The sequence below is a fragment of the Cygnus olor genome, chromosome 17 (genome assembly GCF_009769625.2).
Source record: "Cygnus olor isolate bCygOlo1 chromosome 17, bCygOlo1.pri.v2, whole genome shotgun sequence".
NCBI classification, from domain to species: Eukaryota; Metazoa; Chordata; class Aves; order Anseriformes; family Anatidae; genus Cygnus; species Cygnus olor.
Genome location: NC_049185.1, coordinates 576,831 through 648,919, shown reverse-complemented (window position 1 = coordinate 648,919; position 72,089 = coordinate 576,831). Strand labels below are relative to the sequence as shown.

At 46.4% G+C, this 72,089-nt stretch overlaps 1 long non-coding RNA gene across 1 annotated transcript; it reads right to left on the bottom strand.

The window, feature by feature from the left end:
• Positions 1–50,737: 50,737 nt before the first annotated feature.
• Positions 50,738–65,234, bottom strand: LOC121079390. Its single transcript, XR_005825005.1, has 3 exons — positions 65,157–65,234; positions 62,623–62,708; positions 50,738–50,862 (listed from the first exon to the last, which is right to left on the bottom strand). It is a non-coding gene; the product is annotated as an uncharacterized LOC121079390 (long non-coding RNA).
• Between the last annotated feature and the right edge of the window lie 6,855 nt (positions 65,235–72,089).

The following is a 72,089-nucleotide window of genomic DNA, read 5'->3' as shown; positions in this document are numbered from 1 at the left end:
GAAAAACCCTATGGACTCAGGGTGTGAATCCGCAGAAGTCTGCTGTCCAGCCTCTAAGCTATAACCAGAAACACCACAAATCACTCCTGCAGATGCTTTTCTAACTGCCAGAGCCCTTGGAGAGGTTTGCTTGTTGAACTTGCAATAAAAAGTAAGTTCAGCTAATGCACAGAGATGTGACTGGTATGTGGAAGAGGAAGGGGACAGAGGGATGGGGTGGGCCATCTGGTCTGGCTTTGAGGTCTAAGAAGCGGAGCAGGCAAAAATAATCACTGTTCCTCTGATATCCTGCTTGAGAGGACTCATATTTTCAGGAACAACAGTTCAAATTTGTGTGAAGCCAAGCATCATCCTGATCACCATCTCAACTGTTCTGTTTGCATCACAGCAACTCTCCAGATCTCACCAATGTCAGGTCAATGGGAAGTGTTACATCAAACACATTTTAAATGATATCTTCAGTGGCAGAAGTGACAAGGCATGTGGTAGCAGGAGCCACACAATGCAGATGATGCGTCTGCTGTTTCCCAGGTCAGTGTTAGTGCTAATGTTGGCAAGCAGCAAGTAGCAGGGCTCATAGCCAGCATGGACTTGGACATGGTGGAAGGCAATTACAGAAAGTGCAACGGGGACTGCAAATGGCAGGCTGAATGGTCCCATACAAATTAATCCAAACTTTTCACAACACCTTTGTTGACTAGTCCCTGGGGGACATCCTGGCATGTGGTGAACTGCAACAGGGAGTTGGGTATCACTCTCATGGGACTACTCCTCTTCACCCAAGGCAGCTCCCTCTTCCACAGGGCTCAGGGACAGGCAGCTGCCTGGCACAGCTAACACCCTCCTTCCTTCATTACAAACAAGCTGGCCCTGATTTCCACTGTGTGGACAATAACTGACTTGTGACAACTGAGTTCAACACAAATTATCGTGGTTTGGAAAGACAGCTTCATTTGCACTTCCAGACAGAGAAAGACAGTTAATTCAAGCAAAGGAGAAGAAATCTCCCTCTTGCTAAAAAAAAACTCCCTCTTGCTAAAAGACTATTGAGTCTTATGCATCTGCCCAGAGCAAATCTGACTAGTTTAAACCCACAGGTGCCTCTAGCAGTTAGACCACACCATCTTCTGCGTTGTCAGGAACAGTGAGATGGTTGTGACTGGTGCTGAGACCTAACGTGTCCACCCTCCGTCAGTGCACCAGGGCCTTTCGTGGGTGCCCCTGTGCCATACCATTTTTTCAGGTCTCAGGTTCTGCTTTCCCAAGCTGGCTTCCCTCACTTTAATACCCCAGGTGCTATATCTGTGTTCATTCACCCAGATGTCCCTGGTTTTAGCTGCACATAGTGGAGTTTTCTTAACATTTGATATTTCTACTTATTCCTTTAATTGAAGGCAAAACCCTTATCTAGATGAGACGGAGTGAAATGCCCTCAGACATTCATGGGGAAGCAGTTGCAGAGGGACCTGCCTGCCTTGTTCAGGTGCAGATAGGAGAGATGCTGATAGTACCCAGGGAGCAGCCCCATGAGCCCAGCAGCACCATGCTCACACAGAACGGGCCATTGTGTCAGTGGGCTTCATTACCTCTGCACTGCTGCCAGCTCCAGCCAAGCTCCATACCTGGCTGCTCTCTGCAGAAGGCCCCTCTACCTTGGTTGGCAGAAATACAAGGCAGATGCCTAGAGGCAGGTGATGTGACTCCTTCCCCTTCTGCCAAGGCTTATTTTCACTGCAGAATTGTTGTTGGTTGTGTTTTTGTTATGTTTTTTTGTTATTGGTGGTGGTGGTGGTGGTGGTGTTTTTTGTCATGCTAAGGAAGTGTAAATATTTATTGAAAGCATGTATTGTGGTCACTTAAGCCGCCAACAACCATATCTCCATCCTGCCAGGCCTCTCAAGGGTCCATAATGTACCAGAAGTACCAGAAGGAAAGCTGATTTTTTCTGAGTCCTCACTCCAGAGCTGCAATTACAAATTTCTCCCAAGAAGCCATGGTCTCAGACTGTCCTGTAAGGGCAAGTTAATCCTTCCTTGGGCAGTGGACATCAGTACCTCTCATTATCTGGGGGGTTATCTAACCAAAATGTAGCCCTGCAAAGTCACTCCTTTTACCACCACTTGGTTCAGTAGCATTTTACCTCTGAAGGAAATTACCTGGAAAATTCCCAGTGAGGAAAGGTTCTGCTGGGTCAGGAAGGCCTGATGAAGCTTCAGAAACTATGCAATGCATGTGACCAATGGGTACCCACCATTTGTACAGACCATGTCCTGGCTCTTAGGATCAAAGAGACTACTCAGCCCCTCTGCTTCCAGTGCTGGAATATTCACTCCTGTGAGAAGGAACAGCTGCACAGTGCCATGACTGGTGCCGGTACCTCTGTGAGAAGGTGTCCAGTGCAGTTAGCAAGGCTGTGTGTAGGTCACTACGCCCCCCCATGGCCCTGCAGTGATGAGAACAGCCCAGGCCCTCAGAGCTTTGCTGGAGCACGTGCCTGTGTCTACATTCACTAACTTGCAAGTCTTCGCCCTGCACAGCACACCAGACTACAAACCTCTGGTTCTTTTCCCCTGTTCTAGAGATAGAAATTCAGCCCAGAAAATCCAAAGGAAAACAAACCATGCTGATTTGATTTCATCTATGTCCTGGCTGGTAACATGTTGTGAATCCTGCATTTACCACGTCTGGGTAGCTCCCAGGTGTGGTGCTGTCTTTATTTTAACTTATTTCTCCCAAATCGTGACAAAAAGCCTCATATCCAGGTGCTTCCCTGGGCAGAAAAGTGATAAAAGAACATCTAGCTTTCCTGTCAGTTGATTCTGCGACTGGATGTTTGGCATCTAATACATGCCAAAATGAAAATATCCCAGCATTATAAGGGCTCAGAGAGCTTTGCATTAATGTTGTATGCAGATGATGCGTTAATATATTTATCTGATCCAGCTCAATCTCTCCCTAATCTATTAGCATTAATATCAGAGTTGGGGGATAGAGCCAGATAGAAAACAAGCTGTGCAAAGCCTGACTTCATCACCTCCAGACACTCTTGATGAAGTGTTTTGCAGCAACAGAATTGTAGATTGTCCCCTCCAAGTTCATACCACCTTGAATCCATGACAAAGTAAATATCATAAAGAGAAAAGCACTCCTAGCCAGACCTTTCACTGAGGGTTGTGGAAAGCCCTCTGGGTTTGGAGTTTGATTATAAATGTAGGTTAAATATTTTAAAATTCCTTTTAGCTGCAAAATGTCTCTGGCACTTGAGCACATGTCCATGTGGGACAAAACCATACCCCACCTGCTCAGACACAAGTTTCTTCTTTTGCAATTCCCTGCAACAAGAGCAGCAAAGAGAAGAGGCGAAGCCTTGACATTTCTGAGCTGTGTAATATGGACAGAACAAAACCCTTCCCTATCCACTTGCGTGTGAATTTTGAGCTTTCCTGGCAGGTTGCCGTCACATGTCATGTTTTCAAGAATACACAGCAACAGCAACTCCCCAGATAATAATTGTTCCTTTAATTTTTTTATTTTTATTTTTATTATTTTGGAAGTAACTTTGCAGCCAGTTTGCATGAAACACACTGGCACATGCTACAATGTAAAGGTCTGATACCCTGTTACAGTAAAGGGAGAGTCCTCTGTCTGTCCTGCAGGTCCTGGGAGGCAGCTCTCAGCAGCCTCCGGCCTCAGCCTGTAGGGTAAACCCTTTCCAGCTCCTCCAGCTAAGACACAATGCAGATTATGGTGGGTTGTGATGTGATAGACCTCAAAATTCCCTTCCACTTCTGACCTATGGGCAGAAAGATGCCCCATTTTGCTCAATCAGGTACCCCATTTTACACCGGGGTGAATCTAGACTGAGAGATAGGAGACAATGCTTCTGCAGCAAAAATAATGAGGACCTGCTTGATTCATGTCACTTGAACCAAATTTCTGTGATTCTTCTCAAATATCACAATGAGTTTAGCCCAAATAGATATTTCTTTGGTTCATGAATCAAACAGATATAGATAGACTGATCTGGTTCTGCAGTGTGTCCTTCACCTGAAATCAAAAGTCAGACATTTCTCTGCCGTGTGAGATAAGCCTTGGGTGAACAATGCCTCTGCCTCTATTGTAAGCCCACACAGTTCCAAAATACATAATACAAGCATGTGTAACTCTGATCATTACATTTACAGGAATTAAAAAGGTTTGGTTTAATTTGTTTTGGCTTGTTTTCCAAATTGTATTTGCCCTCTTGAAATGACATAAATTGTATGGCCTAAAGGAGAAATCAATGTTAAAAGATGCAGCCTTCTATTCATGACCTGTCTTTAGAAGTTGCTGAAAACGAAGACCCGCAATTAATGACCAGGACAGGTAAAGAGCAATGTAATCAATGGAAAGAACAAAATGCAAAAACCCTCTGACTAATAAGCATGAGAGGTAATTTGTTAGACATTGCCTGTGTGTGTTGGGGACCCTGCAGGAGCTCCAGGCAGTGCTAGTAGGCAAGTGTATGATAGAGATCTAAGGGCAAACCCTTTCTGGTACCTCCAAAACAGACTCCACAAAGGGAAGGCAACATGGGACACCACCAAGTTAGTGTAAGACTCCCTTGTTTTCTAGAGGTGTTTAGGGCCAAGAACAGGTTGTTGTGTTCCCAAGGAAGAGCAGAGTCCAGAAGCTCTCAAAAAACTCATGCCAGCTGCCTAGTGGGATGTCCCCTGTCATACAAAGAAGACAAGACAAGCACACCTCTATATTCTGCCTTTGCAAGGTCTTTATGTACCTGGGCACTTGCCTATGAGATCTGATGTGGACTTCAGTTGATAATTTGTTTGATCACAGAGCTGTGGTGGGACAGCTCACATGACTGGAAGGCTGTCACGGAGGGCTACATCCTTTCTAGGAAAGACAGACTGGGGAAGTGAGGGGGAGGAGTTGCCCTTTATGTGAGGGAGCAACTAGAGTGTACCCAGCTCCACCCGGGGGAGGGAGAAGAAGAAGTGGGGAGCTTGTGGGTGAGAATCAAGGGGCAGGCTGGGATGGGTGAGTGACACTGCTGTGGGGGTGTACTGCAGCTCACCAGATCAGGAGGAGGAAGCTGATGAGGCCTTCTACAAGCAGCTGGAAGTAGCCTGACAATCCCAGACGCTGGTTCTCGTGGGGGACTTTAATCATCCAGAAATCTGTTGGGTAAGCAGCTCGGCCAGGCATGCGCAGTCTAAACAGTTCCTAGAATGCGTTGAGGATAATTTTCTGACACAGGTGGTGGAGGAGCTGATGAGGCGGTGGGTGCTTCTGGACCTTGTTCTTATAAACAGTGATGGGCTTGTTAGGGATGTAAAGGTTGGGGGCAGCTTGGGATGCAGTGATTATGAGATGGTGGAGTTGAAGATCTGGAGTGGAAGTGTAGGATTAGGGTAGGAAGAGTAGCAAAAAGTAGGATTGCTACCCTGAACTTTCGGAGAGCCAACTTGGACCTACTTGGGGGTATCTCATGGGCTAGATTGCTAGAAGGTATGGGTGCTTGTGAGAGCTGGGCAACATTTAAACAGCACTTCTTTCAAGCTCAGGATCGGTGCATCCCTAAGAGTAGGAAATCGGGGAAGGGGGATAGGAGACCTGCATGGATGAGCAAGGAGCTCATCGATAAGATCAAAAGGAAGAAGAAGGTCTATGAAATGTGGAAAAAGGGTCTGTCCTCTTGGGAGGAGTATAGGAGTGTTGTCAGGGCCTGCAGGGATGCGATGAGGAAGGCTAAATCCCACCTGGAGATGAAGCTGGCAAAGGATATAAAGGATAATAAGTTTTTTTTTGAAGTATGTAAACAGTAAAAGGAAGACTAGAGATAATGTGGGTCCCCTGCTGAACGAGGCGGGGTGTCCTGGTAACAGGGGATGCTGAGAAGGCGGAGATACTGAATGCCTTCTTTGCTTTGGTCTTTGCTTCAAAGACCACTGGGACTCCTGGACCCTGGAGGGAGGAGAGAGAGTCTGGGAAATGGAGAGCTCCCCTCTGATTGAATAGGGGGTAGTCTGGGAGCATCTGGGTGGGATCAACGCACACAAATCCATGGGCTCTGATGAGATGCATCCACATGTGCTGAGGGAGTTAGTGGAGGTGATCGCCGAACCGCTCTCCCACGACATCCTGGTAACAAAGCTGAGAAAGTGTGAGATAGATGAGTGGACAGTATGGTGGGTTGAGAACTGCCTGACTGGTTGAGCTCAGAGGGTGGTAATTGGCGGTGCAGAGTCCAGTTGGGGACCTGTGACTAGCAGTGTTCCCCAGGGGTCGGTGCTGGGTCTGGTCTTCTTCAACATCTTCATCGACAACCTTGATGAGGGAATAGTGTCCACCCTCAGCAAGTGTGCTGATGATACAAAGCTGGGAGGAGTGGCCGACACACCAGAAGGCTGTGCTGCCATTCAGCGAGACCTGGACAGGCTGGAGAGCTGGGCAGGAAGAAACCAAATGAGGTTTAACAAAAGCAAGTGTAGAGTCCTGCACCTGGGAAGGAACAACCACATGTATCAGTACAGGCTGGGAGATGACCTGCTGGAGGGGAGCTCTGCAGAGAAAGACCTGGGAGTCCTGGTAGATGACAGGCTGGCCATGAGCCAGCAGTGTGCCCTGGTGGCCAAGAAGGCCAATGGGATCCTGGCGCGCATTAAAAGGAGCGTGGCCAGCAGGTCAAGGGAGGTGATCCTCCCCCTCTACTCTGCCCTGGTCAGGCCTCACCTGGAGTACAGTATCCAGTTCTGGGCTCCCCGGTACGAAAAAGACAGGGGTCTCCTGGAAAGAGTCCAGCGGAGGGCCACAAAGATGATACGGGGCCTGGAGCATCTTCCCTATGAGGAAAGGCTGAGAGACCTGGGTCTGTTCAGCCTGGAGAAAAGAAGACTGAAAGGGGATCTTACCAATCTTTATGAATACCTGAAGTGTGGGAGATAAAGGGATGCGACCAACCTCTCTTCAGTGGTCTGTGGGGACAGGACAAGGGGCAACGGCCATAGAAGGGAGCACAGGGAGTTCTGCACCAATATGTGAAAGAACTTCTTCATAGTGAGGGTGATGGAGCACTGCAACAGGCTGTCCAGGGAGGTTGTGGAGTCTCCTTCTCTGGAGATATTCAAGAGCCATCTGGACGCCTACCTGTGCAACGTGTTGTAGGGAACCTGCTTTGGCAGGGGGGTTAGACCCGATGATCTCTTGAGGTCCCTTCCAACCTCTACAATTCTGTGATTCTGTGATCCTTTTTTTATATCCATTTCTTCTCTATCAGGCCAAGAAAAATTTCTCTAAAATTACCTTGATCAATTGTTCTTGATATATTTAATGAATCCCATTCAATTCAGCTGTTCTAACAGCAGGGTCCACACTCCCAAATGTGTCATCGTAAACACATTTACTCCTGGGAGAACTACTGCAAGGGTGAAAATACATCAAATACAAAAGACCTGAGAAATGGCAATTAAATGTGAACGGAAACAGAAAGCTCAGAGATTTGCCTTGTTTTCTGGTTTGCCCTCAAAACTAAATCTGTGTGTTCAGGCAGACAGAATTGGGTGTATCTACATATTATCAATGCATTGTTGATTGTGTACTTTGCTTCTTGATGAAGGAGTGAATCTGCAGATTTTGTAGGATTATTGAGTGTCCCAATTTGATAAACAGTGTCCCATGAAAAATTTGACCTGAAAAGATGCTTATGCTAAAATTACACAGTAAACACTTCTAGGACTCAGTAAAAAGGGGGTTATCTAAGCAAATTTATCTCCGATATCAGCTCTATTATTTATCCAGCTGACAAATCTATATTCTTGCATTTCAGCTGTGCATCTGAACTGTCCCTTGGCCAGTCTAACTTCCGCACCCTCTCCTGAACAGGTGACTGAGGCAGTTTGGAAAGAAGGTGGGGATGCTCCTTTCTGGTAAGAATCTAAGAGCTGCACTTGAGAATGGGGTGTGCAGAGATTGCTCATTTGTCGACATCCCGGTGTATAAGCCTTCATTTCAAGCACACCCACTGCACTGCTGCTAAGTTGCACTGGGTTATCTCTTGTACACCATTGTCTTCTTCTGCAGCCAGGAATACCACAAGAACATATTTCTCCCTGGCATCTGGGTTCACAGAAGCCCCGAATCATGCATAGTAGAAAGGCCAATTTGACACCACAGAAAATCCCATGAACACTGATGGAATCATTTTTTTGTGTCATATCATTCCTGGCACATGCATTCAGGGAACTCCACACAATACACAACCTCTTTGCTGTTAAAACACTTGCTGAATCCTTGCCAATGAGCAGTGCCCAGGATAAAAGTGATGATGACTCCTGGACCTACCCAAGGACCTTCCACCTTCATTCCTTTCCCAGTTGTGCACAGTGTGCTCTTTTGAGTGCAGTGCTTTGCACAGGCAGTGCAGAAAGGTCATGGTGTGCTCCAGCCTGCATTCAGCACAGCAGCAGAAACAGGGAGCAGCTGGGAGTTCTCCTGGTGGCTGACATGGAGGAGCTCTGGGAGGCTGTGAGCCTTGACGTTGCATTGGCAGGTGGGGACAGAAGAAAGGATGCCTTGCAGTAAATAAGCTGCTCTACTAGAGACCTACATAACCATGGGGACAGGAGGGGCAGTGCTTGGTCTGTGGAGTTCATGTTTTCTTGTTCACAAGAGAACCTGCGTTTTCACGGTCTGCAGGGTACAGGTACTGCCTGGGATGCCAGCAACTGGCTCCCTGCCTGGGCTGCCAGTTAATTGTATTTTGCATTCCCATCCACTGCAACAGCGGAGAGATGTTTCTCTAGTTACAGCTGAACAAACATCACTCCAGAGATCAGCAAAGGATACCAGAAACACTCTTCAGGGAAAATGTGGCATGTATATAAAGGGATTGCTTTGGTTTTTGTTGCTAGAGACAGGAGAGTGATCAGGATTTCTACAGCAGACCTTGGCTCAGACTCTAATTAGCAACTCAAACATGTGTTTTCAGTTCTTTCAACTGTGCAAGAAAGATTCAAAAGCCTCATCTATTGCTCACAGCAGAGCTCAGTCTTAATGTGACATCAAGAGGCAGGCAAGATAAGAGTCTACAATTCCACTTCATCCTTTAAAGAGATGTATAGGTGTGTTTTCCTCTTACTCTCTCTGTTCTCTTTCACTGAGGCTACAGCTCCTTGAGAAGCACCCTTGTTCTGTTCTGCGGTGCTGGAAAGGAAGCAGAGCCACAGTCAGAGTATGGCAGAAGTTCAGAGGGGGACCTCCAGCTCTGCAAGACGTGAGAGGAGCCACTGCGGTCCAGACCTTCTGGGGACACTCCTTCCCTCCTGAATGAGCAGTCCTCTGATCTCTACTCTGCTCTCACTAATGGTATGCTCAAACTCTGCCCACCCTGGAAATACTGTGAGAAGCCTGGGGTTTTCACCCAGGCTTTAAAAACTCTGGAAATATTCATACATGGACATGGAAGCAGACACATATGTGCTGGCTCAACCATGCACACATGCATGCACGTGCAAGCATGCACGCAATCCTACGTTCAATATATAAGATTGAAAAGCCAATCAGTAGTTAAAAATGAGATTGCCTGTATAATCATCATTAGGGCCTCTTGTAAATACTTCTTAGGAGGCTGAGTTTAATCATATGATTATTCATCATTTTTTAAACAAAACACCTTTCTTATTCAGTAAGCAGGCTGGACTTGCCTGGGAATTAGTCTGGGCTGTGTCATAAAGAAATCTGCAAATTCTTGTGACTGTGATGTTGAAGACAGGTTTGGAAAAACACAGCCTGTCCGTGTTCCTACCACAGGACCACATCTCATCCTTGACAAGTGACTTAAAGCAGGATGTTATCAAGTGCTCACAAATCATACATCCCTCATTTTCTGGATGACCAGCATCATACTGTGATTTGCAAAAAAAAATGAGTACTTGCATCCGCACTGGTGCCAAGGTGATTTGCATGCTTAAAAAAATAAAATGTTTCAAAAGAATTACTTCTGAAGAGCTTGATCCTCTCTGTCTCATCTCAAAAATAAGGGGAGCTTGGGACCTGAGTGCCTGGTGAGTGCTGCTGTGCCCCTGGGACGGTGATGCACAACAGGATAAAACTTTCTGCAACACTAAGCATTCAGCTCTGCAGAAAACCCTGCAGAGACAATTTGAGCAGGGCAGGACTATGATATACAGTAAAGAAGGCCTGAAGCAACCCAATGAGTCAAAGTATTACAGAACTGCTCCTTTATCACCACCCAAGCAATGCACTGAAGGAGGTAGCAGTTTGTGGGACAAATGGTCTCTGGCTGTGACATTTAAGAGTAGAGAACAATACATAGAGATAAAGGAACTGGAATTATTAGCACAGAGGTCACCCTACGTCTGGTATTTCACAACTGTTTTCTCACTTTAAGTCAAGTCTGGGAGTCACTCTCCTTCTTAGCTAAATCTAAAGACCCAGTGAAGATGATGTCCAGATTTGCTGAGGATTTTGTATGTTTCTTCCTGCCCTACTGAGTCACATTGCAAGGCATATCCACCTGAATGCTCCCTAAATCAGAGGCCTTCCCTGAAAAAGTGACTCATCTTTCTTGTTTGCTTTTTTATTTTTTCTTTCCTGCAGCAGTTGGCTCTGTTCAGCCCCAGTTTCAAAAAGCAGAATTCTGCTGACTCCACTAAACAACGCTCCCTGCTGAGCACAGCTCAGTGGTAGCCTTTCAAGAACTTGTTTCTTTTCAGGACCCTTCCATTCTTGGCACCCATTTTAGAACATCAACCTTAAGTCACCCAGAGGGATATAATTTGTAGGAAACAGAGGTTGTCCTCCAGCTGGAACAGTCCACAAGCTGCCTGCTTGCTCCCAGCAGAGCCACAGGTGTTGTGTCCTATATTGTCCCATAAGAGTAGCAGCATTTGGAGATAGAGCTGTCCTAAACACCCACCAATGCCTGCAATTGCTCCATAGGTGCCTGTGATAGGGACAGCACCGGCCCACATCGAGTAACCAGCACGTGGCAGAAAAGGTGGAAAAAATGCAGAGGTCTCAGTCCTGTCCAAACAAGGAACATTTTCAGCCTCCCAGAACAGCCAAGGGAATTTCCAGCTTCCTTAACCCTTAAGGAAGACAACTGGAGAGCATGGATTGCAGATCACTGGCAGAGCACAAAAGAGCATTCGTAACACTGAGACTCCAGCACAAACTTTCTCTTGAAAGGGATGCCCTACCAGCACCTAGAGTTTCTCCATCCATCAAAGCAGCCTAAGCATGGAGGGGACACCTGACACTGTGAGTGCTGAATGCTCACAAAGTGGCACACATCAGGCTGAGAAGCACTTGCAGCATGATGTGCTGAACAAAATTATTGGCAATGAAGTCAAAGGGAATGTGGCAATGTCGCCTTACGCTACAAATAGTCTCCTTTTCCTTGGAGAGCACCTTGCTTTACCAACATTCATGAACATATGCAGCCTTGGGAAGAGGACTTACTGCACAGAGAGGGAATACCTCACTCCCTTGGTCATCCATCCATTCTGCAATGAACTTTCTGCAGAGCTGCAGTGACAGAAAGTGATGAAATACAGAGCCGGTTGCCTCTGAACAAATGTAGTTTGTGTTTACAACACACTACAAGCTTTTCACATACCCTAGCCAGCCAGGCAATGTACTCTCACAGCAAAGTATACATGCTGCATTTTGATGGGCTCTCCAGACAAATGCAGGCCTTCAGCAAGAGCCGACTAGAATGGTTGCTTCTCAGCAGCAGGGAAAGGCTGGTTTCTGGCAGATATACCCAGGGCTCTCCATGCTGCAGAATCAGCTGTGTCCCTCTTCATGCCCTCATCTCTTTCCAGTCCTCAATAGAAGCTTCCTCATCCAACCTCTGCCTCTTTTGTAGGGCTGTCTGGGCTGGGTGCAGGGGTGGATTTCCAGCTTTGCTAGTGTGTATGTGATTTATAGCTTTCTTTGTATTTTACTTTTAGAAATTGGTGGAGATATCATTTGGGTGTGTACAGACCAGGGCAGGCAGTTGGATCAGCACACAGATCAATGGGAACTGTGGTTGTGATGTGATGCCTGGCCAGCACATGCGTCTGTCTGTTTGGCAACCAGAGAGACACAGACAAGCCCCCAGGCTTGCTGTGACCCTTTCTTGTTGCAGAGGCTCCCTTCATGCTGCAGACTGCTAGTTGTTTTGCCCTCACTGCCAGGTTTCTGCCTGCGAGAGACTTCTGCTGGGCTGTGTGTCTTCCTGAATGTCCTCAGAAACAAACTGTTAGAGGATGTCTTCTTGCAGGCTCAAAGCATGTTTTTCAATTCCTGATTTACAGAGAAAGGCTGGAAAAAGGGAGTTGGGATGGGGAACATGAAGGTTGGAGAGCAAGCAATAAAAATAAATATTTTTCTTTTGTTTTCTGTAAAACAACTGAATTTCAAACATTTTGAGCATGATGATTTTTGGAGGCTGGACTAGATGCAAGTTTAATGAGCCTGGTGAAAGTTTAGAGGACATGCTACAAGTTAGAAGTACCAAGGTGAATACACTCTCTGTCCCCATAAACACCATTCCTTCTCCTCTCTCTCCCATACAACAATTCCTATGTAAATCCTCCTGTTACGGGAGCAGAGGCATGGCAAACACAAAGACTGTGAACGTGTCTGACAGCAGAATATCAGGTAGGAAGTTGGTGTATCAGGGCCCTGGAGTCTATCAGTCTTTGCTGGTGCCAGTGAAAAGCCCATTAGGACTTGCCCTTCCAAGTCTGATCTTGACCAAACGAATTTTCCCTGTTTACAAATCTGCTGGGAAAAGGTATTTATCCCCTCCATTGTGGCTCCATACCCTTTAGGCTCTGGATCTGATGTCTGCAGTGATCCTTGCATTCAGTCAAAAATCAAGTGCTTTCACTTGCAGTTACACATGGGAATACGCAAGTCTATTAAGGATAGATAACTAATCAATAGGACATTACATTGTTGCAAGTACTAGGGCCATTAGCACAACAGGGGAGATTTGCCGAGATAGCTTTACAAACCAGACTCCAGGGCACATGTAGGGTAAATTACCCATGATGTGTTACTGCTTTGAATGCTCCTAGTCCAAAATATGCTGTCTTCACAGGAAGAGGACACAGCTTACTGTGCCTCTTGTTTGAGGAACCCACAGATCTCTGCCTCTCTGACTTTACTCTGGCCTCCAGTCAGATTTCCACTTCTCCTTGGTTCTGCTTTTAGCATCCAAAGCCTCAGTTCAAAGCCAGCCAACATTTGAAATAATTTACTGAATGAACACCACTACAGGCCAAAACACGTTATTGACAGTTATACCTGTTATGCTGCAGAACTGCCCTTATTCAGTAAAAAAATAATCATAAAAAAAAAATGCTGCATGGGCTGAAGCACCCATTTAGGCTCCATAACTTTCACTTTAAAAGCCTGCTAAAGTATTTGAGCTCTGCAAATATTAGAGCCCATGCACTACCAAGATGCAGCTGCTGTGGGGTGAAATAGGGCACCATTTGACTTCCAGCACCTTATAAAATAGCAAAAGGTGGGGGAGCTCCTAGCTGAAGATCCTGGGGGCTCTGAACAGACAGAACTTTTTATGACAGACTCTGAGATTTAAAACAGCAGTTGCAGCTTATGAAGGACCTCAGTCAGGTAGAAACCACCAGTCTGTGGCCAGTATGTAGCCAGGAGAAACTCCTCACTAATACCCAGACATACAGAAAATGATCTTTTAATATCTTTTTTCTAAAAGTGGGTTGAAGTCAGCACTCCATCTGGATTAATTGTGCAAGTGATACCTACCAATGGACATACAATAGAATGACTTTTGCGTGTAAAATCAACCTTTCCAGATGGAGCAGCATGTGACAGTACATTGGATGGCCAGGCCAGTAAAGAGATGTGAGGTATATATGGACAGAAGAGAGCTCAAGAAGAGTCTTATGTATATTTTGACACCAAAAGATAAGTTAATTTGCAAGTCCCTAGTCCTACTAGAGTAGGAGGAAGATTTCATCTAAAGGTCATCTCCTCTCATTTGATCTTTCAGGTTATATCATAACTTGATCAGTTTAATTGCAATGTTTAGAAATTACCATAAATTTCAGTGTGTTTTTGTAAGTCAAACAATCAACATTTTAAGAACTTATGAAGTTTTTGACATTCAGCCATAATCTGTTTTTCACAAGGTCCATGATGTGCGATATCCATTACTTTATTACAAACTCAGCCCCAGATTCCCTATGTCCTTTCAAATTACAGACAGAAACTCACTTATTCTTTTACCTTCCTGCCTAGCCACTTCCTTTTCCCTTCCCTGTAGAAATACGCTCTTGGTCAAGCTAAGGCTTAAAGCAGGCTGCTTAACAAAAGCAAGCATCCTAGGGAGGGGAAATGTGCATCCCGAAGTCACAGCAAAAAAATGTGAAGCACTGATCAAAAGAGTGCCTCCTGAGTGCCTCTTCAGGTCTCTGCTGAGATGTTTACAACACACAAGCCATGGGTGCAAGCCAACATCATAGCTTTGGGGTCTCTGGGGACCAGCAGATGTTGCCCAGCTCTTGGCCCTGACAGGGTTACTGTTTCCTGGTGTCTATCAGGAGTAACCTAGCACCAAGCAGTGGCGTGGGAGAGAAGTAGGCATACAGGTCCTGTTTCTATCTCCTTAGTTCTTGCTCAAGCCTTCATCATCTTATTGTGAATTCTGCCTATTTTTGGAGTGAACAGACTAGCTGCTCAGGGCAAACTCAGCTCCTCTCTTCACATTTCTCAGCTGCCAGATGCTGCTGACACAGCCAGAGGTCCTAGCTGCAGTAATGTGGCCTTTAAACTCTAAACCAGGCTTTGCACAACAATTAATTACTTCCTAACACAAAATCAATTGGTGCCTTTATTTTGCTCTGAACAGCAGTGATGGATAAAGCCAAGTTTCATCTTCTCTGCATTAAATAAACTTTTCCCTGGTATTCCTGATGAGGAACAAACCTACACATGGTCCTGTTAATCATTCCAGACCTTGGGAAAGACCATGGTTTAAGGTAGCTGATGGAGAAACCTTGCTGGAGCTCCCTAAATGACAATGACTTCAAATTGCTACCACTCTGTCATTATTCTTATGTCTAAGATAAATAAACTGACCACGTCTTCCTCTTGTATGGAGCTGAAACACTCCACAGTCCCAGGAACAGGGTTTCACATATTGCTTATTGATAATAGATTTATACACTTAGTGTTTATGCTCATAAACATACAGAAAAGTTATACTATGGAGATGCCACTGCACCTGCATAGTGAACGGCCAAGCTGAGTTTTGTGGTTAAATCCAGGATTCAAACTCTTTGTAACATAGGAAGGAGGCTTCAAAGAGAGTGTTTTCCATGAATACACAGTTATAATGGTTTGTTGCATTCTGCATTAAGACAAATACTTAATGAAACGTAGCACTGTGTTTCAGGCCATCTCATTCTCTTGAATACGTAGATTAACACACATTCTCCATATTTCCCTCTGAGTTAAAACTATATGAAAGTGGGTTCTCTGACAACATTTGCAGTCTCACTCTTCAGGATTAGAGGTTGCTGCTGCTGGATTTTATTCCCCTTCCAAGGTTTCCTTTGTGTCAAAGGCTGATGACTTACATCGAGCTAGCTTTTGTGAAGTCTGCTCTCTTCTAAAGGAATGCTGCAGCCCATCAGGCTCTGCGCTTGCTTCTTGCCCCAGCAGAGGTAAGAGGCTCCCTGTCCACCTCTGTCCTCCCAGGAGGTTCCTGCAGCCACACTGGTGTGAACATGGACATGACAGATGCTGACTTTGCTCTCACTAGGACTGGAGGAGGCAGAGAGCAGATCCTGCCTGGGCAGATGCAGCAGGACCAGCTTCACGCTTCACTTCACTGTCAGGACCAAAGGTCCTCCAGAATCCAGCTGCCCATTTCAGAGCATGAGGATACCTCATTTTCTGCAGCCAGTGTCACATGGAAGCAATATGTCAGTTCTTGACTTCCAGAGGCAAGCTGCTGCTTGAACAAGCAAGGGCACAAGTCTCGCCTGAGGTCTGATGTCAGAGTTCAAGCAGCACCCATAGAGCTGCCTTCCCTCCCTTTGCCTTTATGTTATGCAGGTATAAAACAGTCTCCCTGACAGTGCCCCGGGACTAATGAGGATGAGAATGGGCAAACCTTGTGGGTGCTAGAGCCCTGGGTCAGGTCCCAGGAGGACCAGCAGCTGCACAGTCTCATACCCAGATGGCCAAGAACCAAACCTGTCCAGTGGGGTGACACCCTCACCCATGGTGGTGAACTAACAGAAGGGTAGCCAGGACAAGTTATCTGCTCTGGGGTCTTCTGCTGACTGTGGAGCAGAGTACGAAAATCCTCCTGAGATCCACCATTCCTGTAGGCTCCAGCTTAGAACAACAGTTTGTCCTACACAGTTCCCTAGTGTGCTATGCCTGAGTAGGGTCGTAAACTAGATACTGGACGGGTCAGCCAAGCCTTCCAGATGGTTCATGCCAACACTTGATTGCATGGGAATAACACAGGCACTGCAGCAGCAGGCATCTGTAGAAGGCAGATGAGTCTGGAAGGACAACTGCAATTAAAACAGAGAATGGGAAAGAGAAAAGAGGTTCAGCATCTGTTCATATACAGCAGGATTTTACCTCCATCATTATATGCTCCAGGCTGATATGACATCCAAGGCCAGGTCAAGTCAAGCAGCAGCACCACTATTCCAGGACAGTGCCAGAAGAAGACTCATCAGCTTCCACCAAAAAGAGCTTTGTGAGGTTAGAGCTGACCAGGGACAACCTGAGGACACATGCTGGCCTCACAACATTACATGAAAAAAGAATGAAGGTACAGGCCATGCTTTGTGCAAATGGGATTGTCAGGGAGTTCAGCTTCTGAACACAACTTTTCATTCAATTTGTTTACAATGAGATTTTTCAAGAATTTCCAGCTGAAGTAGACTGCATTTCCACAGGATGGGCAGAAGGTGGATTATCCCTAATACTCAGGTGTCACAGGGTTTTCTTAAAGAAGGAATAGCGTACAAAAAAATGCGGTGGTTTTACTCAGCTGGACAGCTGAGATCCACCACAACTGCTCTCTCACTCCCCATCCTTTAAGGGAAAGGGGGAGAAAATATGATAGAAAGGGCTCAAGGGTTGAGATAAGGACAGGGAGATCACTCAACAATTATCATCATGGGCAAAAACAGACTCAGCATAGGGAGTTTAATATGATTTATTACTTATCACTAACAGACTAGAGCAGTGAGAAAGTAAAAGCAAACTAAAAACACTTTCTCCCCATCCACCCTCTTCTCCATCCTCCCCACAGATGGCACAGGGGAAGGGGAATGGGGGCTGTGGTCAGTCCCTGATGCTTTGCCTCGGACGCTCCTTCACGGTCACTCCCTGCCCCTGCTCCACGTGGGGTCCCTCCCACGGGACGCCGTCCTTCCTGAACTGATCCTATGTGGGTTTCCCACAGACAGCAGCTCTTCAAGAACTGCTCCAAAACAGGTCTGTACCAAGGGGTCCATCCCCCAGGAGCAAACTGCTCCAGCACGGGTCCCCCACAGGCAGCAGCTCCCCCCAGACCCCCTGCTCCTGCGTGGGCTCCTCTCCACGGGCTGCAGCTCCGGCCCGGGGCCTGCTCCTGTGGGGGCTCTCCATGGGCCGCAGCCTCCTCCAGGCCACATCCACCTGCTCCACCGGGGGCTCCTCCACGGGCTGCAGCGTGGAGATCTGCTCCATGTGGGACCCATGGGTGCAGGGGACAGCCTGCTCCACCAGGAGCCTCTCCGCAGGCCGCAGGGGAACTTCTGCTGTGTGCCTGGAGCACCTTCTGCCCTCCTGCTGCACTGACCTTGGTGTCTGCAGGGCTGGTTCTCATTCCTCCCTCTCCGAGCTGCTGTTGCCGAGCAGTTTTTTCCCCCCTTTCTTAAATCTGCTCTCACAGAGATGCAAAGAACATCGCTTATTAGCTCAGCTCTGGCCAGCGGCAGGTCCCTTTGGAGCTGTCTGAAAGTGGTCCTTATCTAACACGGGGCAGCTTCTGGATTCTTCTCACTGAGGCCACCCCTGCTACCAAAACCTTGCCACATAAACCCAATACAACAAATTAAACCAATTCTTTTTATATATTTTTTTTTCCTTTATACATTTTCAAGAGCTGCTGAACTGCTTTTTTTTTGTTGTTGTTGTTTTGTTTTGTTTTGTTTTTGTTTTTAATGTAAATTCCAGAACAAATATATAAGCACTTACCTAGAGGAAGACAGTTGGCATGGGAAACATCAGCCCAATCTATCAAAGTGTGACAAAAGCACATGCTACTTAAAATGGAAGAATCACACAGCATTAGCAATACCAGATCCATCTGTAACGTAGCTACAGATTAGTTAGTTATTTTGGCTGAAGACAATTTTTTCCTCAGAAAATATACATGTAAACAGTCAATGTAAACAGTTTGCAAAGCTGTCAAATTGCTCCAGTCAAAAGATGAAGTTTTAAAAATGCCCTCAAGATCTAAAATTTTACTGTTTTTTCAGCAGGCTTTTTCCCAGAGCTCCATCCTTTCATTCTTAACCTGTTAAAAAAACAAAGCAACAATAAAAACAACACTACAACACACACAGACACACACACACAAAATAATAAAAACGCACAAATGAAGCATTCCCTAGTGTGTTCTAGTAAAATATTCTGTTCAACCCCAAATTATTGGACCAAGAAATGCAAAATCATAATTGTTCGCCCAGCTCTAAACAGGAATGCTTCGTATGTTGCAAATGAATCCTTGCCCTGAAGAGTATTTTTATTGGACTTCAGCCACTTTATGTGTGTTTGGGCATTGGAGGCTATCAATATAAGAAATCAAAGGTAATCTGAGGTTAGCAGTGCTACCTACTAAACTGCCATATATATATATATGTATATACATACACATATATATATATATTTTATTTTTTTTTCCCAGAGGTGAACTTAGAGCCCACAGGTGCTGACACTATGTTCTAGCAGTGGCGATTACGGCAGTTAATCTGTAAATGTCTAATAAGCCACTTCCATTACCAAACCACTGAAGAAAGAGACTACCGTTAGTGTTCTGTATTGTAGCAGTATTTTCAAGTCCATCCTACATCCAATAGCTTTGAGACTATTTTTCTCCACATTTGCCACCAGCTCTCTTTAGCACTCCAAAATATTATGAAGCACTTTGAGTTCATTTCCGAATTCTATTTTCTAAAATCACAGCATTTTGATTGACTAAATAGCAATTAGCATCAGAGTTGTTTTTATTTTGTATCCTGCCAGTAGAAACATTTAAGTCAATATCCATGAGATTTGTGAAAAATGAATAAAACCTGGCCCTTTCCAAGCATAATTAGACTTGAGAATGGTGCTGCTTTTATCTGTAGGTAGTACAAATATTAGCAATTTGGCTGAGTCTTTTATTTTCACTTCTGAAAAAATCTTTTTAGGCCTAGACAGTTACATACTCCAGAAACAGTCTTCTAGTTATGTTAGCACAACTCCACTAAATAGAGGGTGCAAGAATTTTGGGAATTAGAAGTAACACTGATAAAGCGAGTGCAACCCAGAGCATCATTGAGCTAGGGGTACCCTACTGACTCACCTCTATGGTTTCATGACCATTCCATTTTATGTCATGCAGATCTCATCATCATTCTAGAAAGAAGTGTAAACCACGTCCAAATGTCAGGTGCCCAGGACAGGATGGTGGGAGAGATGGTGCCCATCTTCTCTGCCTCTTTTGCTAGTAGAACGAAGAAAACCTTTGTCTGCCTGTCACCATAACTTCTCGGTAGCAGGGGACTCCCAGGGGGAGGAGCTGGTTTCATCTCAGGTCCTCTATTGAAATCTTTTCCAGCTCTACACTGGAAACACTTTCTTGCTTCATTTCTATTATCCACCTTGAATTCTGAATATGCTGTAAGTGATGGTACAAAGACTGGCATGAGAGCTCACATTACAGGTGCATCCCTGAAGTCAACCATCAGGGCATGGAAGACAATTCTGCCCTCTCCAGAGCATCTCTCCATCAGGCATTTAACAAGGTACCTTCTGTCACTGTGAGCACTTCACATGAGCTTGTGGGCACTCCACATCTAAGCGCCTTCACCAGGGCAGGCCCAGCTCATTCATATAGACTCATAGAATGGCTTGGGATGGAAGGGACCTCAAACACCATCTAATTCCAACACCCCCTGCCACAGGCAGAGATGCCACCCACTAGATCAGATTGCTCAGGACCTCATCTAACCTGGCCTTGAACACCTCCAGGCATGGAGCTTCCACAGACCCTCTGGGCAACCTGTTCCAGTGCCTCACCACCCTTACAGTGAAGAATTTCCTCCTAACCTCTAATCTAAATCTCACCTCTTTGAGTTTAAAACCATTTCCCCTCATCCTGTCAATATCTGATTGAGCAAAGAGTTGCTCTACATCTTTTTTATAGGTCCCCTTCAAGTACTGAAATGTTGCAATGAGGTCTTCCCGGAGCCTTCTCTTCTGTAGGCTGAACAGCCCCAGCTCTCTCAGCCTTTCTTCATAGGAGAGGTGCTCCAGCCCTCTGATCATCTTTGTGTCCCTCCTCTGGACCCGCTCTAACAGATCCACATCCTTCTGGTGCTGGGGGCTGCAGACCTGGATGCAGCACTCCAGGTGGGGCTTCACAAGGGCAGAGCAGAGGGGGACAATCACCTCCCTCCCCTGCTGCCCACTCCTCTGGTGATGCAGCCCAGGGTGCCTTCTGGGCTGCAAGTGCACACTGCTGGCTCATGTCGAGCTTTTTGTCCACCAGAACCCCCAAGTCCTTCTCTGCAGGGCTGCTCTCAGTGAGTTCTTCTCCCAGTCTGTACTCATGTCTGGGACTGCCCCAACCCAGCTGCAGCACCTTGCACTTGGGCTTGTTGAAGCTCACTAGGTTCATGTGGGCCCAAATCTCAAGCTTGTCCAGGTCCCTTTGGATGGCATCCCTTCCTTCTATAGCATCAACCTCACCACTCAGCTTGGTGGCATCTGCAAGTTTGCTGAGGGTGCCCTTGATCCCATTGTCTATGTCATTGGTAAAGATATTAAACAGTACCAGTCCCAGGACAGACCCCTGAGGGACATTACTTATCACTGGCTTCCACTTGGACATGGAGCCATTGACCACCACTCTCTGGGTGTGACCTTCAAGTCAACTCCTTTTGCACTCAATGGTCCACCCATCAAATCCATATCTCTCCAATTTGGAGACCAGGATGTCATGTGGGACCATGTCAAAGGCCTTGCAAAAGTCCGAGTAGATGACATTGATCAGTCTTTGTCAACTGATGCAGTCACTCCATCCTAGAAGGCCACCAGATTGATCAGGCATGATTTACCCTTGTTGAAGCCATGCTGCCTGTTTCGGATCACCTCTTTGTCTTGCATATGCCTCAACATTGCTTCCAGGAGGATGTTTTCCATGATCACACGGAAATTTCATGTGATTCCATGAGCACCTCACAGAGGTGAGGCTTACTGATCTGTAGTTCCCCAGGTCCTCCTTTCTACCCTTTTTAGAAATGGGAGTGATGTTTCCCTTTTTCCAGTCACCAGGGACTTCACCTGACTGCCAGGACTTTTCAAATATGATGGAAAGAGGCTTGGCAACTTCATCAGCCAGTTCCTTCAGAACCCTGGGATGCATGCCATCAGGCCCCATGGACTTGTATGTGTTTAGTTTCATCAGGTGGTCTCAAACCTGCTCTTCACTTACAGTGGGAGGGACTTTGCTCCCCCAGCCTCCATCTACGGGTTCAGGGAAACGAAAGACTTCGGAAGCCTGACTGGCAGTGAAGACTGAGGGAAAGAAGTTGTTGAGTACCTCAGTCTTCTCCATGTCTGTCATTACCAGTTCACCCTCCTCATCCATCAGAGGGGGGACACTCTCCTTGGCCTTTCTTTTCTGAACAATGTGCCTATAGAATCCCTTCCAGTTATTCTTCGCATCCCTTGCCAAACTCAGTTCCATCTATACCTTGGCTTTCCTTATCCCATCCTTGCACATCCAGACAGCATCCCTGTACTCTTCCCAGGCCACATGTCCCTGCTTCCACTGCCTGTGCATTTCCTTCTTGTGCCTCAGTTTGACCAACAGGTCCTTGCTCAGCCATCCCAGTTGTCTGCCCCCCTGCCAACTTTCTTACACAGGGGGATGGAGAGTTCTAGCGCTCTAAGGGAAACACCTTTAGAGAGTCTCCAGCTCTGTTCAGCTCCCTCGTCCCTAAGGACATGGCTCAAGGGGATCTCATCCACTAGGTCTTCAAATAGCTTGAAGTTCACTCATCAGAAGTTCAGGGTCCTGACGTTGCTCTTTGACAGGTCCATATTCCTTGAGATCACAAACTCAACCAGGGTGTGGTCACTGCAGCCCAGATTGCCTCCAATCTTCACCTCTTTAATGAGCTCTTCCACGTTGTTGAGCACCAGGTCCAGTAATGCTTCTCCTCTGAGTGGCTTGTCTAATACCTGGACCTGGAAGTTATCCTCAATGCACTCCAGGAATCTTCTGGATTGCTCACAGCCTGCTGTGTAGTTTTCCCAGCAGACATCCAGGTGGATGAAGTCCCCCATCAGGATTAGAGTGTGCGAGCATGACGACTCTTGTACTTGAAGCCTCATTCACAGGCTCCCCTTGATCACGTGGCCTGTAGTAGACCCCAACCACAAGCTGTCCTATATTAGTGCAGTGTTTAACTCTCACCCACAAGCTCTCAACCTGTCCATGGCTGTTTCTCAGAGGCAGCTCTTCACAATCAATCCCTTCCCTAATGTAGAGGGCAACATCCTCTCCCTTTCTTCCCTGGCTATCCCTTCTGAAGAGTTTGTGGCCCTCTATTCCAATATTCCAGTTATGTGATCCATCCCACCACATTTCCATGATAGCAGTCAGGACACCCACCTCTGCCTTCAGCCCCTAGGGGGACTTCGAGAGACTGGAGCTCCCCGGAACTGAAGGTCTGGGCTGCTCTTTTGATCCTCGGGTGGAGGCATCTGCCCAGAGAGGTTGTGGGTCCCCCATCTGGATTTCAGCCTCAGCTCAGTAGGCTTGGCAGGTGAACACCATTTCTTCAGTAGAAGGCCCTTTCCAGAACACAAATATGACCGACCCTGCTCGACCTCCCTGCTTGCCCTGCCTGCGCGGACTCAAAGAAGTCATCTCCTGATCACTAGTGGAAATCACTACTTCTCCATAATGGTAGGCCTAGAGCCCATGGAAAAGTGACCAAAGGAAGCAATGATGTGCGAGTAACACCTGGGGAAAAGCAACCAGAATGGGGCAGAGATGTGAAATACCTAAGGTCTGGGCTCTCAGGCCAGAATCATCCTCACAGGTTCTCTCCGACTCCAGCTACAGGCAGAGGTTAGTGGTGCTGGATCTGACAAGAAAGATGGGCACTGCTGCTGCCCCTGACCTAGCACCACCTAGCTGTGCACCACATACACCAAAAATGTGCCTTTCCGTCTTAGGGAAAGCGGTTCACAAAAGCTGCCCCAGGACATGGACACCAACGACAGGTCAGTGGAGCGCAGGTGACCAGCTCACCTCCATATGTCTGCATCAGAGACTCCAGGGAGACAAGCTCCATGCAGGCACAACTACACGAGTGGTTTCAAAGGGTTCTTGTGATACCCATAGCTCATAAGAGCTCTGCTTTCTAAGTCCTGAAGCCCTCTGCAAAACAGGGCTGCTGCTCCCATGGGGGACTTTGCACAGCCCTCAGTCCCTATGGGACAGACTCTGCAAGACAGCACTGCATGCTCTTCCCACTTAGAGCTGATAGAACAGGAATGGCAAGGAAATGGTTGAAAAAGTGCCATATATTGAACTGAAGTGCCTTATTCCACCACACCTCCTGTTTTCCTTGACGAGGAGCCATGGCTCTGGTAATTATCAGTTATGTCAGTAACTCCTGCCCACAGAAAACTTAATTCACAGGCAAACTGAGCCTCCTCAGCTTTGCCCTGGTGCCAGAAATAAAGATTTCCCACATTTGACAGAGAAAGCTCAACTCAGTCTCTCATGCCCCAAACAAAAATCCAGTCTCAGGGTGTTTCCCCATGTGTTTTACTGGTGGATTTTTCATTTCTCAAGCTGCGTTGCACTGTGTAACACATCAATAATAGTTTATAGTTTTCTTATGGAACCACCAGTTTGTCTAAACACATGGCCATATACAAGGGGCAGTTTGATGACATACCACTGGCATGCAACTGGGCTATATGTTACTCTACTGTTGCAGCAGTGGGACAAGGATGGAAACAATGTCTGTTTCTGCACAAGCCCCTTTTCCGAGAAAGAAGAGACATTAAATTTAGCAGCACTGCTCTCCTAACACAGCAGAGAAAAGCCTTTAATTTCCCCAGAACGGACAGGATGGGATTGCTACAGGCAGAGCACATGGGAGGCAGGCTGGGGACAGTTAATCCAGTCATTGCATTTCTACCCAGGAACGTTTATAGGGCAATAATATGTGGTAACACCATTCTGGTAAGCCAAAATGCCTGAATCAGAGAGCTGCTGTGCAATGACTGTGTTATTCTGTTGATGAATTGGAGTGAGAGCCAGGCCCAGAAGCCTCGCTACTATCCTGCAGGAATGAAGAACATCCCAGATGGTAGAGTCAGACAGATGGAAGAGAAAAACCAGTTGCGCATAATGTGCAAACAGATCCTCCTCCATGGGCTGCCTGCGCTTCGCAGCCAGGTCACCAACACCATGCAGCTGGTCGCTTAGCAGAAAGGCAGAAACACCCTGACCCAAACAGGGTAAAATTCAGGCCAAAAGCTCCACAGCCTAACGGAGATGGGTGGTGGGGAAGGACATGCCCAGAGGGAGGTGCCGGTGTCCCACAGCTGTTTGGGTAGTGCCCTGGTGCTGCTGGCAGCAAAGGGTTATGCCCACTCACAAGGTGAAGCACCCAGGTGGGAACAGACACAAAGCATGATTTGGACAGTCAGAAGGAAGCAACATACAATAAAACATCACAGTGCATGGTTTGCTTGGGGCCATGGCCAGAGACCAGAGCACTGCCCTCCAGCTGCTCCTGGGAACTTGCAGCCCATGGCCCCTGGTGATTAGCATCCTGCTGGCATGGAGCCAATTGCTTGCTCTCTAGCAGCCCTACAGCAGTCTGAACAAGGGACAGTGCTGACAAAGGCAGGGAGGCAGCAGATCCTGCTCAGGCTGCAAAAGGAGAACACAAAGCTCTTACACAGCCCACCATCAGCCGGTACCAAGTGCCTCAGACACACCAGCAGGTTAGGAACCAGCTGGGGGCTGGCTTGTGCCAGGAGCCTTCACATATATCTTTCTCTCTGTTGTTTTCTTTGGTATGGTGCTGCTCACTATGGCTTAGGTAATTACCTCACTTCCCCCTTTATGGGACACATTACTAAGAACTGGTATATTTAGGCAGTTGCCTTCATGCTCTGAGGCACCATGTGCTTCCCTGGTTCTCCAAGCAACTGCAGATGAGCTGCAGCCAGAAGCTCCACAGAGGCGACTATCCAATATACACTGTACAGGGCCAAAACCTCATGACTCAAGGGTGGGATGTACATGGACATGGTTCACAACTGAGTTCGTAATTCTTTGAAAGATATACCCATGTTTAGGCAGATCTGCTCCAGCACTCTGCGATGTGTACAACCTGGTGATCCTTCTTCCACCTCTTGCACTTCTCACTCTTCCCTTGTAAGCTGCAGATTTTTCATCTTTAAAACAAAGTCCAGGAACTGAGTCCCAAATGTTTTAATTCAGAAACAGAGCTGAAGTGCTGCACTGAAGTTTTCCTGAGGTACCAACAGCCCTGCCTTTCCTTTGGGCTCATCTGGGCATCACTTCGAAACAAGATTACGTCTGCCAGCACTCACAGAGGCCACTGAAGTTTCAGACACAGACTGACTCCCAGAAGCTGCCTGTTAGTCAGCAGGCCTTGTCAATAGAGGAGAGCAAGAGCATGGAGTGGAGAAGTTGCAGCTTGCAGGAGGCACGTCAGCAATGTTTTGTAATAAAATAAAATAAAATAAAACAAAACAAAACATGCAATTTTCTGTTCAGATATTTACATTCACATGAAGCTTCAGTTCCTCAGTGGATTTGGGGTGTTTTTTTGCAGTCCTCCCTCACCTGTGATTTCCTGCTTTCTCTATCAGTTCTTTTCCACGGACTGTGCAGCCTGTCTGTGTAGGTCTGACAGCTTGCTGAATGTCAGCACATGCATCCTGCAGCTGGTGGACAGCTGGCAGAATCTGTCAGGCTGTGTTTGTCTGGCTGGTGGCTTGAAGACTGCACAGGAATATGCACGGGAGGCCTGTTACATGCAGTTCCTCAAATACCTATTTTCAAATTAAATCCCCTCTCCCTGTTCCCGGCTTCCATGTCTGGTATCAAAAGGGGAAGCAGAGTAGCTGTTGTCCCAGGATGTTGCTTCAGTCTGCCTTGTGCCAACAGGACCATTGCAGTCCCTGGTGATCAAACCCTCCTTTGCCCGTCTCCTGGCAGTCTCCTCAGAGGGACAAGAACATTGCCACAGGTTTGCATAATGGCACAGGCTTCCAAGCCCAGCAGTTCATAAGCAGGATGTGGTAATTAATGCCCCTCAGATTTTTGGAGGCTGGTGCCCCTGAAACTTCTGACCAGTATGGTACCTTACTGTTTCCCAGATCTTGCCTTCCCTCTGACATGGACATCTCCACACTATTGTGTTCTATAAACCATTCCAGATTTTCCTCTGTGGAAGAGAAAGAGCTCTCTGACATCTGTTCTAGAGAGCTGCAGGAAGCCAATTATCCTTGAAGGCAAACTGTCCACAGATAATTGGAAATACAGACTTTTAACTGATGGAGTGTTGACTAAACTCCAGCTATTGCTTCACATGTGTCACATTGAATCTCTGAAGCTTCTTATAATGTTTAGCAGGTGCATTATCATGTCACATCCAGACAGGTGCCACAGTGCTGCACCTAATTGGAAACGTGGTTTGCAGCATCCCTCACACAACTGCTTCTGCACGGGTGTAACTGGAAGAATCTTGTTCCCTTCACACCCTGGGCTAAAAAGACACAGCAATGGAAGCTGGAAACAACTGCAGCAGATAGTTTCACACTTGGCTGAAGAACATTGCTTTGAGAGCAATGCAAATTTGCAAATAAGACAGAGGATACAGACAAGCCCGTGCCAAAATCCTCCTGCCCAGAATCCATGCTCTGCCTCAGCCTAACTTGCAGAGTCCAAGGGGGAGGCAGTACTCGCATCTCTCCTTGGTGCCTTTGCTCTGCCCAAGTGCTAGAGGTCTCTATTAGTAATAAGCTCCAGTGGGAAGTCAAGCAATGACTTTGCTGCTGGCTTGCACAAAGGGATGAGAATCCTTGGGAAAGGAAAACTTGTGAGGGAAACTGTGCTGCTACCAGATGCTGAACTTTTGGCCAGGGGATTGGAGAATTCAGGACCTAACAGCTTGGTGCAGCAAAAGGAGAAACTTCTCCCCAACCCAGCTCCTACAGGCACACCTACCCACCCTGGCCAGGCTACATGGGAAGACAGAGCCTTAGCCCCCGCTGCTTCTACAGATTCTGCACTGAATCCTACGTGGAGGAAGAACTGGTACGCTTTTCAAGATGCAGGAAGGATGAATACTAAATCACATCCAGTGAAACCAGCTCACTAAATGTCTGGCCAACAGCTGCACTCACACTTGGCCATTTTAACTCACTATAATTAAATAGACAATTGGGCAGGAACCTTCAGCCAAAGACAGGACCTATTTTTCCCACTATGATCCTGCAATCTTGTGCCTGTATTTGAAAACCCACGTATCTCCCAAGCCAGGATACTGGTGTCATGTGGTTTTAACCCAACAGACAATGACCTCTGCAAAAATACCATCAACAGCACCAACCAACATCTGCTCTTCAACATCCAGCAATGAAAACACGGTATTGCTGCGGTACAGATCATTGAGACAAAGTGTAGCCACATCCCCCAGGACTCAGGGATACCTGGAGCTTTTCTTTCACTCTTAAATGCTCTCTGATTCTTGGACAGCTTGCTTCAATCAGGTAATTAATTATCTCTTTTTTTTTTTTTTTAATAATTATTTACCAGGGCATTTTCTTCCATCCCAGCTTCTTCCTAGAGGAAGTCATACAGCTTGCACCCAGTGAGAGACAAGCAGCAGAAGCTATTTATCTGCATGTAGACCTGTACAGGGCGGTGTGGGTGGCTGCATTTGTCTGCAGGGCTGGCGGGAAGGGCTGCAATGAGGTCACTGTATTGACAGTCAGAGTTTTGCTGTTCTCCTGGCAGCATAGCCCATTTGTGTTGTTAATTAATGGGTTTGCTGGGGGAAGATAAATGCTCCAGCTTTATTTTAAAACAGACGTAAATTTTTAATAAGGTCCAATTAGTGGCAGTTTCCAGTGGCAAGCAGCTTTGCACCTTCCCAGCAGTCTCCCAGGGAGGAGCAGGAAAGGTAGAAGTAGCTGGATGACTACCTTCATTAAGGCCCCCAGTCTAGCAAGTCCCTGCAGGGTCTCTCTGATGAGGTGAGTCTCTGCAGCATCTTGTAGATATTCGTGAGTGCTTACATGTGTAATACCTTCCCCACAGAGCATCTGGGAGTTTGAGGACAGAAGAGCATTTCTCAGTACAGGAATGTACTACTGTATTGTGGTCAAGCAATATCTGTCCACAATCCCCTGCACTAGTATCCCAAGACCTCAGTGTAGACAACTTCACAGCATTTGGGCTATACTACAAGCTTTTAACACGCACCGACAACAGTGGATTGGTTAGGCAGAAACCCTCAATGGATGAGTCAGCTAGTTGTGGACAATTTTCTGTGTTTTCTGACAGCCTAGCACAATAGCACTGACAGAAGCGTGTCCCAGATTACCAGCTTCAAAAGTGGATTATGGTCATTTCACTCTGGACAAAGTGATATTTAAAGTCAATTGTTGATCCAGCACTCTAGACAAGAGAAGGACAATGAGGAAATCACAACTATCTGCTAGGGACCACCTCTGAATGTCATAGAATCACAGAATCATTAAGGTTGGGAAAGACCTCCAAGATCATTTGGTCCAACCATACCCTACCACCAATATCACCCACTAAACCATGTCCCCAAGCACCACGTCCAACCTTTCCTTGAAAACTCCCAGGGACAGTGATGCCACCACTTCCCTGGGCAACCCGTTCCAAGGCCTGACGACTCTTTCTGAGAAGAAACTCCGCATAATTTCCGACTTAAAACTCCCCTGGTTCACCTTGAGGCCATTCCCTCTAGTCCTGCTACTGGTTATCTGCAAGAAGAGGCTGATCCCCAGCTCCCACAACTTCCTTTCAGGTAGCTGTAAAGAGCAATAAGGTCTCCCCTGAGCCTCCTCCAGACCAAACACCTCCAGTTCCCTCAGCCACTCTTCACAGGACTTGTGTCCCAGGCCCTTCACCAGCTTCGCAGCCCTTCTCTGGACACATTTAAGGGCCTCGATGTCCTTCTTGTAGTGGGGGGCCCAAAACTGAACACAGTACTCGAGGTACAGCCTCACCAGAGCTGAGTACAGGGGGACGATCACCTCCCTGGTCTTGCTGCCTTCACTATTCCTGACACAAGGCAGGATGCCGTTGGCCTTCTTGGCCACCTGGGCACACTGACAGCTCATGTTCAGGTGAGCATCGATCAACACTCCCAGAACCTTTTCCTCTGCACAGCTTTCCAGCCACTCTGCCCCAAAACCTGTAGCGTTTCTCTGTCCCCAAACCTTTAGTGTTGCATGGGGTTGTTGTGGCCAAAATGCAGGACCCAGCACTGAGCCATGTTGAACCTCATCCCATTGGCCTCTGCCCATCGGTCCAACCTGTCCAGGTCCCTCTGCAGGGCCATCCTACCCTCTGGCAGATCAACACTTCCCCCAACTTTGTGTCATCTGGAACTCAATTCCCTCATCCAAATAATCAATATTAAAGAGGATGGGCCCCAACACTGACCCCTGGGGAACATCACTCATGACCAGTCGCTAGCTGGATTTCACTCCGTTCACTACCACTCTCTGGGCCTGGACGTCCATCTAGGGAAAGCATTTAAAAGTATTTGTGATCCTCTGCCAATGCTGGAAAGGTTGCTTTGGTAAGGGAGGAAGGTGAAAATGCAGATCCAGTGACATCTCCAATCTACACTTCCTTCAGCTGCATCAGCATGCGAAGCAGTAGCAGACCAGGGTCAGAGCCTCGTTCAGGACCTCACTCCCTCAGCATGGGTAACCCAGGACAGAGCTGCAGGCATCTCTAGTGCAGGCCAATGCCAGCCACTTTAAAAGAGGGACAAGGAGCCCTGCATCAGGACTCACATTTAAAGCTTTTATTAGAGACCTTTAGCTAAAATCCTGACTGTACTGATTGTTGTGAGCTGCATCACGTAATGACTCAGTATGAAAGGGTCATCAGGAGTCCTCTAGCCCAACCCCAGACTCAGAACTTGGACAAAACCAGGCTGCTCAGGTCTCTGTCCGTCTGGGCCTTGAAAACCTATAAAGAAGATTCCATAACCTGTTTGGGGCCCTATTCTAACCCTTAACTGTCTTTATACTGATGATTTCTTATATTTATTCAGAATCTTCCTTATTTCAGACTTTAACCACTGTTTCTTATTTTCCCACCAAACACTTCAGTCAAGAGCCTGGTACTGCCTTTTCAGTACATCCTTACAAGCACTAAAAAGCTGCTATTTAGGTTCAGTCTTTCCTTTACCAGTCTGAACAAGTTTCCTCAGCCTCTTCTTGGGTGCCACATATTCACCAACTCCATGACTGACTTGCTCCAGTTTAATCCACATATCTCTCCTCCTGGAAGACACCACCTCAGATGCATCCTGTTTTGTCCCATGGGGTTGAGATTTGCCAGGAGATCCCCAACTCAGTCCTCCTCAACTAATGGTATTTTTATAATTCTATATATAAATATATTCTTCTCTTTGAACCTTTTCTCTAACCACAAAGACATGGGAGATCTTGGTGGCGAAGATGGGGAAAAAAAAAAAAAAAAAGGCATTGAGTTCCTCTGCTTTCTCTGTATCCATTGCCATTGAATCAAATCCTTCTCATTCAGCAGCATACCCACAGTTTCATTATTAATACTTTTTGCTACTAACACACTGGTTGAAGTTCTTCTTGTTGCCCTGTATATCATCTCCCAATTGAGCTTTTGCTTTCCTAATGCCATCCCTGCATGGCAGGGCAATTTCTATTATTATTATTTTTTTCAATTGTCCTAAGTCACCTTTCCCACTTCACATAATCATAGTCCTTTCCAAGTTGGAAAGGACTGACAAGGATCATCAAGTCCAACTTCTGGCTCCACACAGGACCACACAGAAACCAGACCATGTGTCTGAGGACATTGTCCAAACATTTCTTGAATTCCATCTGGCTCAGTGCCATGACCACTTCCCTGGGGAACCTGTTCCAGTGCCCGACCACCCTCTCAGTGAAGAACTTTTCCTGGAAAGGTAGCACAACTTTTTAGCACAACCTTTCACTTGCACAACATTTTAGCGTTGGAGTTCAGCCATGAGCTTCCCTCAGTGACACCTCGTTCACTGGCTGTGGCTGCCAAAGCCCCCCGAGCTGCAATTTTATCAGTCCAGTCCACCTCCACCAGCTTGTGTTTGCTGTGGGATGAGTGAAACTTTTTAAGCTGATGCCTTTTCCCTTCCCTTTCCCTTCCCTTTCCCTTTCCTTTCCTTTCCTTTCCTTTCCTTTCCTTTCCTTTCCTTTCCTTTCCTTTCCTTTCCTTTCCTTTCCTTTCCTTTCCTTTCCTTTCCTTTCCTTTCCTTTCCTTTCCTTTCCTTTCCTTTCCTTTCCTTTCCTCTCCTCTCCTCTCCTCTCCTCTCCTCTCCTCTCCTCTCCTCTCCTCTCCTCTCCTCTCCTCTCCTCTCCTCTCCTCTCCTCTCCTCTCCTCTCCTCTCCTTTCCTTTCCATCTCCCTTTCCCCTTTCCCCCTTTCTCTTTCCTTCCTTCCTTCCTTCCTTCCTTCCTTCCTTCCTTCCTTCCTTCCTTCCTTCCTTCCCTTCTTTCCTTCCTTCCTTTCCTTCCTTTCCTTCCTTTCCTTCCTTCCTTCTTCTTTTCTTCTTTTCTTCTTTTTTTTTTTTTTTTTTTAAAAAGGAAATCATTCAATTTATAGCACTTGCTTTCCCAGGCTGGAAGATATTGTCCTAGGTTAGGTAAAGCATCCCCTTCCCCCTACTACCTCAATAGGATTCTTAACCACCACAACCTTTAGACATCACTGCTATTATTAACATTTCTCCACTCCATGACATGCCTCCCCCTACTCTGAAAATGCCCTGAAACTCAGTGAAATATCAAAGGCCAGTTGATATTTCAGGACTGCTCACTGGTCCTTTCACGCACTGCTTCTTCCTTCCTGCATCTGCCAACAGGACAAATCCTCCCCCTGCAGTGCTCTGCAAGGGTGCTGCTCCCTGCAGCCACCAGCTTCCTCTATGTAGTGCCTTACTATCCTCAGACACAAAACACAGTCTGTGTTTTAGAGAGCAGGGGTACATGGACTGAACAGCTTTCAAACTTTTTGGCTTTTAGACTTCTACTGGCATGCCTTTCAACATAGTTATGTGGCCAGATTCATGTTTCCTGTGCTTAGTCAGTGCTCACAGGTCCCGGGAGTCTATAGATACAGATGGGAACTTGTGCTGCATAGGATGCTGAGAAGGACCTTGATTCATTCCATCCCACTGTGGTGGTTTTACCCAGCTGGACAGCTGAGATCCAGCATAACCACTCTCTCACTACCCCTCCTTAAAGGGAAAGGGGGAGAAAATATGATAGAAAGGGCTCAAGGGTTGAGATAAGGACAGGGAGATCACTCAACAATTATCATCATGGGCAAAAACAGACTCAGCATAGGGAGTTTAATATGATTTATTACTTATCACTAACAGACTAGAGCAGTGAGAAAGTAAAAGCAAACTAAAAACACTTTCTCCCCATCCACCCTCTTCTCCATCCTCCCCACAGATGGCACAGGGGAAGGGGAATGGGGGCTGTGGTCAGTCCCTGATGCTTCATCTCCGCCACATCTTCTCAGTTACTCCCTGCCCCTGCTCCAGGTGGGGTCCCTCCCACGGGACGCTGTCCTTCCTGAACTGATCCCTCATGGGCTGCTCACAGACAGCAGCTCTTCAAGAACTGCTCCAAAACAGGTCTGTACCAAGGGGTCCATCCCCCAGGAGCAAACTGCTCCAGCACGGGTCCCCCACAGGCAGCAGCTCCCCCCAGACCCCCTGCTCCTGCGTGGGCTCCTCTCCACAGGCTGCAGCTCCGGCCCGGGGCCTGCTCCTGTGGGGGCTCTCCATGGGCCGCAGCCTCCTCCAGGCCACATCCACCTGCTCCACAGGGGGCTCCTCCACGGACTGCAGCGTGGAGATCTGTTCCATGTGGGACCCACGGGTGCAGGGGACAGCCTGCTCCACCAGGGGCCTCTCTGCAGGCCGCAGGGGAACTTCTGCTGTGTGCCTGGAGCACCTCCTGCCCTCCTGCTGCACTGACCTTGGTGTCTGCAGGGCTGGTTCTCATTCCTCCCTCTCCGAGCTGCTGTTGCCGAGCAGTTTTTTCCCCCCCTTTCTTAAATCTGCTCTCACAGAGATGCAAAGAACATCGCTTATTAGCTCAGCTCTGGCCAGCGGCAGGTCCCTTTGGAGCTGTCTGAAAGTGGTCCTTATCTAACATGGGGCAGCTTCTGGATTCTTCTCACTGAGGCCACCCCTGCTACCAAAACCTTGCCACATAAACCCAGTACACGCACAAAAGAGGAATCAGAAATCCAAAGGATGCATGAGCACCAGCAGTAAATGTTCTGTCTTCAAGACTCATTTGCTAATTATCCCAGCATCCCTGAAGATGTTTAATGGCTTCTCCTTATTACACAACAAAAACACAATATGGGTTTACAAACTATATTCTGTTTAAATATAACAACTTTTCTAGCAGTGCACTTCAAGCCACGCTCAGTTATAAACACAAACACATACATACCTCTCTAGTAGGGTTTTAAGAGCTTCAGCATAATGCTGCTTATTTAAGAGAATCCCTCCACTAAGTATTACGTCTCCAGCTGCAGTTATCCTTATGTATTAGAGGAGATTAAGAAACTCCTCCTAAATAAGGAAAACATGATTTCTGGGGAAAAAATTATTCCTGACTGCTGCAGGTGGTCGGCTGAAGCCCAGAAGTGTGGGATTATTGAAGAGACATTTTCTCAGTGCAGAACTGCTCTTTCCAAGCAACATCTCTTGTACAGCTTTTACCTGGGACCCGGACACCTTTAATTCTCTCTCTGTGTGCATGAACAGCCCAGTCCCAAGCCCTAAGACAGCACTTCCTACTTCTCTGCCTTCCTTGACCAGCTGTTGCAGTGCCTGCTCTAATGCAGTCAGGGGTATATGAGAAACCAGAAGGGCACAACAAAGTCCCAATAACCGTTTTTAATACCTAAACTGAGCAATGTAGGTACAGCTGCCCTCACACAACTTGTCTGGAAAAAGCTTTGGAGTACCAAAACTGGAGATTCTTCCCAGAAAGGAGTTTGAACTCCTTACAAGGTATTTGGTGTATACAACTCAATTCTTAAAATATTTTTTTCTTTATAATACTGGAGCCATCCATATTATAACCACCAAAATTATTTGTAATCATAGTAACTATGTATATGTTAAAGCCCTTTCGCAGTTGTTAAGTCTGGCTTCAGCAATTTCCTGCGACAGTTTGTCTGTTGAGTGGAAAACTTTCTTGACAATTTTGAATTTGAAACCTTTTAAGAATTTGAATTACTTGTTGTTTTGTTTCATAACATGATGAGAACAATCTCCTTTCCTCTCACTGTACTACCTGAAAGCTTTAACTACATTATTCTTAAGTGCAACATAATTTCTGCTATTGTACTATATGTGCAAGACTGATTTATGCTACTTTATGGGATGCTTGAATTGTGTGAGATATGCTATTATTACATTAATTTCAGACAAAGCAATGACAAACACAGGCACTGAGATTCCTGTCAAGGGAACTCATTTTGGTTTGATTTCACCTGATGGGAGCAGTGTCCAGACTTAGTTGGTAATGGCATCGTCTGGGGCAGCTGAGCTTTGGGGATGGTTGCACTGGGACCTTCAAAACCATCCAGGGAGAAACCACATGCCCAAATTTGCTTCTGTTTAGGTAGGAGAGTAGCACAGAGGTGAGGGTATTCAGCAAGTCATGATTATTAAAAGCTCAGAAAACTGCTCTCTTGCTTTCTGTTTTGGTGCCTGTACATGCCTCTTCATTTGGAAGGCCAAATCATGAGAGGGAGAGTTGTTACCACAGACAAAAAGCTGTTTTTTGGCCCGCGGATATACCAGAACTTTAGTGGTCTCCTTTAGCTCCAGTGAACTTTGTTTAGAAAACAGTTTAGGCATACAAAGCACAGAGGAAAGTGAGCATCCAGCCAGCAGTTCCCTCATTCCCTTCAGCAGGGAATCCACAGCACTAATGGGTGTTGTATACCAGGACAGAGTCCCAAACACCACTTGTACTCAAGAAATTAATTGCTTGGCTGTTGGCTGTCTATATGTTGTTATAGGAATGTTTTTACACTTGAAGCTCCCTGAAGGCCTCTATAAGTATTCTGCTCATAAATACAATTATAGCAGAGCTCTTGCTAGAAACAGCCATATATTATGGGATATTGCAGTCTCATCACCATACCAAAGTCAGTGCAAAATCCAATAGATCAAAAGCAGAGAGTTATCACCTGAGCACTCACCCTGGTGGGAAGCTCAGCACCTGAATACTGAAGATGCAGACATTTCTTAAAGTTTTACCTGCAGCATTTTGTAGGTGGAACCACCTTTCCTGGGCCTCTCCATACAAATATATGAAAACAGAGTACCTTGTTTCTTGCAGCTTTACTGATATACCCTGATCACAAAAATAAAATTTGCCTCCTGGAGAAAACGTACTTTGATTAGGTGGAGTTCTTCAAATATCAGCAAAGAGGCAGCCAGATCATCCCTTCTGGAGGCATCTTAACAATATTGCGATGTATCAAAGAGATCGGTTCTTCTGCCCAACATAAAAAAAATGCTTTCAAATGCTCACTGTCATGACCACCACCCCCTTTTGCTTGATGGGCTTTTCAGACTGTGATGGTGGGAATGACAAACTCCCAGCCAACCCCGAACATGTGCGGGATTTGCTGCTCCACCTGGATCCATACAAGTCCGTTGGTCCAGATGGGATTCATCCCAGGGTGCTCAGAGAGCTGGCTGAGGTCATCACAGGACCTCTCTCAATTATTTTTCAATGGTCTTATGAATCTGAAGAGGTCCCAGTTGACTGGAATCTGGCAAAAGTTGTGCCAATTTTCAAGAAGGGCAAGAAAGAAGACCCTGGTAACTGCAGGCCTGTCAGTCTCGTGTCAGTGCCTGGTAAAATTATGGAGAAGATTATCCTGGGAGTTACTGAAATACACCTGGGGGACAATGAAATCATAGGTCACAATCAACATAGGTTCACGAGGGGTAGGTCCTGCTTAACAAATTTAATTTCCTTTTATTATAAGATCACCCATCTAGTCGATCAAGGGAAGCCAGCTGATATAATCTTTCTGGATTTCAGTAAAGCTTTCGATACAGTTTCTTATAGGATCCTACTGGACAAAATGTTCAGCATACAGCTAGATGAAAACAATACGATGGGCGAACAATTGGCTGACGGGTAGGGCTCAAAGGGTTATGGTTACATCAGGGTGGCAGCCAGTCACCAGTGGGGTCCCCCAGCACTCCATTTTAGGGCCAGTTCTATTCATTGTTTCGTAAACAGTTTGGATGTAGGACTAGAATGTACTTTGAGTAAGTTTGCTGATGGTACTAGACTGGTACTACAACTAAGCTGTTGACTCTGTCAAGGGTGGAAAGGCCTTGCAGAGAGATCTGGACAAATTGGAGAGCTGGGCAATCACCAACCGCATGAAGTTTAATGAGAGCAAGTGCCGGGTCCTGCACATGGGACGGGGCAACCCTGGCTATACGTACAGACTGGGCGACGAGACGCTGGAGAGCAGCCCCACAGAGAGGGATCTGGGGGTTGTGGTTGATAACAAGCTGAATATGAGCCAGCAGTGTGCCCCGGCAGCCAGGAGGGCCAACTGTATCCTGGGGTGCATCGAGCACGGCATTGCTGGCCAGTCGGGGGAAGTGATTGTCCCACTCTGCTCTGCACTGGTGTGGCCTCACCTCGAGTACTGCGTGCAGTTCTGGGCACCACAGTACAAAAAGGATGTGAAACTGTTGGAGAGTGTCCAGAGGCTACAAAGATGGTGAAGGGCCTAGAGGGGAAGACGTGTGAGGAGCAGCTGAGGTCACTTGGCCTGTTCAGCCTGGAAAACAGGAGGCTGAGGGGAGACCTCACCGTGGCCTACAGCGTCCTGACGAGGGGGAGTGGAGGAGCAGGCACTGATCTATTCTCTTTAGTGACCAGTGATAGGACCCGAGGGAATGCTGTCAAGCTGCAACAGGGGAGGTTCAGGCTGGATATCAGGAAGAGGTTCTTCACCAAGAGGGTGGTTGCGGACTGGAGCAGGCTCCCCAGGGACGTAGTCACAGCAACAAGCCTGCCAGAGTTTAAGAAGCATTTGGACTGTACTCTTAGTCATATGGTCTGAATTTTTGGGTAGATCTGTGTTGAGCCAGGGATTGGACTCAGTGATCCTTGTGGGTCCCTTCCAACTCAGGATATTCTATGATTCTATGATTACTCTGAAGCCAAAACATGCGTGGTAAGTCTTGCAGACAAAAGCTCTAGTTGATAACTAGTAGCTATACATGAAGGAAGATTCTCAGACAGTTTGATGAAACCACTGCCAGCCTTTCTTTAGTTGCAAAACAAGGCACAGAAGCTATTTTGTGAAGTTCCCTGCTGGGGTCTGCCCAGAGGCCTGAGTGCCTATATCAGTTATGTGTCTTCCAAGACATCTGTCCCAGCCATGCCCTGGAAATGTGGGCTGGAAAGCCATGACCAGCACTAGGTTTGACCAAGACCTTGAGGGCTAAAAATGTCTGGGTGTGATGGTCTTTGGCAGGGTCATTGCAGACACAGGTCAAAGCCTAGATGAGTACTTCTAGTATAGATATCCATGTCCACGCTCCTCAGTTCAACTCAGTTTGCTGAAGATGTAGTGTTTTCAGCAACAGGTAAGTGTCTGAGGGCAACCAAACCATGATCAAGGCACAGTATCCTCTGTAAGGAGTATGCAAGGCTTTGCAAATTGGTTTCTGCTGCAGCTGAGGTGAGGAGAACCCAGGTACACGCATGGTCTAATGTATGCACTGGCATCTTCCAGGCCTGCAACAGAGATATCACCAACAGCATACGGGATGAGCACCACTCTTTGGGGCAACTGTTCAGCCTCAAGTCCACTTCTCCCTTGAGATGCTTTGCTTCCAGGATATACTGTAGCTTAAGAGATTAAAGCAAACAACAGTCTTCTTTGCCACTTGCCACAGTTCATTAGATAACTATTAGAAAACAGCTTGTTAGAATTTAGAAAATGCTTCATTGCTGGTTTTCTAAAGGTTTGCTGATATAAACAAGTCAGAAGATGAGAAGCATGGAAGCCACGCAGCTCCCCACATAACAGTAGTTTCTTCTCATCATTCACTCTTCCCAAACCGGGAACTTTTCCAGTCCTGTCCTGAAGAACATTGGATTGAAAAACAAAGTACATTCTCACACTTTATGTTATGCATGCTTGAGATCCTTGAACTCTCTAGATCTTGTAGGGACAATCTTTCCTACGATCGAAACTAATCCACTATGTCAAGGAATCTAGACTATTCCACCTGTTTGTGCAATCATGCAAATGGTAAGCCTCTTGCAGTATTAATCCTGCAGCTGCTGCACACAGGGAGCTATGGCTACGTTTGGTCCCCACAGTCACGACAACCAGGTGCGAGGCTGAGTCTCATCACTCTGCCTATACTTCTAAAAGAGAACCATGTTCGTTCCAGTTCCTACCATCCTCTCCATGCTATGCTGCACACAGAAAGTAGTTCCAACCCACTGCAAAGAAAACAGGTCAAAATACTGATGCATGAGGTTGCCTTTCTCCGGTAAAGGATAATATTGAGTCTGGACATAGTCCCAGAAAACCGTGAAACCCTCAGAAATGGAGGTCTTGTCAGGTCATTTGTGGGAGGGATGGGCAGGTTGGACTGACATAGGTGTCAGCTCTCTGCAGATTCTCCTCGCCTGGCCATGCTGAGACCCACATGGTGGGACAGCTAATGAACATCGTCCCGCACACTCAGGAGACATCTTTCCAGCCAGCCCCTCTTTTATGTGATGCGTGTCCTTCAGGCATGGTCTGTTCTTCTTACACAAGGACTCAGAGGGGACTTGGAAACAGTCTCTAAACCATCCTTACCCTCTGAGCTGCCTGTACAAATGCACCATCACTGGACGTTGCTGTACAGGACAGGGCACCAGAGGTTTACAAGGTTCCCATTTCACTTAGGGCCCAAAAGAGATCAGTCTCCCAAACTGAGGAAAATACCCCAATGCAGCAGAGTCATCAGGTGTTTGTTGAACTGCTGATACCATGAGTATCCTTTTCTGGACACATCTGTCAGACGTGTGTCCAGAGCAGCAGTCCCTTTGAACAGTCACCACAGCCAGTTCTGGACACACTCCAAAGCAGTCCTGACCACCTGAGGAAGCGCAGGACATGTTGTCACTTTAATATTGTACGGGCAGGGCAGGTATTCCAGGTATTTCCTGGAAGAGACAGCCTGCTGCCAGTAGCCACCTGATAACCGAAGAGCACAGACTGGTTCCCTCCCCAGCCACCACTGTCAGATCAAGGAGGGTCATACGTAGTGGTGTTAAGCTCACTTCCCTTGAGGGATAACATGATGGCTGATGGCACCTGCTGCCTCCTGCTCATCCTTACATGTCAGATGTTTTTCTCTCCCAACACGTTTTTTTCTTGTGGTTTGCAACTTCCTCAGAACCACTTAATTGATTTATATCCCAATAATCTATCCCCTTCATTAGCTGCAGTGTACAGTCATTTATCATTCCCTGCACAATAACTGATTTCAAGCCCATTAGTACATGACCTGAAATGGTTATGGGCCTGAAGAATTTAGCACTTCAACCTGGCTGAAGGGCAACATCTGTGAGAGTAAGACACAGGCCTTGTGTGGCCAGTACTAGACACCAGCTATAACCAAAGTTTACAGGCAGCATTTCTGCTAGGTCTGTGCACCAAGCACCCAGAACCCAGCTGCAACAAGAAATCAAGGCATGGTAAAGTGCTATTCAAAATTTTATCCCCATACCAAGTGCTTCCAGTCCTTAAAACAAGCACATTGTTAAGTCTTGAGGTACATCAACAGAGTTTATTTTTCCTGAGCAGCCTCATCAGGGCATCCATCCACATAACATCTACCTACTACCCTACGAGATTATTTTCACTGAGTATCTAATATCTGAATTGTAGCCCTTCTGATTAGAAATCTGACATGTGAACCCCCAAATCTTACTGACGGGTTCAGGGGTTATCATGGTAGCAGCAGATGTCACAGTCTTGGGCTGTGACCTGTCCAAGGGCCCTGCAGGGTTTGGAGGTCAGCCCTGAGCTATGGCAAGCTGTGGTGGCAAAGCCCCCACAAGAAATCCTGGGCTGTCAGGGAGCACCTCAAGTGGGGCTGCTGTCCAAGGGCAGGCAAGCCAGGATCCAGGGGTGACAGTGGGGTAGGCAGGGACAGGAATGTCACCAGCAAGACAGCAGTCCCACATCACCCAAGCAAGAGGAGTAGATGCAGTGACAGTAATGAGGGTCAATGGCACAGATTGCCAGACAAGTCCATGGTGATGAGGCAGGTCCAAGGTCAAATCAGCTAGGTAAAATGCATACATACAACACAGCTCAAGCCAAGGCCAAAGGCTTATGCCTAAGCTTAAATGCATCTCATTAGCCAAGGGATGGATGCCCCAAAAGAGGTGGGTCAGAGCAATGAGAGGGGCTGTAGTTGTGCCAGGCTGCAAGGAGCAGACAGAGCTTCTGGATGTGCTGGTGCTCTTGGGATGCAGACTCAAGCAAGTTTGCCCACTAGCAGCACACATGCAGTCTGCTTAGTCTGCTGTCATAGATGGCTGAGCAGTAGATATTAGTCCAGCTCTGTACTCATTCATTATTCAGTCCTTCCTTGCAGGAGGAGACAGAGAGGCTTTGATGATGAATGTTGTGTTTCTAAAAATAATTTACTACAACTAAAAATGCAGGAGCTAACTCTTTCTTCTCTGATGGGGTGTAAATTGGAGTCACCTCAGTGAAATCTGCAGTGGTACACAGAGAGAAGAAGAGGAGACTTGGGCCCAAATAATTTCTTCTGAAGTCTGATTACCTACATCATCCATTAAAGGTACACAGACACATCCCAAAGCACAGCCCAGCAGTACTGCCGCTGCATCTCGTGTTTTCCAGATAAAGAATAAGCAGTGCTGAGTTGGGGACTCCCATCACTGGGACATGGCTGCTAATGCTGGCACTGCTGCAGCTGGAGAACAGACTCACGCTTCTGACTCATTTGGCTTTTACAGGATCTGGATGTACTGGCAGGTGACAGACCTGCATGATGGTGGTCACTGACAGCTTCCAGTACAGTATAGGTGTCCGGTGTCCTCTAGTCATGCTGTCCTTTACCCTCTTTTTGCCCATAGCCACTGCTTTCTCCCTAATTCTCTCGCAGGGAGGGAAGAGGAGGCCTTGCTTTGTCCAGCTGTTGCTACTGGCCATTATCATAGAATCACAGAATCATTAAGGTTGGGAAAGACCTCCAAGATCATTTGGTCCAACCATAACCCTACCACTAATATCACCCACTAAACCCTGTCCCTAAGCACCAAGTCCAAATTTTCCTTAAAAACTCCCAGGGACGGTGACTCCATCACCTCCCTGAGTAACTCATTCCAATGCCTGACGACTCTTTCTGAGAAGAAATGTCTCCCAGTTTCCAACCTGAACCTCCCCTGGTGCAACTTGAGGCCATTCCCGCTTGTCCTATTGCTAGTTATCTGCAAGAAGAGGCCATTCCCTGGCTCCCACAACTTCCTTTCAGGTAGTTGTAAAGAGCAATAAGGTCTCCCCTGAGCCTCCTCCAGACTAAACACCTCCAGTTCCCTCAGCCACTCTTCACAGGACTTGTGTCCCAGGCCCTTCACCAGCTTCGCAGCCCTTCTCTAGACACATTTAAGGGCCTCGATGTCCTTCTTGTAGTGAGGGGCCCAAAACTGAACACAGTACTCGAGGTACAGCCTCACCAGAGCTGAGTACAGGGGGACGATCACCTCCCTGGTCTTGCTGCCTTCACTATTCCTGACACAAGGCAGGATGCCGTTGGCCTTCTTGGCCACCTGGGCACACTGACAGCTCATGTTCAGGTGAGCATCGATCAACACTCCCAGAACCTTTTCCTCTGCACAGCTTTCCAGCCACTCTGCCCCAAAACCTGTAGTGTTTCTCTGCCCCAAACCTTTAGTGTTGCATGGGGTTGTTGTGGCCAAAATGCAGGACCCAGCACTGAGCCATGTTGAACCTCATCCCATTGGTCTCTGCCCATCGATCCAACCTGTCCAGGTCCCTCTGCAGGGCCATCCTACCCTCTGGCAGATCGACACTTCCCCCCAACTTTATGTCACCTGCAAACTTACTGAGGGTGCACTCAGTTCCCTCATCCAAGTCATCAATACAGACATTAAAAAGGATGGGCCCCAACACCAACACAATATGCATAGTCACATCCATAGTATAGTCTGGAGAAAGATACTGCACGTGCCTATGCTCTGCCTAACGGTACTCACGTCCAAGCCATGATAAGAGTATAATCAAAACAGCTGGAACTGTGCTGATGTAGTGGCTGCTGAGTCCGTAAAAGATGCTCTGATATTGCCACTATCTGGAACCCACAGTGACAAGAGTTATTACCTTAATGACCTGAGCACATTTGCAAGTCATTAATGCCAAACATAGATTGCTGGAACAGTGCAAAAGAAGTAACTAATTCACATCTCTCTGTGCCACTGTGTCTGTGTCTGGAGCTCAGCCCAGCCACCACTGTGGAAGCAGGGAGATGTCTTGGAGAAGATAACCCCTTGCTCCCCTATCCCTGGCCACCTGGTCCCATGTTGTCTCTCTGGGCGGGAAGCCAGGCAGAAAGCACTCCTACTCCTTTTCCAAATGAGGAGCCACCATGTCACTCCCTCCCCTATGAGCTCTTTCATGAAAGAAAGAACCAAGTGACAGGATGAGACCGATTTCTGCTCCTTCAGGCAGAAATTACTCGCTACAGGGGTAGTGAGCTGAACCCCTCTATCCATGATGTGTATAACTCAGGCTAGAACTAGGGATCCAGATGATCTGCCTAAGAATTGAGCGGTGCTTTAGAAGATGTGTGTGAGAGGGAGAGAAGGAAGAGGAGAAATAAGAGGGGAGTGGTGTACACATACGGCTGGTGTCAAGTGGTGTGTTAGTTCTGCATAAAAGCCCCAGCTGAGTACTCTAGCTATCAAGGTCCATTTCAAACTACCCTGAGCATAGTTCTGGGCTGTTTTAGGGAGCCAGCATCTCTGAAGATACTACTCAAAACAGGTTGACTCCCATGTGCTGGGAAAGAGACTTCCCTCCTCACTTTTCTTTGGTTCACAGAGAAGACAATTAGGTTGGTGGCAGGGGATGTGGGCTAGTGTCTGTCAGAGGGAGTTTCTTTGTGCAACTCAGCCAGGACCGAAGAAGCTCCATGAGGGTTTCTCAGTTGTGTGGAAAATGCTCCCTGCTCAGGACACAGAGCCTGTCCTGTGGCACAGGCCCCCCTTTTGCATCCACTGCAGCCCAAACTGGTTGGTTGTTCTCCAGTCCACCCTGCCCTCAGAGTGCTACTGAATTTACTGCAGAAAAGTACTTCGCATCACATACAAAAATTAGCCATGCACAGCCAGTTAAATAAAATGAATATTCTAATAGAGCTGCACCAAGGGGAAAAAGACTGGTACAGGCAGACTGTTAGCCAGCTAAATTCTCCGTGCACTGCTGTCTGGGCATAGAAACCACAGGAGACCTGAAGCTGAGACCTTTGAGGTTCTCTGAGTTCTGTCTATACAGGTACCACCAGTGCACATGCCACCTCACAATAAAGGTTATGTCACTCAGACCAGCTGTCTTTGTGCAAGGGGTTACACAGCTCCTGACAAAGCCATTGTCTCCAAACTGACTCCATCAGAAGCAGTCTGAAGTCCCTCACAGGCAGCTATCAGAATGGGTCCTGCCAGATGAACACGAAGAAGTCCCACAGCTCCTCTGTGAGACCTAGGCTTAGGATTAACTTCTTGAAGAGATTTCTCTTTTCTTTTTTTCTTTTCTTTTCTTTTCTTTTCTTTTCTTTTCTTTTCTTTTCTTTTCTTTTCTTTTCTTTTCTTTTCTTTTCTTTTCTTTTCTTTTCTTTTCTTTTCTTTCTTTCTTTCCTTTCTTTTTTCTTTTCTTTTCTTTTCTTTTTTCTTTTCTTTTCTTTTCTTTTCTTTTCTTTTCTTTTCTTTTATTTTCTTTTCTTTTCTTTTCTTTTCTTTTCTTTTCTTCTCTTCTCTTCTCTTCTCTTCTCTTCTCTTCTCTTCTCTTCTCTTTTCTCTTTCCCTTCCTTTCCTTTCCTTTCCTTTCCTTTCCTTTCCTTTCCTTTCCTTTCCTTTCCTTTCCTTTCCTTTCCTTTCCTTTCCTTTCCTTTCCTTTCCTTTCCTTTCCTTTCCTTTCCTTTCCTTTCCTTTCCTTTCCTGTGAAAATCAGCCCACCCATAGCCATACTAAAGGCAATGCAAATTGACACTTTACCAACTGCTAAAAACAACTCCTACAGTTCACTGTACAGCAACATAATATAATGCTGTGTGATTGTGTGATTGCAAAGATCCCCATTCCTTGGTTTGGGTTCTCCCTCACCCTCTCCTGGCTGTACAGTCACTGGCCAGCTGAACTCAGTGAGGCATCTACCGAACTACGTGAGTGAGATTCTTGTAAAAGTCCTCTCATGTCCACAGGGACTTTGGTACATACCATCTCTGCTTTCCTGGGGAGTACATGAGGTTGTAATGCCATTCCAAAGAGAAAACACATGTTTCTTGAGGTTCATTGGGTCAGAGCCTACCATATTGCTCCTGGATAGACTGGGGAAATCACTGTCATGTACAGGCAAGCTGTGCCTGAAGCTCGCAAATAGGTTGCTGAGTCCATCAGTGCCAAACCCATCCAGGGCAGAAGACAGGGCTTGCTATAACTATAAATATGGAAACTATCTCTTTTCATAGTGAAGAAGTGACCTATGGCTCTCCCATTCAGGGAGATGGAAGATACTAAACACCTTTTGAAAGCATTGCAGTAAAACTAAAAGGGGCTCTGAAAGCCTGGGAAGGAGCAGGCAGTCACTCCATGTGGAGGAACAGTCTCTAGTAAATGGAGGAGTTTTACAGCTGATCTAGGCCCTGACTGTTATGCCACACCCTGCAAACAGCCCATTTTAGGATGGCTGTAGCAGACTTGGTCACTGACACTTGGTTCACATTTCCCATCTCCATGCGCTGCAGTTCAGGCGGACCAGGTCTATTTTGGGGAGGCTGGTGGTTTTGTTGTTGTTGTTGTTGCTGTTTATTGCATGACCATGTTCTTTTTGATTCTGCGCAGAAGTTTGGAAAAAAAAAAAAAAAAAAAAAAAAACAGCTACGGATGAGGATGAGGGATGGCTGATCAGCATAGCTGGATCAAGAGGAATCCTGGTGCCACCTCAGAGACCCTTGGATCAGGTGGCAGCAAATCTGCACCAAGGCAAATCTTGCAGTGTAACGGGATGCACTGGACTCAACAGCCAGACCTCAGCATCTTCACAAGGACTTCAGGGGAGAGCAAAACCCTGCAGCTGCTGTCATTGCTCACTGCTGGGGACAGACAGCATCTGTGCAGCTGAAACCTTGCTGGGGCAGACCAGGCAGCAGCACCAGCCATGGTCTGCACACAGCTGAGAGCTCAAGCATTATGTCTTAGCACCTCAGAACTGGCATGAAGACACTCACCTCTGCCAAACACTTCTGAAGACACAAGGTCTTTTAATTAGCAGTTTCTCCTAGTTAATTACTTTTGGGAAATGCTCCAGGCTCTGAATGAAAGCAGTATTTTCCTAGGAGAATGAGTCACCTCTCCTTCCTTGCAATCATAGTAGCAGTAGAGCTTAGGGCTTGTGAGAGCACATTGCTTCTGAGGGACACAAAGCACTCAGCAAACGGCAGGAGACTCAATGCCAACTTCACCCTGTGGAAGAGAAAAATGAGGCCAGTGGACCTGATGTGTCTGCCTTGCCCAGCAAGGTCCAGTACTGTACCAGAAATGTAGTCACCACAGATGCTGACCAGGACATCCTTGTCCTTGCTGAGTTGCCAATGATGTGACAGTGCTACTGAGATGGTGTGTAAGGCAGAGCCACAGCACTCTGTAGTACACCTGGACTCTGATGTAAGATCCAAATCAACACAAATAGCTAAGATGAGACACAGGAAGAGTGAAAAATTAAGCAGACAGATACACAAGACCTAATGCTCTGTAGATAACTGCAATAACACTAAGGATCAGAAATTGGAAGTCGTGCTAATGGGCGTTTGAGAAAGCCACCAAGCATCACCTTACCGATATTAAGAAAGGAGAAACAAGATTACCAGGGGTCTAATTAGAAAGAAAATATTTTTATTCACTAGCTGAAAGTGCTTGTGGGAGTGTGTAAAACTCATGGGATGTTTATTGGAAAGGCTGAAAGTGAAGAATGGGAGGGAACAGAGTAGATATGGGAAGAACACGTGTGGAAAAATGGAGTGGAGGGGAAGAAAGGGGATGGTTACTTGCAAGCAAGCTGCTGATCAGTAGGTTTGCTTGGCCAGGCCCTGCGCCCGTACTCTGCGCTCTCTTCTTTGCATGTGTGTGTCAGATGCAAAAGTTCAGCCCAGACTAGTTGGTGAGTAGGATGAGTGGTCCAAGTAGTAGCAGTGGGTGAGAGAGGTTTAAGAATGTAGTTGATTGCCTCTGTACAGAATGTGTGAGATACCTGCACAGCCTGGGGACAATGAATGTCAGGGTCTGGCTCTAACAGATGAGGCCAGGAAAAATTTCCTGGATACCAAAGTACCCCAGATTCAGGTTCCCTTAGCAATCTCCACTGCAGTTTGCATCAGGGTTCTTCCTGGTCACAGCCCCCACTCCTCTTGTAATACCCTAACCTATGGGCAGCAATGACACCCTCCCTCTCCAAACAGCTGCCCCCATGCTGCTCTGCTTCAACACATAGCAAGCCCAGATGGCAAAAGTGAGAGTGGTGAGGTCTTGCAGTGTCCACATCTCTGTTCAGTCCCATGGGGTCAGCCATTTTGCTTCTTCTTGGTTTGGGTTCAACCACTTACTCTCTTCCCAGTACATGCTGTGAATGCAGAGGCTTCCTTTGGTTTGTGTCATGGCCTGTCCTGTGAGAGGTGCTTACTTTTGCTTCTGGCTGGGAGCACAAGGCAGATCTGTCCCCACTCCTGTGGGCTACCCCATGTCTACCAGAGACTGCTCTTCACACATGGCACCCTTAGACACCTGGCATGTCTGGGTAGGGGGGACAAGGTATAAGGTGCTTTGAATCTTCAGGTACTGCAAGCATGGGATGACATCCATATTTGGGCCCTCTGCAATCAGTGCAACAACTGAATGCCATTGGGTGCTGGGGGTAGGCGGTGTCATGGGGATGGAGCAGTGCTTACCTCTCTGGGAAACCTGCATGTCTGTGGCTAGCAGCAGACATTTGCTGTGATTTTGTGCTTCTGAGAAGCACCTCTATGAAGCAGTGCAGCAATATTGAATTCTACACAGGACTTATCCTCAAACTGCCTTAATCAACTGCTGTGTTAATTGCTCTGTGCATTGAATGGCCCCTCTTTAAGATCTTGTTCATTAATGAGCGTGAGTTTGTGGATGTCGTTTACATTCACATAATCGGAAAGCCATCAGGAGATTTGTGGTTGAATGATTTCAAGGTTTTGGAACAGCAAGGGCCTGATTCAAGATTTCCCTATGCCCATTGCAGCCAATTACTCTGGTAGCTCCTGTTCTCCCTAGCCTGTGACCTCTGGTAGCTCCCGTTCTCACAGCCCCTCATCATGCATGGGGTAGGAAGACCTTGGCTGTGTCTACAGGTGGATATAGAAGTGCCTGTGTCTCCCAGAGCTACATATCATGTTACCCTAATTCTATTAGTCCTCTCACCGGAGCTGTTGTTGTTGTGGAGTATCCTTGTGGATGTGTTCTCTATAACACTCTGCCCATGTGTTGCTGGACAAAGCCCTTGCCCCTTTTACAAGACCAAAATCAGTCTAAATCAGCAATGTGTGGCCTCCTGTGAGATATTTGAGCTTGCTTAATTCATGCAAAAGTTCTGAGAAATGAAATGAAGATATGGGGAAAATGGCGGGAAGCGGGCAATGCTGTTGGGGAACATTGCCCTGACAGAGAAGAAGCCCTGATCTCACAAGTTAAAAATCACAGAAATCGTAGAATCATAGAATCATTAAAGTTTGAGAAGCCCTCCAAGATCATCTGGTCCAACCATCCCCCTACCACCAATATCACCCACTAAACCATGTCCCTGAGCACCATGTCCAACCTTTCCTTAAACACCCCCAGGGATGGTGACTCCACCACCTTCCTGGGTAACCTGTTCCAATGCCTAAAATGACAGTAAAAGCACTGTACCATGCACATTTTTGGCTTTTATTTAAAAACAACTTACACTTTTGGCACAGATTTTAAAAGCACATAATTGTCAAGCAGAGCAGTCCTATGTCCTGCATAGGGATTTTGGAAGAGTCAGGACAAAAAAGCAGCCCATTAGAAGAGGGGTTGCAAGCTATAATCCCTTCTAAAACAATTCTCACTCAGCACTCCTGTATCACAGCAATCTGGTTTTCCGTCACCCATTTAGTGGGAGACCCATCAGGCTCTCTGATTTTCTCCATGTGTAACCACACCAGATGTTTGCATCTTTTTGATCTCCTACTACTCATGGACAAGTCTTGCCAGGATTGCACTCGGTGCTGCCAGATGTGCTTCAGGGCCTTTGCGATTTAGTGCAAATTGATGGGCAAAATAGCCAAGGCACATATCTTGCAGGTACCTTTCCCCTGCCACAAGTGAGCTGATGAATGCAAGAGCGGAAGCCTGCCATTTGGGCAGGGATGCTTTTTAAATCCTAAATGCACACTACTGGAAAGTGCAAATAGCTATCTAATAAATAGGAGATCGGCTCATAGATGCAATGAGAACATAAATGAGAACATGAAAACATGCATAAAGAACACAAATAATAACCCTGGAGCAGAAAGCACAATCAGTAACCATGTCCTCAAGTGGGCCCAGCCAGGGACCCTGCCCAGACCTTGCTGCTTTATGGTCAGACACAGATAGGAATTGACAGTCTTTTTCAAAATGATTTCCCAGGAAATCTCTGATTAAACAGGCCCACGCATTGCTGAGGGAAGCCCTCAGAATCCCTATTAACTATCCAGCACTCAGTTCACAGAGCTCCCTCTAGCATCAAGGAGCAGAGCTGAAGAGGTTGGTGGCCTTGCTGCTGCAGAAAATGATTGGGAGCAGAAGGTCAACAAAAAGCATGAGAGATGCTGTCAAACACCCCAACTGCAGAATGCAAAATCACCTACCTAGAAAGAGACACAAGCCCTTCAGATGAAACTGTCCCCAGAGGGTGAGACTTGTTTTTAGAAGGATTAAGAAGGTTTAGAAGGATACTTTATTTTCTCCCTTTTTGAATTCTTTTCTACTCATGTGGGTAACACAACCTTGCTGTCATCTCTCCCACATCAAAGGAGAAGGTGAGCCTATATCAGTTGAAAAACCTCTCAGTACAGCAGTGCTGTAATATGTGGCATCTCTACTCCAATGAATTTACAGTCTGGGGCAAAGCACGGAGAAAAACTGTGCCACAGAAGCAGGTGGTAGGATTCACAGTATTTATCTCAGTGGTGTTTAATATTGTAGCTATGAAATAGGTGAGGAGCAGCTGTTTTCTCCCCCAGTTCCTCCCCATTCATTGCAGGTACTTGTTGGAAGTCACACAAAGAGCTGGGATGGAGGTTGGGTCTTCCCCAAAGTTCAAGCATGTTTTACAAGCACATCTGAACTTGCTTAAAGCTCACCTGGAAGATGGAGAGTGTCACAGCTGACAGCTGAAAAATTCAGGTGGTCTGTGATAAGGCTGTGTGAGTTGACAACCCTGCTTTTGGCTGAAAAAAACAAAGATAGGTACTACCCACATGCATCTGAGTGTAGTTTCAAACTGATCTTACAGCTTTCAAAAACTGACAAACCAGAGGAAAGTTCTGATCGTGCTCCTGTCCCCTGGAAACAGTTGAAATGAACATGCCATTTCAGTGACCTAAGAACCATGCCATGGTCCAGGCTATGTATGGAGAAGGGTTTTGTATAAACCCAGAAAGACAAAGGCAGCTTTTCCAGAAGAGAAAATAAAATTTTTGCATACCATGTTTCTGTTTGTTTTAATTTATTGGTGTCTGGGTCTCTGAGGATTTTGTAATATTTCTGGGATAGGCTGGGCTTAGACCCATTCTCCATCTACAGCTCTCCAAGGTATTTCTGCAAGGTTTCTGGAGGTCTGGACAAGTGAAAAGTGAGAAGAAATGAATGTTCAGGGAATGAAAATTCAGCTTTAGCAGGAGTTTTTTTAGGTCTGCTGTGAAGATACAGCCCAGCAAGCACGGACAGTGTGTTTAGTTGTTCACCTGCACATGCTCACATCCAGCTGGTGACAGTTTCTGTGATGCTGTGCAAAGCCAGCAGAAAGCTGCCCAGCCCTGTAATGCAACCTGCACATCTACCTGTGCATGTTGCTGTGGTGTCCAAGGTCCAAGCTTTCCATCTCTCTTGTCCTTTATACTGTCAATCACAAAATAAGTGAGCTGTTCCACCAAGTGCACAGTGAGTGTGCAGAGCTGTGCTCCTCAATGGGTGGTTTCCATGGGGAAGTGTACATCTGTGAAGTTGCAAACTGCAATTTCATACTGATTTTCATGCATAAAAACAATGCTAGCCCAGCACTAGTGTCTCGTGACTGGGAAACAAATGTCTTGCAGTCCCTGTCTGTGGGTGCAGAAATCATGGACTCTTTTTAAGGTTTTGATTTAGGGAAGAATTTGTAAATCATGGTTTTCCCCACACAAAGAAATTTTAATGAAATTGGTAGGATTTCAGAGACCCATGCAGGGAAGGACCAGTATCTGCCATATTTCCCCATTTCTGTGTAGAAAGAATGGTTTTGTTGACAGTTTCTCAGCACTTTGAGACTTTGCCCCGCTCCCTGGCATAGGGACCAAGTGGTAAGGTTGAATTAATCCAGCAATGGCTGTGGGAACATCGAAGTTTTCCAATTTGTAAGAATGTGCAGAAAGAAGTGAAAACAGTCTGCTTCCCAGACTGAATCTTTTCTTAGTGTCTAATGATCAGAGACCAAAACAACTTCAGCAGCAGAAGCGTCTATCCCTCTTCAGTAGTTCCCTTGCATCCTCCTTCCCAGTCTTCCTGATAGGGCCCCATTCCTCCAGAAAAGGCCACACTCCGACTCTTGCCAAGTGCTTGGCTGCCTTTCCATGGTGACAAATTCCATCAGGTATTGTATTCACTGGGAAATGATGTGTACTATTTGTTCTGAAGCACCGTGTTTCTAAACCATTGTGTTCAAACCATATGATCCATATTGTTACTCTTCATCAATCATAGAAGCCTTGGGTCTTTACAGACCTTTTTGAGCCTCCAGTCATTTTTGTGCACATCATGTGGACAGAAATGCTTGTATGGCCACCCCAACACCTCTTTCCTTTGTGGTTTTCTACACTTCCACACTTTTCCAGTATGCCAGATACTGCATGGATCAAGACCTTTCTGGAGTGGCCTCAGGGATGCCAGGACATCAAGCTTTCATCAGGACATGCATATTCTCTCCTTTACTAGAGCTTACAAAGAAGTACCTATTGTTTCCTCCACAAGGGCAGAAGAGAGCAGGCTCCAGTCACACATCACACAGTGCTGCAGCGTAGCTGTCATGAGCCAGTGACCACCTCTGCTAGGAGCTATCAGAAGTTTAAACCTAAGAGGATTTCCTCTGACCTCCCGTATGATTCAGTCTGAAAAATCTCACCCTGTGACTCCTGCCTCAAACTCATAACACATGGCTGACCTAAAGTGGTTCTTGTAGAAAAAAAGAAAAAAAAAAAAAAACAAACACCAGATAGCTTCTTAAGTCCCAGAGTGTTGTAAACCTTCTGTGGCTTTCAGTAATTGTCTCCTCTCCCTGTTAGGAGCACATTCCCTATTTCCAGTCTGAATGTTATCTCTGGCTGTCACATAAAATAACTCCCCAGATCAGGAGCATTTTTCTAATGATCTTGTCACTTTCCCTGTGATGAGTTAAATTCTGAGATCTACATTCACCCCAGCAAAGACACTGACATTGCATGTCAGGAACATTTACTCAGCACAGCATCATCTTCCAGGTCTCGCTCAGGAGCTATAGCTAATCTCAGCAGAAGGACATTAAACCAGGGCACTTCTTTCAGTGAAGACTTGTGCTCACTGGCTAGCACTTCTGGGCCATGAGAGATTAGCTTGGGAGTGTTTTGAAGCAGCAGAAAAATCTGCATCTTAAAGACATTATTTAAATTCAGTTCAGTCCAACCAGCCCTAATGATGTTACCCACAATATATCTTAATTTGATGTTGGTAATAAAGTTCACTGTAGCTGGAGCACCATCATACCAATGTACCAACATACAAATGAATGTTACCCATGTCATTTAGTACCCCTGGTTGTTAAGGTGTCACTTTAGCCATATATTTAATAAATAGAGCCTTTTATGACTATAATACTGATAAGTATTCAACTAATTTCCATGTATGTTGCATTCTATATGTTGCTAGGGATTTTACCAAGGCTGTCACCAATAGCAACTGGGACAAGGAAATAATAAATTCAGGAGGCATTCAGAAAGATCTACAACACAGAATCACTTTATAACAATACGGGATACATTAATCACATTGGTGGTTAATGGAAGAACTTGATGCAATCAGTTTAAATCCCCTCTGAGAGGGAGAGAAACCGCTTACTGCTCCACCCCAGATCTGCTCTCAAACTGGAATAAAACTCAACTGGAAACTTTTGCCAGGTTCATGATCCCAGTCTATTTTGTCTCCTTAGCCTGTGATGCCTGCACTATGATTGTGGAGCCCTGCAGCAGTACAAGGGAGGGCTTCAGAGACGTCTGGAGGCAGATAAGGTGCCAGAGAGCTACATCTCCCGGTGTGTGCCAGCAACTGAACAGAGCTGCATTGGGAGTGTTCGTTTTCTCCAGATGAAATCACAAGCTGAAGCCAGCACCTTGCTAATTAGAAACTACCTGTGTTGCTGGCATCAGCTGAGATTTATTTCCATTCTGTTGTATTTCTGTTGTAATTGCTCCCCCTCTCCAACATGTGCTGCCGTGACGGCCTCTGGAGCAGCATATGCAGGGACGAATGGAGCCGGCAATGCTCAAGGAGAGGAGAGGAGGGGAGGGGAGGTGCTGGGGCTGGATCCCAGCCATAATGAGCGCTCCTTCACTTCGAAGCACAGACCCCTGTGTCCTCCCTCGATGCTGTGCTGGGAGGTCGGTTCCTCTGTCACATCGCAGCTTCATTAAAGTGCACGGTGCCCACAGGATGCTTCGCCACACATGTGCAAGGCAAGATCTGAGCAGTAATCTGTCACTGCGCCGCCATGCAGGCTGGGGTGGCCTCGAAATAGCTCATTATTTTGTCTCATTACAGCCACTTGTACCACAGCAGGGTAACCTGTCGCTGTAGGTTGGTAGCAGCTTGTCATGCCAATCAATTACACAAATCCTCTCCCACACAAGAGGGGTCACAAACGCAATCATACTCAGCACAATTTTGGTGTGAGAACGAAGAACAGCTGATAAGGACCAGGAAGAGGAGGAGGATGGGGGGAGGAGACTAAGGGGCCACAACACCTCTGTCAGCATCTGCATGTCCCGGTTTGCAGGACACGAGAGGCAATTGCACATCTGAGACCTTCCTGAGCTTCATCAGCAGAGCTTGGGGTGGGTGAGTCAAAGCTGGACTGGAGCAGCTGCTGTGAATGGGAAAACTGGCACATTCCTTGTGCAGGATCTCAGTCTACCCACCTTTGCACTTTCCTTCAAAAACACCTTCTGAGAAGTACAATGCATTTAAAACCACCCCAGCCCTGCTCCTCTGCACTGCAGCATTTGTCCACACCTCCACAGCCCACCTCCCGTGGTGAGTACCACCTAGCCAGGACCACATCCCTGGGTCCCACAGAACCTGTGGGCAGGATCCCATCTGTACCTCCCTGCTCTTCTCAGGGGCACCTTTGATCCGTGTGATGTCTCAGGTGGCTGAGTTGTATGAAGCCAGAACCTGCTTGGACCACAAAACGGGAATGCAGAAAGAGCATGACAATCTGGTTCTGTAACAAAAGCATTTGTAACAGGGCAACCCCCTCCCAGGAAAGCAGGTCCAGTGCACCCTGTACCCCTGTCATTGCTGAGGCACAGCACATGCCTTGCCCTGTCAATGCCGCTCCACTTCTCCAAAAGCCCCAGCTTTGCCCCTGGGCCCATCCAGAAGCCTGTGTTGGCTGCCTTCCGCAGTTCAACACCCTTTTGAAGACAGAATGCACCATTTGGTCATGTGTTCCGGCCAGGAGCAAAACTGGGTACTAAGGTACCTCAAAATATAGCTTCCAGCTGCTCTCGGTGCCAGCTCCAGCATGGGACCTCTTCTCCCCATGCCCTCCAACCTCACCCCACTGCTTCCTCCTTGCCTTGGCACAGGAGTCCCTCCATCATATGTGGCTCTGAACCTCAATTCCTCCTGTTTTATTCTGCAGGAGTTAAAGCACATGCTCTGTGCTGGTAGCACTCGATTGTTGTCTTGGCCGTAGGTGGCCTGGTTGGTGGGGCTGCAGATGTCTCCTTCAGGTGGTCTTCAGCAGGCTCCACTCAGCCTGAGGCAAAACTTATATAACAAATGGACACTCTCTTGTTCCCAAGTCTAAAGGCCCATTTGCTTCTTTCCACTCCCAGGACTGGGGGTGATGCTGAGAACATGCAAAAAGGATGCATGGCCAGCTCTGACAACCTATACCTCCTAGATAGGAGGCACACATGAAGGGTTGCCCAGCTCATTGCAGCACAGCACTCAGCCTGAGGGACCATGCTCGTCTGTAGTTTGTGAAGGCACTAACACACCAGGTGATGGCTTTCCAGAGTGCTGGAGCCAAAATCTGACATGGTCCTTGTGCCCCAGGTTTGATGCAAAGGGCACCTGTGTCTGGCAGAGAAGTTTCATGGGCTTGCCCTTTGTAGTTCAGGGGATCCATTGAGCTCTCCCCAAATTCAGGAAGGCTTTCAGGAGTCTCTGTGCAGCAGTGAGGGGTGAGGTTTGTGCACTCTGTCCTGCCCAGTCATGGAAAGATTGTTCCATGGTGACTCTCTCTAATATATTCCTCGTGTGGTGCTGCATTTAAGCCACTCATTTATCTGCTCAGCTTGCAGCATACCAATCAGCCCAGGACTAGAACAGCAAGGTCAAGCCTGAACAGAGCTCTCCTTAGCCCTGAGAGTGATTCTGGAATACTCAGGACATGGTGCAACCAGAATCCCCTGCTGTTTTACCTGACCTGTGGCCATACCCATTCTCCAGCAGTATTGGGAGTACTGACCCAAGGAGGCTGGATGGAAGCAGAGTAAAGCCAATGGAGACAGCAGGTCCCTGTCATGATGACTCCTCAGAGCTGTCTGCAGCACCATCAAGACTGGTGTGCCTTCAACTAAGTCTTACCAAGCGCCTTCTGGAAGCCTGCTCAGCTTTAGACTGTTTCACAGCTCTGTCACAGTCACTGGTCTCAGAGCCAGATCCTTCAGATGACATTGGTTCCAGGGAAAATGATCTCAGGAGCCATCCTGGCTGCACCTGGCAGCAGCCCAGGCTGAGTTAAGCTGGTTCCTCCAGGACTCCTTATCACACACAGTGCCGTAGATCCCCTGCAGAGCTGGATTGCACCAACCTGATAGTAGGAGAATTTCCAGTTCCCAGAGGACTCGTGAAGATACAGAAACAAGGAGAAACTAATAGGTCTTTAAAGAGACTCCTCAGAAAATAGATTATCATGAAACAGATGGGGCACAAACTCTGAGTTAAGCAGCAAGCACCCTCTTCACTCAGGTAGAACTCCGCACTTGCATCTCAGCTCAGCTACAAATACTGGGTCATCAAGCACCCCCACATGAACCCAATGGCAAGTTTTTGTCTGGGTGATATCATCCTACCATTTCATTTCATTTTATTTTTCCAATGAGAAACAAAACAAAAGAATACAAAATAAAAACTGAATGGAAACTCTACTACAGGAATTTTGAAATGTGCAGAAGCTGCATTTGCTGGCAAAATCCTGTGTTAGGGAATGTATTCCTGATTCAAAATCCATCCAAAGAGAGATTGTGTGTCCTGCACATGTTGACAGTGCAGCAGGTTTTATGCTGGGCGCTTCTGCTTTGTGTCGATCTGTTTTCATAAGTTCTGCTGCCCACATTCATTGCCAGTTGGTTTGGCAGTACTGTCCTTTGACTTACACTGAAATACTGTGGTGTGTACTACACTTAATAATTACTGAGGTGCAGTAAAGATAAGTGCCTCTTCTCTAAAGAGTTAGCAGTTACATGGAGTAATTCATATTAAATACCTGCAAGTGAGCTACTTGGGGTTGCATTTGTTAATTGATTTATTCAGTTGCTTCTATTAGAGAGTAGGCTATTCAGTTGCTAACTGAAAATAATGCTGAGTAATTCATTTGCTTCGGTTTTAACTTCCCCAAATCACTGAGTTGTGTGTGGTGCAAGCAGCTGGTCCCTGCGTGGCTGTGCACTCACAGCATCTGCCACAGGAGGTCTCTCAGCTGCCTGGGTCTCCCCGGCTGCCACTATGTCACCACCAGTCCTGCTTCTGTTCATTTCTACAGACAGGGACCCAGCGTGTATGCAAAAAGTCCATAGACCACAGGTCTGCCTTGTACTACTGCTTTGAACCCACACTGTTGGCATGTAGAAAATGGACTGCTTGAGCATTATCTACGTCAATGTGAGACAACACCATGCAGGGAAAGGTGACCAGCTCACACTGTCATGGCCATCACACAACTGGGGACACTGGAAATGGCTGAGAGCTGGGCTGTGCACTCCTGAAGCACGCAGCTCAGGTAAGTGCCTGGATTTACAAGGCTGGTATCTCTGATTTGCACAGAGTTGTCTGACAGTAGGCCAGTCCCAGCTGGGCTCTACCTGATGTGGAGCTGCATGCTCAGGAGATTTCACAGGGGAAGCACTCTGTGCATCCAACACACAATTACAGAGCCTTGTGTTAAAAGCCAGGGTGTGGGAACAGGGACAGTGATAAGTCAGGGATGGGTCTGTCAGGGAGGTGGGGAGAAGATCTTGAAAGGGACAGGCTTGTCTGGGGACACTGCTAGAGTGAGAAGGCAGAGGAGTCCTACAGTAGAACTGTGTGGTGGACAGGGGCAAGGGGGCAGAAAGCACCCACCTGGGGCCATCCTGGTCCCTGGCATCCAGACTCCTCGTGGACACACAAATTCACCCACATAGCAGGGAACTACACAGGGATGAGGTCTTGGAGGTATGCAGAAGCGGGAAAGCAGGAGCATCCCTGGGAGGTTTGGGAGGCACCACGCCCACCATCACCAGAGGAAAGCTAGGATTGCTATGGAAGAGGAACACTTCAGAGACAGCCCAGGAGTGGGGTCCCATGTGCAAACTGCTGTAGAAGTAAGCAAAACCCTGGCACCTAGCTCCATAGAATCACAGAATCATGGAATCATAGAATGTCTTGGGTTGGAAGGGACCTTAAAGACCATGTAGCTCCAAACCCCTGCCATGAGCACGGACACCTCCCACTAGACCAGGTTGCTCAAAGCCCCATCCAACTTGGCATTTAACACCTCCAGGGATGGGGCATCCACAGCTTCTCTGGGCAACCTCTTCCAGTGCCTCACCACCCTCTCTTCCTTGCATCTAATCTAAATATACACTTTTTTTAATTTAAAAACATTACTCTTTGTCCTATCACTACACTCCCTGAGAGAGTCCCTCCCAGTCTTTCCTGTAGGCCCCTTTTAGGTACTGGAATGCCACTGTAAGGTCTCCTGAGAGCCTTCTCTTTTCCAGGCTAAATGACCCCAACTTCCTCAGCCTGTCTTCATGGGAGAGGTGCTTCAGCCCTCTGACCAGCCTCATGACCTCCTCTGGACTTGCTCTGACAGGTCCATGTCCTTGTGCTGCAGGCCCGAGAGCTGAACGCAGGGCTCCAGGTGTGGTCTCAGGAGAGCAGAACAGAGGGGACAAATCACCTCCCTCAACCTGCTGGCCACGCTGCTTTTGATGCAGTCCGGGATATGGTTGGCTTTCTGGACTGCAAGCACACATTGCCAGCTCATCAACCAACACCCCCAGGTCCTTCTCCTCAGGTCTGCTCTCAATCCATTCTCTGCCCAGCCTGTATTTCTGCTTGGATTGCCCCAGCCCAGGTGCAGGACCTTGCACTTGGCCTTGTTGAACTCATGAGGTTGACATGGGACCACTTCTTAGGCCTGTCCAGGCCCCTCTGGATGGCATCCCTTCCCTCCAGCATGTCAACCGTGCCACACAGCTTGGTGTCATTGGCAGACTTGCTGAGGGTACACTCGATCTCACTGTCCATATCACCAACAAATGTGTTAAACAGCACCAGTCCCAATCCTGACCCCTGAGGAACAGCACTTCCTGCTGATCTCTAACTGGACATTAAGCCATTGACCACAACCCTTTGAGTGAAACATCAGCCTATTCCTTATCCACCGAGAGGTCCATTCATCAAGTCCATGTGTCTCAAATTTAGAGACAAAGATATCATAGGTAACAGTGTCAAATGCTTTGCACAAGTCCAGGCAGATGATGTTAGTTGCTATTTCCCTATCCACCAATGCTGTGACCCTGTCGTAGAAGGCCACCGGATTTGTCAGGCACAATCTGCCCTTAGTGAAGCCATGTTGGCTGTCATCAATCACCTCCTTGTTTTCCATGTGCCTTAGCAGAGTTTCCAGGAGGATCAGGTGAGACTGACTGGCCTGTAGGTCCCCAGGGCTTCATTTTTAAAAATGGGGGTTATGTTTTTCTTCTTCCAATCAGTGGGAACTTCACCAGATTGCCATGACTTCTCAAATACAGCGGCTTAGCAACTTCATCCACCAGTTCCCTCAGAACCCGTGGGTGTATCTCATCAGGTTCCATGGACTTGTGTACCTTCAGGTTCCTTAGGTAGTCTTGAATATGATCTTCTCCTACAGTGGGTTGTTCATCATTCTTCCAGTCCCTGACTTTGACTTCTGGGGCCCAGGCTATGTGGCTGGAGCTCTTGCCAGTGACGACCAAGCCAAAAAAGTCATTGAGTAACTCAGCCTTCTCCATATCCCAAGTGACCAGGTCTCCCACCTCCTTCCAGACAGGCCCCACAATTTCCCTAGTCTTCCTTTTATCTCTGATGTACCTATCACACAGCCAGATCTCTCAAGGGAGAATCCAAATTACTTTCCTAATGAGTGTTACTCAGAATGTATCAGCTCAGATAAAGGCTCCATCCTTTTGAGGTTTAGTATAACTTTTCTGTTGAATTACCACATGTGGATCTTACAGTCACATGCTTCCATGAATAAATATAGAAGTCAGTGCATTGTTTCAGCAGTGAGTGTAGAGTATATAGCCTGGACCCCAAACTCCAGGCCATGGAAGATGGGGTACATATGCCAGCGCAGAGCAAAGAACACAGCTCAATGTGCCATTAGCACAGCTAATGAGGCAGCTGGAATAGACCTCATGCTGACACATCTTATTCTAAATGTAGTGGGCAAAATTTGGAAATGCAGGAGTTATATCAATGATGGTCTTGACCTATTAGTTGAATCTTTCAAAGACTGCAGCTTTCAAGCAGCTCCATCCATGAATGTAGAATTATTTGTGCTTGTCTGAACCTGCCAGGCACGCGCTTCTCCGCCTGTAAGGCATTGTAGAGCAAAGGCTGTCTCTCTCTGAGTTGGGGTGTGTGTGTGTATATGGAAGGGAAATAAATGCTCTTTTGAAACAGTGAAACCATCTATGCATTGACTTCCATGATGCCATCTACCAAAAGATATCCCACATAAGGGATCAGTCACTGATCACAATAGGCTGGTGTGGTCTGCAATCAGACCAACATGCCTGACAACTTGGGGAGTGCTGGGATCAGGTGAGTGCTGTCTGTGCTCCTCATTACCCACTAAAGCTTATCACCATTGTAAAACAGCAGCTGATGACTACCTGTCAAACCCATAGCTTGCAGCCAAGTTGGAAACAATCCACCCATCTTTGGCAAGAAATGCCAGAAAATTTTTTGCTCTTAGGGAATATGTGCAGAAAATTGGCAGATAGCCCAGTAAGCATGCCAGGCCCCTGTAGGGACATATAAAAATCTGCTGGACCCAGCTTGGGTGCAAATGGTATGGACTCAGCCTCTCTGTGCAAATCAGCCTGGTGTCCCATCAGATCCAGTTTGGGTTGGTCCATCCATTTGGACACAGGGTTCTCTGAGTTGCAGCCAGTCTCCACTTTCTGAACATCAGTCTGTCAATGGATGACCCATCACACATCACTTTGGGCATGGCTGATGTCCAACCCAGCCTATGGTGGATACCAGGCAGGGGATCCTTTAGACCACTGCTGCTTTTTTCAGAGGTCCATGTCCTGAGCTAGGCCAGAATTAAACCCATCGTAGTATAGAAGACGTATCCTGTTGGACCTGAAGCATCCATTACTGTCTCTATCCCTTTGCTGGCCATATGAGACTCTTCACTTTGCTCCCCAGATGGCAGAGAACATCATCCTGCATGTACCCAGGTGATGAGTTCATGTCTTCAAAATGAGAGCAAGTCCAGAACTGCTGTGGGATCTTGCGCAAATAGGCAAATCTTGTCCCATGGCAAAATAGAGCCCACACAACAGTCCCCAGCATGGCCAGTCACCTCAGGTGCAGATCAGCTCTGTTCCTGAGCCTGAATCACCCTCTAGTTGCTTTGTTGTGCCTTGGGAGTGGGCTCTGGGCTGCCAATGTACTTGGAATCATGGTGGTTTATTCACAAAGAAAAATCAAAGCTTCATCTGTCATCACCAGCCTAACCAAAGGGAGGACAGTAACAGCCCATGACCATAGGGCACTGAGAGCATGGTGTCGTGAGGCTTCTGACCTGGTCAAGTGGTTTCTGACACCACAAGCAAGAAGAGAGTGAGTTGAAATGCCTGGGTTTCTTTAAACCTCACTTAAATCAGACAGCAAGTCCCAGCTGACTAGCATGCTGTTCTTACATGTTGGGGAAATACTAAGGCTCTTAAGAAGTTAGTGAACACACATGTAATACTAAAGTAAAGCATTAGCAAATCATAGGACATAGCAAACTCACAGGCAGAGGGCCACAGAGTTTACTTAAGGAATGGATGAAAATAATGACATTTATTTCTGTTCAGTTAGAGAGCAAAGGAAAAGCAAGACTGGGTGAAACAAAGCAGATGTGAGAGCCATCTTGAACAAAGCAAAACAGAGTGCTTTTGGCACTGAGCTGGCTGTAATATCTGCCTAATCCTTGGTAAACCAATGTACTACATGTTAAATATTAAAGGCAGGAATTTATAAACATCCAGGAGGATGGAACTGAGAGCATCAGAATCACAAAAAGACAGTACCAGAAAAATTGATTGCTTTTTTTTTTTTTGATAGAAACCCCTAATTAACGCCTGAAAGGACCTTGATAGCTGCAGCCTGTCTGAATTTTATTAAAACATCTGATGCATTGTCTCATGAAGCCGTACTTGAGAAATTAATTCAAACTGACTTGGCTGTAGCTAGAGTCACATGAGCTGCGAATGAATGGAGAGCCACAAAGTGCAATAATAAACCATTATCTCTTGTACAGCAGCTCATTTCTATACAAATGAACCTTGCTTTGTGTAAAACATGGGCCCTGCTCTGCTTTTACTTTGTCAGGCAGGAGTATCTCTGATGAAACCACAAAGTACTAATGAAATATGTTCAGACACTGGGTATATTGCATGGCGAGGTTGCTTTGTTCTCCATCTCCAGTATTTGGGAAAGGAGGCTGCTTCATGGAATTGTCACAATTTTAACAGTTGGTATGTTTGTATGATTGCTTGGGAATGTTTGCTGTCTATAATTCTCATGACTTTCTTTACAAGTTTTACGATACCTGGTATGTTTTCTTTAAGCCCCATCTGCTGAATTCATGTAGTTATCATCAAAATATCAAGAGCAAATTTCCACCCGTCCTGTTTGCTGAAAAAGCATGAAATATTGAGTAAACCCTCCAGAGCACATCAACACACAATCAATGAATAACTGTTAATTATTTTCTGCTGTTTTTGCTGTGTTTATCAATTCTCTCCCAGTATTTTCTCTGCATGTGGATTACTTTTTTTTTGGATGCTGAAAGCAGTCATGACCGTTTTTCACTCACCTTTAATTGTTACTCTCCTAGTAAAAAGACTCAGTAACCCAATAAAGGGATAGAAATTGTCTCAACTGACCTATCGCATGTACTGAATAGTAATTAGCAGTCAGTTGTCACAACAAAGAGTTTCTGGTAACCCTGGAGAATGAAAATGATTTACGTGCACTTACAGCATCCATATGAATAATGAATCCATTTGCAGGACTGAGTATCAGCTCATGAATGAAACTACAACCAAGGAGCACTGAGTAATACAACAAAGATTAATCATTGTGAGCTGTTTTCATAAATGTACAAACTAGAAGCTCAGAGGGGACCATCACTCAAGCTGGGTGGTAGAATGAGTCTAAGTAGGGTTGTCACAAGTTTTCCTCCTTAGCAGGAATGAGAAAGATTACAAAATAGCTGTGTTCTCCTTTGCAGTCTCTGTTTCCATTTCTGAAGTTGGTATTTGTGATTACAGCAAACTTTTGAGCTGAAATTAAGTACTTTCTTTAGAATCTCATTTTTAAAATGGAACATGGCATCAAAATGAGTATTTCCTATCATATTTTATTTTGAAAAATGTCAGTCCAAAGCTTCAGCCAGATGTAAATAAAATTTTAGACTGCTTTGTCAAGTACCAGAGCTGATTTAATGCCTTCTGTTTTCTTTTTTGAGCATATTAGAAAAACTAAAGGTATGAAATGGTGTGTGGGGGATTCCTTGCTACGATCAGAAAAATGTCTGATAAAAGTATCAATGCATTTGGTGTAAAGAATTACTGCAGATTTAGAAACTTCCCTAGAGATGGCACCTACCACTGCAGAGGGTCCTTGTTTGCTCCATCCCAAACCAGAGCAAGTGCTGAGCTTCTGGCATACGACCTGAAGCTGAAGAGAAAACCACACTAAAACACAACTCTCATCACGACAGGGTTATGCCAACGCATCTTCTCGAAAGCAGTGCCGTTGGAGAAGCTGTACAGCCAAACCCATACCAGAGCAATGAGGAATCCTGTTGAAAGCCATGGGAGAGCCAAGGCTTGGAGAAGGTCTTTCCCAAGGAGAAGACACTGATCTGTCTTCTAACAGAGCCACTGGCTGTGTAGTGGGAGTGCTGCAGGGTGGCTGGGAGGACCTAAGAGGTGACATCTAGAAGATTCCTCAGCTGAACTGCTCTTGGAGAAGGACACACAGGGTACAGTCTAGGACAGCACAGGATGGAAAAGACTTCATCCTACCTGCATGCTACCAGGTATGGGAATGAAACACATTTAGGAGATTTATGATGTTGCTGTTTGACTGTCCCTGTTGATGCAGGGTTATCATTTTAGGTTCACCCTGACACCAAGCCCCCTCTGCTGTGGTAGTCTGGAAGCAGCACACTGCAGTTTATTCTCCTGATAATTGCTTTGGCCTAGCTGAAACGGCTGGTCTAATCTTTGGGGAGGGGAAGGGGCCAGTGTCTTTCAATGGCTGGGAGATGAAGGCAAATCACTTAATCACACCTCTGCAGTGCTGTCACTGACACACAGATGAGAAAGTGCAGACCTGCACATGTGGGTCTGGTATGCACTCTCCACCCCCTGATGGGCACAGACTGTCATTTCCCAGCTAATAGATGGTCTGCTTTAACACAAAGCAAATGCTGAGGGCTTTGTCCACCTGCAGAAGTGCAGGAATCTGCAGAGCTCTTCTCTTTTGGCAGGGATGGGTTGAGGAGATACCATCACAGCCCTACTCAGGCAGGCAGGATGACTATGTCAGAGCCCTAGTGGTATTAATGCAGGACAGCCTTCTAAACCAGCCCATTTAGCCAGCAGATGTCTTGGTCTGTGGACACAAGGCACACCCCCATGTCCTCAGAGTCATGCTGACATCTCTGCTCACCGGAGCAATCCACCAAACCCCAGAACACAGCTCAGCTGTGCTCCCTTTTACTGTCTGGCCTCCCCACCATGCCACCCCAGGGGCACCCAGGGGAATGGTCTTCAGCACAGCGATGTCTCCCATGAGATGTACACGGACATGAAAGTCCCTATGCCGGTTTCCACACAGAGATGTCACAAGGGTGATCACCCCCACCACAGCCAGCTAAGGCCAACAGCATCCAGAACCACTCACTGCCTGTCCTCTCATCAAACCACCAGGGTACACCCTCACACAGCTGGCACCAGCCCTTTGCATCACCCCCAGATCTTACACTGCCCCTTTATTTACTCCCCTGCACCCAGAACTGCTGGTGGCCTCTGCATACACGCAGGGTCAACCCTACACAACGTAGAACCCTACCTGGGTCCTGCTTGGTTTAATTCAGCCCACACCCCAGTACCCTCCAGGACGGAGCTCTCTGTCCCGTTATTCCCACTACCCACTATCTGTGTTACAGCACAGCTTCAGATCAGAGCTCTGGCAGCCGAAAGATGGAGTTGCCTTAGCAACAGGAGTGGCATGAAAGTGCAGGGACTTGCTAGCATCCCTTCAGCGCCCTCACATCCACAGGCTGAGGCAGACAGCTCACATCCAGGTCAGAGGAAGGGAGGAGAGAGCAGAGCTTTACCAGCTGGAGTCATGCCCCAGTAGCCCTGAGCTATTACACCAGGAGTAAGTTGCATGTAGGTTTTGCTTTGCTACTTGCTGCCTTTATCCCAGCTTCTGAGGCTGGAGTAGTAGGGTGATAACCAGGAATAAACCCATGTAAATAACAAAGGACAGAAGCTCCGAATTGCTGGCTATAATTTGTTGTTAAGTGCCACATAAGTGGGGTCAATTGTATCAGAGCTAAAATAGGTTGCCAGGCAAGAGCCAGAGCAAGGGGAAAGCCCCAGAAAGCTCTGGGGGAAGACTCAGCCCTTGGTCTGCAAGGCAGTGCTGCCCAAGAGACAGAAGCTCAGCAGGATCCCTATGTAAAGAGCTCAGCATGTATTTCAGTCTGGTGATGGACCACAGAGTGAAGAAGCTGATGGGTACAGAAATCCATATGCAATGTGCACAGGACTTCCCCACAGGGCTATCTCCACTTCACAGCTACTCAAAGGTGCCCTGGAAAAGCTGAGCATTGACCCTTGGGAATGCTGCAGACACAGGAATCAAGCTGGAGAGCAGATGCACTAGAAGGCAGAGCATCTCCCTGGTCACTGCTGCTAACCTGCATGTGCTGACAAGCACTCAGCCTGCAGGGCAGTGTTTGTGTGTGCACTGGTGTTTGGTGCCATAATGGAGTTACAATACCTGAAATAACAGGGGTGGTTTCCATGCAGGAGGTCCCAAACTTCAGCATAGCTTGGCTGCTCCTTCCCTCTGCATGTCTGGGACTAGCGTGGCCTATGGCATGTCAGTAAGAGGAAAAGCTTTGTCTAGAGCAATGGGCCATAAGCTAGCAAGGGAGACCGACCATGACCCAATTAATTATTAATTAATTAATGAGCCAATTAATAATAAAGTTCATGAACCAGTTATTTGACTAGGGGTGTCAAGATGCTAACACATGGAATTGCAGCATCTGCTGTTGTAGATATTTCATGGTAAAGACTGATACTGCTCATTAGGGTCCCAGGCCTCTGCACAGAGAGGAGTTGCAGAGATGTTAGGCGTGGATGGGACAGGAAAGTCAGTCTCAGAGCAAGCTATACATGGTTGTTAAAAATTGCCCCCCAAAATAATAATTGTCCAATGCTAGGCAGTTATCCAATACTGCTAATTTTTTTCTTGCCAAAATATCATTTTTGGACAAAAGCCATGAAAAATTGTATTTTGCAAGAACATGCCTGCTCCAAAAAAAAAGAAAAATTTCTGTAATAGTGTCACCAGGTAGAGAAGAGAAGCTGCAAACATTCAGGTTAACTCCACTGCAGACTTTCAGTATTCATTACTGTATCTTAGACTGCATTTTCAAGATTGCCTTATTCAGAGACAATACACAAGACAATAACAAGAGCTAAATTAGGATAAATTACATCTAGAAGCACAGTGTTTACAAGGACTGGTAATTCACCCACAGCATCAGATGACTTTTATGGCAAGAATCTGCTTTTAGTGGGCTCAGCTGTTGTGAATGAATGATTCTCCATACCAATGCAGATTTGATTTACCTGGGAAGTGTTTAGTTACTCCTAAGGATGGGAGATAGATAGATGAATGAATGGATGGATAGATGGTTGGACTGACAGACAGATAGGCAGACTAATACTCAATATAACATTCGGTTTTCTTTGAAATGATGGTACAGAGTTGTATTCAGCAGTTTTAGAAGGTAAATGGACTAGCCACAAATTAAATCACAGACATTCTCCAGGAGTAAGCTGCTCTTAGAGAAATGAAGCACTTGCAAGAGATACAAACACAGCTTTCTTGTTTCATTCAAATTAAAATTTCCAATGAAGAACACAAAATGCTTGATTCAGCACAAGAAGGGATGTCATCCCCAATGGCTGGATATCTTACCAGCTACTGTCAACTTAAAAAAAGAAAAAAAAAACAGGCCCCAATTACAGGAGCAGCAAGTTGCTCAGCACATGAAAGCTAACTGCATAAAGTCAACATGCATTTCTTTTCAGTCCTGAAGCAGATTACCAGTCTGTGACATACATGAATCAGCAACATACGGAGTGGAAATACTTTGTCAGAATTTGAGAAAATATCCAGGAAATAATTTGAATGTTTTAGAAACCTTGCAAAAAAAAAAATCTACATAAACAAGATGCTTAGATGGAAGCTGCTACAGTGCGGGGATGACCTTTTCTGAGCAGATTTAGATGAAACAAACTTCTGAGTTGAGGTTAAGAAGATTTTGTGAAGATGGATAGGGAGGCAGAAGCAGAAAAGATGAAAAATTGCTTCCATACTGCTGCTAAAGGACATGCTAGATGATGAGATGAAAATAAAGTGCAGTAGCACTTGGGTGGTGAAGATTGCATTCCTCACAGGAATTAAACAACATGCAAGATCAGCATAGTGGATCATGGATGTGGCCAGTATTCATAACGGTCCCCGTCTGTAGCTAGACATTCTGTTCCCCCTTGTTGCTTGGTTATGAGCCTGACTCAGTAAGTGCTCCTGGTTAGTGCCACCTCAAGACCCGCAGCAGAGCAGTCCCTACTGCTCATCAAAGGCTACGAAATTTGATGGTGCGTGCACCAGTCTGCCCACAGCAAGTTCCAAGCTTGGTTGTGAGCTGGCAAAATGCCATGACAGGACAGCATATCAAGACCTTGCTCTAATTTTATCACATGGTTATGCTAACGATGTAAAACAGCTATGGTTTGAAAGCATATGGTGCAGTATAAAAATCTCTATAGAATGAATTACTGCAACTTCGCACAGGAGATGCAGAAAAATTTAGAAAAGCATTTCAGCAGATTTCAATATGAAATATAAAACTGCTCATCAGCTGATATAATATGATTTCAAAGTAGCAGTTACTTCTTTTAATTTTGTACACACAGATATACATATGCATCCCACAGATTGATGGCGACTGAGAGTCCCACAAATGAATTCCTCTTTGTGGTGACAGTGTGCTACATATCTTAATAAAAGTGCCACAGTTGGGCCTCAGATTGTGTAATATGATCTCATCATTGATTTTCATGTAATGGGATGCTAAATAACTTTGCCAATGTACAACAGATCAATGAGGAAGGTGCATGGTGCATGGTGTATCAATGTTCAGCATAAAGATTACATTATGAGCCTCGTTCATTTAAGCAGTGGGATGATCAATAGCAGCTAACTTCAATCAAAAACACATCAATTAATAATTGCTTTTCAGTTTCTGTCCTTTTTTGTCATTTCAGCTATTTGGCGGATGAACTTTATACTCTCCCAGCTATCAAGCTGTGGCTGATTGCCCAGGCAAGTATATCAGATAGATAGATCAGATTAGATTAGACTCTACAGCCATATACAAACTCCAGGTTCTTTGTCTAAGCCACTAATAACAAGTTAATAAAAACTTAAATTATTGTCAGCACTTGCTTATTGATACTCCCAGATGAAAAACACACAACTTGTTTAAGAAGCTGTATTAAGATTGTTAAAGACATAACAATTACTCAGGGCAAATTTGGTTTGACTGGGCTTTGCATCAAGCTCTTAGGAAGAATTAAGCTTAAATGCAAAACAGCAAACAAGAACTTAAAACATAACTGTTAGAAAACTGAGAAAGGTACAAATAAGCAAAGTCCATATACGAAAGACAAACACTTTGTGAAATTTACCCAGCAACAAAACACTCTGCCTCTTCACACCTTGATGAGGTGGAGTTACATGAAGGAGTACTGCTTGATAACCATCTCCCATCTCCTTGGACTGGCCCATGGCCCTGACTTTGGATGTGGGCCAGCAGCAGCAGCCTGGGATGAGGTGGGGTTGGCACCAGAGCTGCTCCGAGAGGTCGTGTTGGAGGATGCAGGGTGCACTTCTCCAGGAGAGGAGTCATTGCAGATTGTGCTTCTCCTGTCCTCCAGACCCTGAGGGCTTTTGGCTAGCATCTTGGTTGAAACAGAAGAGCTGTGCTGCATTCAGATCAGCTGTGGATTTGTTTTACTTCTTTTCAAACACTGAATAGTGAGAGCAGGGAGACCAAATTTCTTCAGATGAAACAGAATCCTCTCATTTCCTTTTTTTCCTATTTTGTAACCAAAGAATAGCTGAAATCATGACCAACTTGAGGGTGGCAGGCTGAACCAGGATGAGCTGACAAGGCAGGCCAGGAAACAATCTGGTTTCTGGTTTCTGGTTGCTGCCACATTTCCTGGCCACATCCAGGGCATTTCTGTAGGTGCTTCTGACACTTTGGAATGGGTTGCTTCTTTGGTTGATAGGACACTGCCAGTCCCTAGTAAATTCACACAGAACATCACCACTCTTACAGTGGCTGTCTTGATGGCACTTATCCTCCCAAACCTCCCTTCTTATAAAGGTAAAATACCTTTCTGGGTGTAGCTCTTTTAAGAAACCTTAGGTTGATCTGCTATGTTTGCATTGGTGTTCTCTTTTCCACATGTATTCCCTAGGGCATTTCCTTCCCACTGAAACAGCTGAGGCATTGCTAACCCTTCCATCTTGGACATTTCCTCCATCTTCTGAATCACAGCAATTTTTGTTTGCAAAGCTTCCAGCAACAATTGCTTCTTGCAGGTGGAATGAAACTACAGAGGCTGGAAGGAAATGTGATGTCCATTATTGTTGATCCCCAGCGCTCTTATTTCCACCTTCTCAGGGAGCAGTGGACACCTTTGGCAAACTGAGTTCCTCAGAATACAGAAACCAGCCTGACTGGCCCCATAACAAGAACAAGGTTCCCAGCTCCTAGCCACCTTCTCCCCAGCTTCACCAGCACCTCATGAACATAGGGCCCTGCTTTATACAGAGACCAGCCAACCTCCCTGACCAGAGAACAGTTCTCCAATTTCTAATTAGAGTCTAAAGCTGGAGGTTCAGAAATCAGGGTGTTTGGTGTCTTGTGCTGTTGCAAGACCAAGAGAACAGCAAATAGATGTACCAGGACTCCTTCTTTCATTTTGTTGTATAGATGAGTTGAGAATTGACTGTTAGCCCAGAGTCACATCCCTCATAGCGTGGGGGTGGTGGGGTTAATGAAGAATCAATGTTTGGGGTTTCCTTGAGGGAGTCCCTAATCATTAGTACAGTCAAAATCCCACCCCACCCATCCCACCCCACCCCCCTTCATAGAATCCGTGCCTTGGATGAAGAAAATTAAGGCTACATAGGGCTTTGGACCACACTGTGCTCCAGGTGTTACAGGACAGTGGCTGGTCTATCACAGACATTCCTGCAATGGGCAAGGTTGTGGCCAGCACCATAAACTGAGACTGAAGTTCCATGGGAAGATCCCACGACATGGAGCAGGACACAACGGTTGGAGAAATGTTTGTGAACAGAGCTGTAGGATTGCACATTTCTCCCGTCAGTAGGAAAGAAACAAGCAGTATGGTCATCATACTTTCAGGGAAGCCCCATGTGGTGTAAGCAGATCAGAAGCCAAAACCCCAGAGAGGGTATCCTACCCTCCTGGCTCTGGACTGATCCCAACTCTCCAGCAGAGCACACATACTTTAAACCAGGTTTCTGCACTGGGATATAAAATTCACATCCACACAGTCATAGCTGCTTCCCTACACCATATAGTTGAGGACTGTGAACATCAGTATGAAACTCATGTCATTGCCCAGCATGGTGGGAAACCCAGACCTGCTGCTGGCTGCAAGCCATCAGCAGACCTATAGAAAATGTGTGACTAAGTGTGAATGAAGAATGGGCTTGCAAATGTAGCAACCTGTTCATAGAAAATTCACGAAGAGGAAGAAAGGCAGCACTGCCTGAATTAATTATTTCTTGCAGATGATTCACTTGCCTCTAATTATAGTTGAGCTTCTAAACACAAATGTCAATTAAAATGTTATAGTTCTTCCTGCAGCTGTCATTCATGTGCTGGTGAAGTGATCAAGGCCAGAGCTATTAAAATCCTTCAGAGTGAAAATCGGTGAAAAAGAGCCCTTGGTGGAGTAAAATTGTCAAGGAGTTTTGTCCTCAGCATTTTAGGTCCACAAAGCTATTATCTGTATTCAACGCCAGCCTTCTGCTGTATTCCCAGCAGGCAATCAAGGGCTTTTAGGGATACTTTCTCATTTCTCTGAAAATGCAATGGTACGCACTGCCATCTTGAAGTGGTGTGGTGGAAAAGGGCAGGACATGACTGTTACTGTCTGGAGCGTCACCACAAGCAGGAAAGGAAGAAAGACTGAAAAAAAGCATAGTACCACCCAAATGATCATACTAGGCTCCCTGCCTGTATGTTGGCTGGTGACTTTCAAGGAGCAGATGCCTCAGAAATAAGAGTCTATTGTATTTTACCTCTGTTAAGTTAACAATGATAAGCTAACTTATGATAACTTATGTTAACTTATGCTATGATAAATTAACACGGTTTGGGTCAGCATTTTGACACATTTAGATGAGAAGCCCATGTGCAGGAATACTCCTTTGGGGCTGTTCTTCCCCTTCCAGTTTGGCCAGGTTTTGCCTTGAAGAGAGGCATCTCACTGGCCAGTCCTGCTCCCCTCAGGCTGGATGAAGCCTACGAGCAGCATGTCACCTCTTTTCTCATATAGCATAGGATACACACAATTTCAGGGTGTTCTCTGCAATCCGTTAAAGGAACAAAAAGAATGGGGATTTTAGAGAGAAAACATAACGGAAAGA